Here is a 72,089-nt window from a genome sequence, read left to right as displayed (position 1 = left end):
CATGGCCAAAAGGAAAGCTACAAGCCACTGCAGCGCGGGCAGTCGTCCACTTTCTGGAGGAATCAAAAATAGCTCAAAAGTACTAAACAAAAAACAATGTACTTCGTCACTGTTAACCGGTATGTTTCAAAACAGTATTTTCGTGTTTCACTGCGATTTTGGGGGGGGGGGGGAAACCTTTATGAAAACAATTCAGTATTTAAGCGACACGATCACCTAAGACATGTTATTGAACTTTCATGTTTTGTGTGAACACTTAAATTGGCGTGATTACTTGTGTTTTTACAAACTCTGTGTAGTGTGGACAAATTCCATTTAGTGTGGACACATTTCTGTGTGCTGTGGACAATCAGTATCGAAAAACATGGATTCATGGTGTAAGCGTTGTGCTATGTACATATGTATAGCCTTGTGTTTGCTACAAAATATGCGATGTCAACTTTTGTGCAAAATAAGAGGAAGATACCACGGGGCAGAACTTGTGTGCATAGTCCCAAATTCACGATATGGAGACATGCAGCATTGTCTATTATACTAATGACCGTGTGCGGGAACGTGATGTTTTGTGAGCAGAGGATGGCGGGGTTGGTGACACGACGTAATCACCATCAAGCACGGGTTGATCAGGAGAGACTGCAATATACATAACGGTTAGACAGGAGACCCGAACGTAATCGGCGTAACGTACCGTGCTCGGTTCAGGATCAATTGTATGAATGGCAAATGGTAGGGAGAGTTGGACGACACCCGTAGCACAGTCAATGAGAGCATAATGGGAGGATAGAAAATGAAGTCCTAAGGTGAGTTCATGCGGGCATTGCTCCAATACATAAATGAAAACAGAAGTATGGCGTCCGGCAACAGTAACCGAGCAGTACACATCCCGCTGACAACTGGAGCCGCACCATCGGCTACGCGGAGTACAGCGATCGGAGCTGTGGAATGAGAACCTTCCGTAGTCGTGTACGAAGGTTCGAGTTCTTAACCGACACGTGAGCGCCAGTGCCGACTAGTGCTATGACAGGAGCGCCGTCGACATCTACTTCGATGAGGTTGTGTCCAGGTAGTTTAAGCAGGGGAATTTCGGGTTGGGTCGTCATGGCAGGATCACCTCTGCAGGAGCTGTGGCCGTTGGTTTTCCGAGGACTGGTGGGAGGATGAGAGGGATGCAGAACGAAGACGCTGAGAGCGATACAGGTAACTTGACGGCGAAGGAGAGCGGTGCAGTCGTGGAGGCGTCGATGGTGTAGCAGCATCGTCTTCGTGGGAGGGCAGTCGGGAACTAACAAGAGAACTCCGATTGTTGGAATAGTTGGACCAGGGCTGCGAGTTCCAGGTACTATACGGTAGTGGCGGGAAATATGGCCGACGCGTCCACAACAGAAGCCTGTCGTGAGAGGCTCGCCATTCCGCCGGGTTCTGGTACCAATGACGGACATACGTGCAGATAAGGATAATAGGAAGGACGGTGGTCTGGTCTACTCACGTGGCAGAGCGTCTGAAGTCCGGCATTTATGAGCTCCTAGCGTACGATGGTCTGTATTGAAAAAATTGAGTGGGAATCGTCGAGGACACGACCTTGCATGGGGACTGGAGCTGCAGCTTCAATTTCGTGGCGGACAAGGCATACAATGTTCTCGCCTACAGCAGGAGCAGGTGGTGGATGGATGTCCTCGCAAGTAGAAGTCGCCTATGTGCTGGGAAGGCGTGAAAAAATTAGGAGCAATGCGACGAATTTTCGCTTCTTCATAGCTCCGAGATTTGCTAATAACGTCGTTGACTGTTGAGGAGTTCCTGAATACTAGGAGAGCAAAAGCATAATCTGCGATCCTTTCGACGATGTGTGCGACCTTTTAAGGTTCTGGCATCTTGTCGTCAACTTTGCAGCAGAGCGCGAGCACACCTTAAATGTATGTCAAGTATGGCTCGGTGCAGGCTTGGAGTCGGCACGCGAGTTCCTTCTGTGCAGCGCGACGTTGTCCAACGGGCTTGCCGAATAGTTCATTGAGTTTGTGCTTGCAACCTGTCCCAGCTCGTTATCAGTTGCTCGTGGTTGTTGGTCAGCATGAGCGTCGGGTCCCAGTTGTAGAGTGTGCTCATTCGTTTATAGAGCTGAAGCTGATCCTCGACATATTTGTTGTCAGTGCCGGGAAAATTGCATTGGTCACGTGGCTGTGTCAGGACGACGGTTCGGCTAGCGGTGGTTCGTTGCGGCGTGGCAGGCCTGACCCTTTTTAGTACACTGTAGCCTGGCTGGCCGAGTAACGGTTGGGGACGTTTCCGATGCATAATCGTATTCCTCTTGAGCATGCACACCCAAGGCAGCCAAGGAGCGTCCGCTACGGAGAATCGTGACGGTGAAAGCTGGGAGAACCCGCACTTTCCACCAAAATGTTACGGGGAGAAAAGGCGTCACAAAGTATACTTGCAAGGTATGTGTAAACACCTAACACCAGGCATACAAGACAGAGCGAAGTCCATGCAGATATCAGCGAGCGTTGTCTTCCTCTTTACCTCCGACAGCGAGCATTATATAACTATTTCAAACTAAAACACCGCAAACACTGCTTACCCACGCGCTATCTATCCATCTATCTATCTCTATTTCAATTCATGCATGTGATGCGTGACCCACACGCTCCGTTAGATAGATAGATAGATAGATAGATAGATAGATAGATAGATAGATAGATAGATAGATAGATAGATAGATAGATAGATAGATAGATAGATAGATAGATAGATAGATAGATAGATAGATAGATAGATAGATAGATAGATAGATAGATAGATAGATAGATAGATAGATAGATAGATAGATAGATAGATAGATAGATAGATAGATAGATAGATAGATAGATAGATAGATAGATAGATAGATAGATAGATAGATAGATAGATAGATAGATAGATAGATAGATAGATAGATAGATAGATAGATAGATAGATAGATAGATAGATAGATAGATAGATAGATAGATAGATAGATAGATAGATAGATAGATAGATAGATAGATAGATAGATAGATAGATAGATAGATAGATAGATAGCACGTCTGCTGGATGTACGCACCCCGGTCGACTAAACCACTATCGAGCTACACCATTTCTTCCACTCTAGGCTGATGAAGAATGGCATTGCTTTGTCGTGTCTTAAGTCCGCTGTGTATATATCTTGCACGCATTTCGCTGTGCACAGTTTTCAAGAGCAGGTGGATCGTCTAAAAAACGTAGCCTTCCCTGTCACTGTAATACGTACCACCTGCCTGCGCCTTGTCAAACAGATAAAAAGATATCGATGCACGCAGTCAAAACACGGCTCATAATGATAAAATAGCTGTGACGCCATATGTACGCGCGCTCTCACATCAGATTAAGAAAACCGCCCTGCAGTTTGGCTTGAAGGTCGTTTTTTCTGCTAAAAACATGCTAGGCAGACTATGTTCAGTGGTCGGCGACAAGCTTGATAAGGTCGGGACGCGTGGTTGCACCATTAACCACAGGGTTATATTCGTGTCGCGTAGGGCCAACGTTGTCTATTGCATTCCTCTGTCATGTGGTCGTGTCTACGTGGGCCAGACAGGCCGATGAGTAATCATTCGTCTTAGTGATCATCAGTTTCCCTTGCAGGGAAGACCCTTAACGCACCTGGTCATGCGCTGCGCTGAGGGCCAGTGTGAAGTGCAATTCTCCGACACGGAGATACTAGTTGGACACTACTATCGCACGCCACGAGAACTTGTCGAGGCCTACCACATTAACGCGAGGGCTCCCATGTGCGTTAGCAATCCTTCTTTGGCCTTATCAGACAAAGACCTCACGCTACTCATGGAAAGGGGGTAGTAGACGGGCGGGAAGGGGAGAGCGTGAGGTGTGTTCTTGGTTTGTATTATTATTGCCTCTTGTTTTGCCCTCGATGCGCATGCGCGGGATTTTGTACAGCACCAAGTGTATGTTATACATTTTCGGTTCAAGCATTAAAGCTTCCAGTTTTGAGTAAGCGCTTGCTGTGTACCCTTTCTCACCCGCGTCTTTTCGCGCTACATTTACGTTGTTATCTATCAAAATGACTGCTTGTGGGTTGGAAATTGAGCCGCAGTGCGTAGCAGCCAAGCGAGTTTCACGATTTCTCACACAAGCACATGACGAGAAGCTCACATTGTGTTACAATGTCAGGGCACTGTAGAAATGGCAACTAGCTTTTCAAACGATACTGTAATAACTTTTGCAGAGTACACTCGCACTTTTCAGTACATTTTATAGATCCTTGAAGGCTGGGTGTTTCGTTTGACTCAAGAAAATGAAAATTTTGCTGCCAGTACCCCTTTATCATCCCGGGAGGTTTAAAAACAAGTGCTGTGGATGTGAAGCAAGCTTAAGCAGTATCAAAAGACGAATTATTTTTTGCACAGAGAACTGGGAGGACTGGGGTATTAAAATAAAGCAGTTATAAATGACGACAAGAAAAGTGATGTCTCTGTATTATGTGCAGTTTCTTTACATACCACCGGTAGCAACTTGTACGATAGACCAATGTTAGTGTGCAGTGAAAAAAAAAAGTGAACTAAAGTTTGCAGGATCACCAAAATTTCAGTATGTTTTTATACAACGCAAAACAAATGTGTGTCAACAGCGTAGCATTGTGCCATTTTGTTAGTTACATCTTTGAGTATAATTAAGTTAATAATGTTAGCATAATCCACAAAAAATCAAACATTACCTGTCAACCTTAGGTGTAATGGTGTTATTTTTTATCTATTGCATGGAGCCAGAACTAGCAGTGTCGCAAAGGGCCCATGTAATTTCTCAGAAACGTGCTTCAAACAGATTTTAAACTGTTCATTCACAACCCTACTACGAGGAGGGTGCATTTTTTAACACTACGCGCAACTTAGCTGCAGCTGAATATTCTCTTCATTCACAGGATATTTGTCAATAATAGACGTGTAATGAATGGAAGCTCAAATCACTAACGATTCCGGATTGCAGTTTCGGTGTACCCACTGCAGTCTTTCCCACACTGACTAGTGATTTGCTACATGATGCTTACTCTGGGCACTCGATCGTGAAGATTCACACATGCCTTCACCAAAATACATAGCAGTTCTGCGGTGAAGCCTCAATAAACGCGTGCATACTTTTAAATATTTTATAGCTTTCAACAAACACTCGAAGCTGTGGGTTTCAGCTTAATTTTCCTTGTTGTTGTTGTTTAATTTATTCCACTGAAGCCTAAGTTCACTAAAGGCACTGTGCAACAGCAGCAATAGTCGTGTTCTCGCTGGGTAGCGCAGTAACCGAAGCTGCGCCTTCCCGAGCATCGTTTGCGAACTTGATTGCACCGACGGTCTCGTAAGCAAGAATTTTATGGCTCTGTTCCGAACAGCAAAAAAGAACTTACCGAGACCAGCATCTCGACGTCTTCTTAATCTTCACTGGATACGATTGTCCACTTCTTGGTGTCTCCTGCAGTCGTTGAAAACGGACCAACACTGCCGGTGGCAGTGAAGTGCAGCTTCGATAGAAGCACGTGCACTCACAGCGTTTCTCGGCACACTTGAAGTTTCTTCGCGTGCTTCCAAATGATCGGAAGGCGTTTTTCACGACCAAGATCACCTCACCGAACACAGCGCGCTTATTTAGTCTTGCCTGGCAGGCGCCTGCAACTTCGTCGCGGGCACAGCTACGTTTTCTGACGAAATCACACGCAAACCAATAAGCGCGAAGATTCCGAGAGCCTCGTGAAGCCGCCTGGCGCAGTGTATTAGGGGGGGGGGGGGGGGGGGGTCTATCCGCATGCCTTTGCAAACTCGCCTCCGGGTTATGCCTTACGTCACCAACGTCCAATCGGAACCGCCGCTGGTGGCGTCAGCTTCCTCAAATCAGGACCCGCCACTGGATGGTGTCATGATCCTCCAATCCGAAGCCGCTGCGCTGGGTTGCACCCAAGGATGACTAGGTGGAGGAGGCGCGATCGAAATACGCGCCGCTGCGTGAGCACGTCTCTCTACTCGCGTGAAAACTGAGCGCTAACATCAGCATTTGTTGATTAGGCAGCGTCACGCATCGCTATTTCACAACTCGGGGCTGGCATACGTATCAATTTCTTGAATCATTAAACTTACCTCTGTACGAAGATCACTCTATGCGGTCGCGAAGCAGCTTAACAGACAGGCTCTTTTCCCAGCCGCTGGTGAAGTAGTTGTGTGCTTCCACTGCAGTGATTTGGAAGCCTTCTATTCAGTGAAGTTGTGCTGAAAACCTAATAGTTCACGATGTCACCGTACGACACCCCTGGTATGGCAGAGATATTTGAACAAGTGTCCATTCCAGGTCGAAGTGTGTACGGATCCACTCTGTCGCACAATTAAGTGCACCTCCTCGTAGCGAGATCGCGCTTCGAACAACTCTGAGTATAGTGCGCCGCATTCAACGGTGGTCTTGTGCCAACCGGTGTCATGATGCGCACACACACGCACGCACGCACACCAAAACAATCGCGAGGAAGATGGCGACAGCGGCAGTGCGGCTCCGACGTATTGAAAACTGTTATCCATGTGCATACCTACTCTTTCTTTAAGCAAGGAAATTATTTGTGCTATTCTCTAACTGCAGCAATCCAACCATTCCTTAGTGAGGGGGTGACAAGATTAAGGAGGTCCTTTGGAGACAAATCGAACAAAATTTTTTAGTATGCCTGTAGTAATACCATCTGGACCAGGAGCTGAATTTGGTAACAGTTCAAACTGCTTGCGCAAGTTCTTTTGTGGTTATGGTAACGAAACCATTTACGTATAAAAAGCTTGAAAAATATTGTTTGTAAGTGTGAGGGAAATCTTTTTAGCCCTAATTCAGCTTAATCTAAAAGTTCAGCCATTTTTTTTTTTTTGAAGTTAGTACCACTGATTAAATTCTAATGGCCGTATAGGAACAGCCTTACGAGACCTAAGAAATCTAAAAAGGTATTTTTTATTCCTCCTTTTCCATAAATAGGAATATCGATTATCGTAATGATTGTATTTGGCTTTTAAACTGTTTTTAATATAGCCCTGGCATATTTAAAAACTTAAGTTAGCAAGGCTCTTTTTGGTAAAAAGCTTTTTTATGCAGCCTTTTTGTCCCTGTATTGTCTATCATGATCAAAATTCTGCCAGGCACTTAAAGGCTTCCCTTTTGCCGAGGATAGAGTGAATTGTGATTTTTCGTAGCACATTAGAAAACAAAACAAAGGCTCGTTTGCTTTAATCTCGATATTAGTAATGGAGGATAAAGCTGATTGTAACCTTTATTTAATTTTGTTTGTGTGTGTGTGTGTTTACAAAAATATGCTTTTGACAATGAAATGGGAGCTATGGGATATTAATGTCAATGACGGTGATAACTACTTGTTGCAGCGTCAACGTCAGCCCAAGTAAAGATGTAAATGCTTGAGATGGCGAATCATAAACCCAATACGGATCTCGTACTACCTCAAATAAATGTAGGCACTTTAGAATTCAGACATGTGTAAATAGTGTGGGCATTTAGTATACCCATCCTCTTCATCTGTACATTATCATCATTATCATGTGTTGCTCATGCATTCTCATCGTTGTCGCGTATAGCATCATCATCTTGGTTCGTTCATCGTAGCTGTCTGCTGCCGGTTCCTCGGGCCTAATAAAGGTCTTCCAAACCAAAACTTCATATGTGGTGGAGGGTGCTGTTAGATCCCCCGTCGTCCTATCGACTGCTATACCCCCTGTAGCTGCGTTCCGGTCGCCGCTTGGGCCAGGTGTCCGGAAATATGTCGCAGCAAGATGAGGTCGTTGCTGCAGCCGTTCCCACTCTGCCACCGCGTGGCGCGCCTTCTCAAGTCATTAACAGCCTCCAGCGTTAGCCCCATCCCTTCGCTTCATAATATTTTTAATGGTCCAGTTCTACAATAGTTTACCAGGTGAGTCTATGCGATAACCCCAATAGACATCGTGCGAGTTAAACCCTCATGCAAAAATTGTGTTCATTCTCCAGAAGCTCCGAGCGGTGTCCAGGATACTTTCATCTTGTACGCCAATCGTAAAACAATTGTTAACAATAGTTAGTGGGGCACAGCTTGGAAGTGCTAATTATGGTACTAAAACTTCATGTTCATTTCATATTGCCTGATAAGCAACTTTCCCTCTGTGACAAAATTTTAACGGTATAAGAAATGCTAACCCTGACGTCTAGTATTCCTGTCTGAACGTGAACACTCATAATTTTGTAATAAAAGGTTTGACTCAATTAAAGCCAAGTTTTTTGTAATAAAATTATGTCAGAGGACTGTTTAGAAATTATGTATACTTAATTTGTGGCTGCAGGAGGTATGGAACGGCAGTTCCATTGAAGAAGCCTATAGTATAGCCGATTTTGATGACAGGCAAGCAGTTGCAACTGCTTGATCCTAAGCGCTATCTTTTAAAAATGCATTCTTCGTACAGGATTCCTTTACAAACTTCTTGGATTTGAGATTAGAACTCTGATTCTTGTTTTAAGGTGACCTGGCGCGCTTAAGAGTTTGAGCATCCGTATACATTTTCTAAATACCCTGTGAGCTGGCATTCCTGACTGATTCTTTGTGGTCTAGAAGGCCGTACATCATTACTACTTGGAACGCTACTGATTCTACTGCGCGGAAAGATCTCCAGAGGTACATCATGAGGGGGAATTGAAGCAGACCAGGGGGAAGCACTCTGGCCGGGATAAGAGACAGACATCAAGAACAATTGGGTACTGCGCTTAACTGTGCAATAAACTCACAATAGGAAATAAATAAATCAAAATTAACAGTAACCACCGGTCAGAGAACCAATAAAGCCCCCTTAAGCGACTTCACCAACTTTAGAAGACGCGATCTGACGTGGAATGGAGCTTTCGTCGAACGCTGCCCTACCTCGTGGAAGCTAAGCAGGAAAGCATGGCACATGGAAAAGAAGCTACGTCACGCGCGCGTCATGACCTTCAGTGCTTTTACTTTTATTTTTTCAAACGCGCGGCTTACTTCCAACGTGATTACGAGCGGGTGTGTGTAGCAGCCTCTCGCGGTGGCCTCGATAACTATGCAGCTCATGATGCTCAAGTCAGCCAATGGGCGTGAATTTGAGTATATGGCCCGGCCATTTGCGTATATCTAATCATTTGTATGGAAAGGGGAGGAAAAGATTTGTTGACGAGTTTGAAAACTAATTGTAAATTCCAGGCCATGAACTGAGATCGCGTTCGGCTCGAGTGTTTGGCTCGCGTGTTCTCGGAAGCCTCGACTACCTCTAGGCAGCGTTTTCTGACCATACTGAAGAAGAGTTGAAGGGCCCCTCGAACACAAACGAGCTTTGGGAGAGAGCCCCGGCAAACTCTATTCACGAGGATAAGCCAATGCTGCAGCCGCGAAGGCGCAGGATGCATCCCGAGCTCAAAGCATCCTGGACCAATGGCGCATCTCCGAAGTTGAAATAAAGACCTTTATTCACTCTTTACCTCGCTCACTTTAACCCGATTGAGTTACTAGAGCTGGCAAAGGTGATCTCTGGTGACGAGGTTTATAAAGGGTAAGCGTGGCTACGGAAAATTGCTGCCACATTCTGGCGAAAACATCAACACTTACACACAAACTCCATTAAAACGATTGATTGATATGTGGGGTTTAACGTCCCAAAACCGCCATATGATTATGAGAGACGCCATAGTGGAGGGCTCCGGAAATTTCGACCACCTGGGGTTCTTTAACGTGCACCCAAATCTGAGCACAAGGGGCTACAACATTTCTGCCTCCATCGGAAATGCAGCCGCCGCAGCCGGGATTCAATCTCGCGACCTGCGGGTCAGTGGCCGAGTACGTTAGCCACTAGACCACCGTGGCGGGGCACCCATTAAAACGAAAGACAACTATAAAAAGGCACAGAACTTTGTAAGAATGTATACCTATAACACAAGCTTCACAGTTTTGTGTTTTTGATTCTCGTATAATTTCTGCACAAACGCACCACTAATCACTCCTCTGTAAGTTCACGTTTGAGCAACTGGTTTTTAACGTTGTTGAGCACGTGGCACGGGTACAACTGTGTTGAGGTTGCCGTTACCCATGTGCTTAAACATTGTCACGTTTGCTCAATAATTGTCCGTGACAACACGAATCATGATAAAGCCACATGATTCCACAGCAGCTATGACCTCCTTCATCCATGCAAAGAGGTCTCTACCGCTTAGTACGAGCATGGAATCTCGTACCGACTAGTGGTACCATGCGCACAAAGCAAAGGACTCTGTTCGCAAGGGCTTGTTTCGCTGAATTCGCCATGCTGCTCTCTGGCTTGTCCTTGAGGCCAAAGACTGCATCAGCCTTCCTATCATAGATGCACTTTTGTTTTATGCTAGTTAATTATTAATGGCGTCATATGTTGTTTGCTGCTGAGTAGCGAGGCCTCGTGAACCAGATGGTTTTTCATAGCATTGCTCACACCAGATGATGTTGAACCAAGGAGGTTTAAAAAAAACTTCTGGAGTGGAAGCGCCTGCCCTCTGGTGACGCCGACGGCCGCCATGTTGCTCCAGGCAAAAAACGTGCCGTCGGTCGTTTGGGCCCCCGCCGTTCGCGCCACTGAACAACAGTTGTCGCGTTCGTCCCTCGTTCTTTTGTTCTGTGCGGATTTTGTGCAGTTCTAAAGGAAGTTGACACGATTCCGGACGTTATGGTGAGCTCGTGTGTCGCCTTCGGCTGCACTAATCGTGCGAAGCAGAAGCCAGGAATCACTTTTCACTTGTAAGTACGCGGGAAAAAGCGCTTTCAATCGCTTGTCTCCTTCGGCGCACTACCTCATTCGAGAAGCGCGGTTTCAGCTGAAAACTTACTTTCATCAGCATTTTTCAGCTGGCGAGTAGAAGTTGAATAACCTATTTTGTGCGTGTGGTACCGCAGGTTTCCGAAAGACAAGACGCTGCGTGACGCATGGCAGCGTGCTGTTCGGAGGGATGGCTGGGAGCCTAAGAATGCGGACGTTCTCTGCTCGGAGCACTTTGAAGCCAACTGCTTTGACAGGACGGGCCAAACGACCAGACTGCGACCAGGGAGCATTCCTACCATTTTTCCTGCGTTCCCTGCGCATCTCCAGAAACCAGTGAGTACCATCACGAATGTACATTTTCGTTACGGTAAATAGGCTATAGATTTCCGAATGTGTAGGCACAGTTTCTCGTTTCCTACGTGCTGTTCAAAATCACACCACTCTCTGACAAAGCGCACGTCACGTACACTTACTTGTCCAACTTTTTTTTTTTCACTGTGCGTGCATAAATACGGGCACGCTAAACTTCCGCACCGAAACTATAAAAAGATCCCCGAGGTAGTAATCCCGTTTCTAGTCAGTCTAAGCAGTGGGTGGGACCATTATACCCGGCTTCTGAACTTTGGAGCATAACTGATTTTTGTTTTCTTGCAGGCGAAAAGAAAGCGAGAGGCCCCTAAGTGTCGGACTGCGCTGTCACCTGTCGTCAGTGCTGAGGCAGCGGTTGAAATGCCAACTAAAGAAGAAAGTTAAGACACTGCAGCAATCCAAAAGAAGGCTAAGCAAGCGGTGTGATGCGTCAGTATGTGCGGTCGAAATTTAACAACGCTTTGCCTTCGCAACGTACGTTGCGTGAGTGGTACAAATCTGTAAATGGCGACCCGGGTTTTACCTCTGCGGCTTTTGATTTTATTAAAAATTTAGCCAAAAGCCAGGACAAGCCCCTGATCGCAGCACTCATGATGGATGACATGGCCATCAAAAAACATGTTCAGCTTGTTGGGAAGAAAGTGGTAGGCTACATCGATCTTGGAACAGGTATCTCCGATGATAGCCTGCCCGAAGTGACAAATGTCTGCGTTTTTATGCTGGTCGGCATGAATATGCGACTAAAAATACCTCTGGGGTATTTCTTCATCGAGTCTCTTTCTGGATCTGAAAGAGCTGCACTAACACAAGAATGTCTGTCGAGACTCTCGTCAATAGATGTTGTTACATTGAACCTGTAGGCTTCGTGCCCTACAGGTTCAATGTAAGGACCTAAAATCGTTGCATGCAAACAGTGATCGCCTCATGGTAGAGGTGTTAACGGAGGTGTTTGAACAAGCATTATTTTCTGAGTTAGAGCCTCATCTGTTGGACTGCGATCCACTCGACAATCACATCTACGTTTTGGCGAAAAAGATTGCCAACCTGTATATAACAATCAGGCTTCACCACATTTCCAAAGAAATCAACCGCAAGAACTCGCGCAGTGGGGTACGAACCCAGCTGACAAGGACTATTATATTTAAAAATTTGTAAGGTACAGATGAGAACCAGCGTTGAACAAAGCGGAGCAGCTGGTATATTCTATATTTTTTGCAATTTTAGTGTGTTGTTATAGAGTTGCCTGATATAACCTGCGTTTTGGGAATCAGGCCGTTTTCGTGTGAATTGTTTCTGTTTTATTGTATGTGCTTTTGGAAATTGTATAAAGCTTTGAATGAATAAAAACTCATATACCCCTGTGTTGCTTCCACCGTGAGCCTCATTTCGAGAATTGCAAGCGAATCCGCACTTACAGCAGCTAACCGTTGTAATGCATATTCGCTAATACGTAATCACGTATGGCTCACGTGTAATATCGTAACTGACGGCTTTGTACAGATCTTGTTTATCTAACACGAAGAAAAAAATTCGAGTGAAATTAATTACACTAAGTGCCCCGTTTCATTCGAAAAAGCCGCCACGGAAGCGCGCTGGATACGTTGTCTGCGCTCTCTCTTGCCTGGAGCAAGATGGCCGCCAACCGGTTTCCCCGGCTTCACCCGCTTGCGTAGGCGTGAATAGGGGACCTCCACTCCAGAAGTTTTTTTTAGACCTCCTTGTGTGGAACTTGGACCTATACACCTCTGAAGAGTGCACTTGGCTGGCAGTGTCTGAATCCCCGCAGTGTGAGCGTGATCATAGCCTTTTGGGGACACAAAGCGCCATATTACACACTCCCTCACAACTTCTTCTGGGTACGCTGAATGCTCATCTCCAGGACATTCTATTTGATGCGAAAGAAACACGGTCCTTTTCTCTCCTTTCTGTGCATCTGTTGCGATCTTCTTAACACACGCGTGGTGCTTGCTTTCGCGATAATATGCGGACGCCTTTTTTCTCTTCTTTCAACAACTGCTGCAACTTCTCACATTTCGAACGATGGTACGACACTTGAGGGCGTAATCTTCCTATCATAGCCAGGTATCGACCCGCGCGATGAGCATTGCTGTCCATTGTTTGCGTACAAACACTTACTGCTTCTTGTTCAGTGAAAGCATCTTGTGAAGTCGCAACATCCAGGTCTGGTTCGTTGGTCTCCATTTTTTGCTTCTTTGATGTTTGGTGTAGGGTCGAAGCTCGTGAAGAAGGTTCTTTGTGGGGCTTCTTTGCACTTGGAATCACGTAGGAAGACAGTCCTCTAAGTGAGTGGGCGCAGAGTCGGGAAGAAGTTTTCTGATGCGGCACGCAGGCACATAGTCTACATCGTGGAAATGTCTGCTGCATACGACAGTCGATGCAGACTTGTCGTTGATGATGAGGTTCTCTCTCGCACTATTCTTTTGCCATTTAGCGCACAGTTCAACATTGCTTGGGAATCAGTGAACAGAAACACCGGTTTTTTCCCCGAACTGGACTTGCAATACGGAACTCAACAATACACCATCGCACATCTAATATATATTCATACGTACTGCTCGTACTGAAGGTTGTACGACCGTCTTTCTGAGTCGAAAAATCTCTGCAGACTGAACACTGATAAAGCTCTGAACAAAATGCAGCCGCGGTGGGCAAGTACCAGAATAAAGCAAGTCTCACTGGAGGGAAAGAGTTATCAGCAACAAGTTGCTTGTAGAGCCACAAGAGAATTTAAAAAAAAAGCTGTTTACTTGCCGAAAAGTTGGGATGTCAGTTTCTCTTCCTAAACATGTTCTCCCACGAACTCGAAGTATAGCGCTGCAATGATTTTCACTAGATATTAGTTCGAGGGCAAGCGGCTTGCGAGCGTAAGCAGCTGCATTCTTCAGATTATTCATGGATGTGGCTTTCAGTACGAAGGAACGCAAAAGAGCTCGGGGTCTCCGGAAATAATGTTTACAGATAGTGTTAACACCTTGATAATGCACGCCACCCCTCTAGGGTATGCCGTCTGAAGGGGTTATTCAGCAGTAAAAGTCCGCACTTTTTATAACGTGACAATTATGGCGAGCCTGCACGGATTCGAACCTGGAATCTTCTTGTCACGTTATGATGTCGCCCGGCTCAGTTTGTTTGAGTCAAGCGGGATGAACGTATGAAGGGGACTCGGGGTGTGGCACAAAAACACCTCTCATTACACACTCTAACACATAGAGTACACATAGAAGACTAACAGGACTCTATGAAGTGCATATATAATTCTGCGCACCTCCGGAAACATTTACAAGGTTCAATAAAGATCGTTAGTTACGAGCAGTAGATCATTTAGAAAATTGCAGAATGGACTGCGTAACTCTTGTTTCGTAACCTAGAATAGCTGCATATCAAAAGTGGCCAATGCTTACCTGGCTTTAATGATCACATCTGCACCTACGATAAATAGACGCTCGACGGAAACATGGGATATTATTCCTATTTTGAACACCTGTCGGGCTGGCAGCAGTCCGCAGCTGCGATATAAACGACGTCGGGGTGACCTCCAGGAAAGTGGCGCCAACGACACAAAGGAGCTTAGAGTATAACTCTACAAATGATCAGATTAAAACTTACGTCATTGTAACGTAATTGCAATAGAATACCAATCAAGAAGGGTGTAAGGCAGGGGGACACAATCTGCCCAATGCTATTTACCGCATGCTTACAGGAGGTTTGGAGAGTACCTTAGTAACCTGCGCTTCGCCGATGACATTACCTTGCTGAGTAACTCTGGGGACGAATTGCAACTCATGATTACGGAGTTAGACAAGGAGAGCAGAAAGGTGGGTCTTAAAATTAATCTGCAGAAAACGAAAGTAATGTAAAACAATCTCGGAAGAGGGCAGCGCTTCGATATAGGTAATAGTGCACTTCAAGTTGTAAAAGACTATGTCTACTTAGGGCAGATAATAACCGCGGAGCCAAACCACGAGATTGAAGTAACTAGAAGAATAAGAATGGGGTGGAGTATACATTCGGCAAGCACTCTCAAATTATGACAGGTAGATTGCCACTATCCCTTAAGAGGAAGGTATATAACAGCTCTATCTTGCTGGTACTTAGCTACGAAGCAGAAACCTGGAGACTTACAAAGAGGGTTCAGCTTAAACTGAGGACGACGCAGAGAGCAATAGAAAGAAAAATGGTAGGTGTAACCTTAAGAGACAAGAAGAGAGCATAGTGGATTAGGGAACGAACGGGGATTAAGGATATCATAGTTGAGATCAAGAAGAGAAAATGGACATGGGCCGGGCATGTAGCGCGTAGACAGGCTAACCGCTGGTAATTAAGGGTAACTAACTGGATTCCTAGAGAAGGCAAGCGAGTTAGGGGGAGACAGAAGGTTAGGTGGGCAGATGAGATTAAGAAGTTTGTGGGTATAAATTGGCAGCAACAAGCACAGGACCGGGTTAACTGACGGAACATGGGAGAGGCCTTTGTCCTGCAGTGGACGTAGATGATGATGAATTGTAACGTGGCACCTCACATTAGTGAAAAAATGCTAACATAAGTGCGCTACCCGTTACAATGCCTATAGTTAGTTACTGAGTTACCCCAAAAAAAAATGTCACGCATTACCAGTAACTCCGTTACTTGTAATGAGTTATCGCATACACTGGTTTGTAATGAGTTATCGCATACACTGGTTTGTACCATTGTTTTAGATGTCAGCAGTGTCGACGACCGCTGCCTGAGCCTGTTTGGGTGTGGCTAAGAAGACATCGCACATTTTGACTACATTTGGAACTCGCCCAGCATGTTTTTTTTTTTTTCTGTCGTCCTTTCACGTGTATGCAACTTGCCCAGGGAAGAGAGGCACGTAGAGCGCAGGAGTTGGTATTGTCCTGGGAAAGGGCCTCTCACAACTGCGATGAAACAAGGTTTCCGGTCACAGCTGGGAGAGCACCCCTTTTGCACCCCCGGTCAGCGCCCATGGCCCGTACGTTACGGGCCGCTGGAACATGTAACAAACATGCCTTTGTATCAAATTTATTAATGTGATGGTAACCATCCCTGAAAAAGCCAGACGGCGCCCTGTCCACGTTCGTCTGCGATAGTAGAAGGATACAGGTAGGCACCTATCCGCACGGTTCACTACTAGACGCAATGTACCACGGCAACTACAACGGGAACAGTCAATACAGCCCGGTCTCTGCAAACACCTTGTACCACATGGTATGGGGCTGTCGAAACAGCCTGAGTGTCCCGCCCATAGATGAACACAGTGTACAAGATAACCAGAAGACCAGTAGGAGGCGTTGCTGACGTCGGCAAACCCTGAGGACCAACTCCAGCTGGTGAAAAGGGCTCGGGCGTCGGCGGCTAGCTATGGCTACCTGGAGTGAGGAAGTCACCCACCTCTGGGTGAAGAGGACGCGCACCTGGTCGTAAATAAAGTTTAATTATCTCTCAAGTCATTTTCGAAAGCTATCGACAGGGGACAAGGGTCATCAATATGATTAGTGCGAAAAATGTGCTTTCAAAATACGCGCCTTAAGAAGGAAGTAAACGCGTGATGATGAGAATTGACAAATCAAGCTGGTAACTATTGCTCACAATATTATTATGTTACATTATATTGCATTTTCACAAAAGTCACCAGTAACTTTCAGATATTTTATTCTGTGCAAACTTTTGCACTTTCTTATTACTTTTTTTTTAGTGGGGTAGCACAGTTATATCTGGCAACCACAATTAACTTAATCGCGGTTTAATAGCAGATAACTGGCAGCTGAGGCTAATCGGCGAATTGCCGCGAATATTAATTTGTTAGCAATGTTTCCATGTTCTTAATACACTTATTGACATTATAAGTGGTCGCCTAAAAAGTAATGTTTAAAATTATGGAATTTTCACTGCCACGATGAAGCGTATTTGACAGCGACGGCTGCTCGCGGTCAATAAGTGAGATGTCCCAAAAAGGTCGTCTGCTTCTTTTCGCAGTTTTGTCCACGCAGCACATGAGGCAACTTGACCTATGGACGTAGTTGGCCGATTAACCCGTTACTTTCGTCGAGTATCTCAGCGCCTCAGAGCAAGAGCTCGGCACAGGTTGCACTATTCGAGAGTAGTTTTCAATTCTCTCGTCTACAATGAGTTTGCCGACATCTATTACGTTGGCGACACGTGCATGGAGCCGCTGTTTTGGATCGTCGACCACTTCACGAAGGCCATGGGGCCGGTACGAGTGATCTTAGCCGTACAGTGATTCATTTAACCCCATTCTGCGATTCCATTTCTCCCGTGCAGATATTTGTCGCCACGGTTACCATCGTGGCTTGCACCGTCATAGCGATCGCGTACGTGATCGGCATTCCCTACTGGTGGGAGAATAACAAGTGCGTCCTTCTCGTCGCCCTAGTCATTGGGCATTGGCTCCTCATCAACATAGTCTTTCATTATTGGATGGCTCTCACGACTAACCCTGGCACACCCCCAGAGGTATGTTACTCCTGCATTCAGCTCTCGCCTACCTCACGAGCTTTGGTGTTAATGAAATGCGCGTTTGTCGTATTCCTGTGACCAAGTCTTTGATTGCTACCATTCTGATATATATATATATATATATATATATATATATATATATATATATATATATATATATATATATATATATATATATAATAAGGGAAAGAAGTGTATACTTAAGGGCTCGTTTTTCGTGTTAATGAGATCTAACAGACAGTAATGCCAAGGAATGTGCAGGGGAAGTTATGAGAACCAATAGAATGTAAATAAGAAGAAAGAAAAGTGGATGAAAAAATAACCAGCCGTGAGCAGGAATCGAACCTACGACCTTCGAATAACGCGTTCGATGCTCTAACCACTGAGCTACCACATATATATATATATATATATATATATATATATATATATATATATATATATATATATATATATATATATATATATATATATATATATATATATATATATATATATATATATATATATATAAGAAAGAGACGACGAAACTTTCAGGGAAGCGTCTTTACTTAACGTTTTCAGCTGGTGGACCAGCCTTCGTCAGAGACCAGCCTTTGTCACTCTGGCGAAGGCTGGTCCACCAGCTGAAAACGTTAAGTAAAGACGCTTCCGTGAAAGTTTCGTCGCCTCTTTCTTGCATACAATACGTCGGGTCCAGCGTCAATGACGTTCAAAGAATCTGGTGTATATATATATATATATATATATATATATATATATATTTGCACAGTGGCTGCAACCTGCAGTGACTTAAGCAGCCTGAGAATGATGATGGCTCTAAAAGTTTCACTTGTTTTGAAATCTTGCACTAACTGGTTTTCATTTGAAAGTTTTGATATAAGGCACTATGCTCACATTTGAGTAGTGGTTTCATAACGTCAGCATGAATGATGCACGGTTGCTTCTTGTGTGTGTACACACACATATGAGGGAATACCCCATGAATATTGTTAAACATCTCTCATGTGACCCTCTCAAACGCTTCAGATGCTGCAATAATGTGCACAGAAGTGACCATGCAAATACCATAATCATGAGCAATTTACTACCGTTGCATTGCTTTGTACAGCCATCTGTAGCTGCAATGATCCATGTTTCTCCATGAACATTCTCGCACATTTATCTATATAAACAACGGAATAAAGAGTCTTTTATTGCTTTTGTGACCTCAAGCGTATCATTTTTGCCGGCTTCAATGGGTTTCTTATAATTTTTTTTATAACCATAATGCTCTTTCATAACTTTCATTTACAAAGGCATCCCTGGTGCCAGAGGTGGTCTCAATATGCAAGAAGTGCATAGCACCCAAGCCGCCCCGCACTCACCATTGCAGCGTATGCAATTGCTGCGTTCTGAAAATGGATCATCACTGCCGTATCCTTTATGCGCCCAAGTTTTAGGGTGCGATGAAATTTCCAAATGTCACCTCAGCAAAATATATGCCCTTCATGTTACGTGAGAATCAGGGAATATATCACCTGCTAAAATGCATTGAAGTGTTGCATGTATAATCACTTTACTGAAGCTCATGAACATCCCACCAAGTCTACATTTGGTGCTATCTGTCGCTAGCTGATGATGCCACAAAAAAAAAAAAAAAAGCCATATGTATTGTATGTACGAAATTGCCGTGCAAAGCATATTTTCCTGAATTCTCATTACAGCTTGGTTGAACAACTGCATTGGTCACTTCACGCATCGCTACTTCTTTATGTTTTGCTCATATGTGCTCCTGGGTATTGTGTTTCTAATGATATTTGGCTACAGAATCGCATATGAAGAGTACTTTTCCACCTTGCCAATGCCAGCTGTTGGTCTTGCCAACTCAGAGATTCAACTTGGTAACCTTGACATATCTGTCAACGTTACACTACAGGATACACACGGGGTACAGTTGCATACCTTGGCATTTTTTTCTGAACACTGTTGTGTGCCACCTTCTTGCATGCTTTGATTATTATTAATACAACTCACTCTTGGTAAGCTCTTGCTTTGAAAAGTAATTTTGCTCTGTAAAACAGAAGGAGTACAGAGCTCTCTATCTATGTTCCAGTATATGCTGAGTTTCTTTTTAAGGTTTTTTACAGTGGCTAAGCGACTACGGCACTCTGCCACCGTACAAGAGTGATTGATCCTCAGCTGCCACAGGCATACACACTGACTGGAACAGAATGCTGAAGTTCTCATGCAACTTTGCTTTGGGTGAACATTAATCTCGCATAGTCTGCAGCCATCAACTAATCTCTCTTCAGAAAGATTAATCCCAAGATTTGTTCATTTTAGATTTTCAAAGCTTCTTCCAGTAATTGCAGTTGCAAATTGACGACAGCTCGATAACAAGCAACTCCGTTTTACTTACCAGTAATGCACATTTTACACACTGATATATACCTAAATGCAATAGTCAACCTTTTTTTTTAAATTACATTTTTTAGTGTGAATGTAACTCTCTCTGCGGACCATGTCGTATTTTTTTTACTGCATTGTAGACCAAAATAATAAAATTTGACACTATATATTTTTTTCATTCTTTTATCTGCTTACTTCGTAGCTATATAGAATCAACCATGAAACATTTCCAATAAATTCCCAGAAGTAATAACAAGGTCACTAAGAATAAAACTTTGCAAGCAGTGTAAAATTTTGGCAATATCTGAAAAGTAATGAAGAACACCTTATTTGAATAAGCTCACATCTCAAGTCTAAGCTAAACACTGCTATTTCCCTGGCAGTTTCATGCAAGACTGTTAAAAAGAAAAACTTGTTTGCAGAATTTATTGCACTTCAAATGTACCTTCCTCTTACACTTTACGAGCATGAAGGCTGACTGAAATGTTGTAACATGCAATTCCATCTTTTTATCATGATCCATGGTACCATGCGGTCATTTCTGGTTCTGATAGTGTATCACTGTACAAGTCAATGACTAAGAGCAAAAAATAAATAAAAAGAAGTAATTAATGACTTCACAAATTAATTCTTGGCCCTCAGTCCTCAGTGGCTGCAAAGCAACTGTTTAAGGTGGCGGTCAGACCTGCAATGCAGGGGAGGGTGCTAAGTTACAAAAATATGTAACACTATTTAAATTTATTCCAAAAGTATGTAACCCAGACAGAATTCTTGTGGAAACATTTAACCCCTTAACTGCTTTGGACCCTGCCCAATTTGTCACTAAACTGCTTTGAATAAGTAGAACTCGTCCTAGTGGAATAGGTACTCCCCTCTAGCATTCAGGTGAATAAGCGCACATTTACGGTTTACATTGCGTGTCATCTACTAGATGGCAGCATTTGCTTGAAGATTTAGTTTTATCCTGTGGCAGGAGCGTGTTTTTTGTATGGAAAGACTGTGTGCGGTGGCCACGACCCATGCAAAGCTGGCCCATGAACACAAAGAAAAAAATGCCGTTTGTTTTTGTCATCTTCTTTGAGTGGTGATCATTCGAGTAAAAATATTTTGTCTTGTGCCCTAAAGTGCAGACAGCGATAGCGATGAATTGAGTAGCTGCTCTGGTGATGATGAAGACAGCTCGGACACGAACATTGTGAAAAGTGAAGCCACTTTGCGTTATTGTGCGTTTTGAAATTTTCCATGCAGCCTCAAAACTTCCCGAGTGAGGTACCCCAAGGGTTCTTAGCCTACACAAGTGAAAAAAAAATCTAGCGTCTGCAATTGCCTGGTTTATGAGGTTTTTAAATTTTGTTAGCAGCAGGTAGCTGATTCCCTATGTATTGTTCAGAAATAAACTTTATTTCATTGGCTAGACCAAGTGTGTGGTGAAAATATTTTTACAACACCTGCCAGCTACTTTTTAGTACAGGCAAATTTGAAATCAGCAATAAAAAAATAGGTACTTTTTGACCATTTTCAAAAATAATGAGCTGTCGAGGGGTTAATTCAAATTGGCTGTGTTTAATTAACATAACTTTTGCTGCTAAGCTGCAAACATTTTTATTAAATTTCAGAATGCCACTCACCTCAATACCCGTAAGCAGGACTTCATGAGGAAGTACTACATCACATTTACGGTATTCATCTGCATAGGAATTTTTTTTGCCTTGGGAGCCCTCACTATGTGGCATGCTCGGCTCATCACCCACGGTGAAACTAGCATTGAAGCTCACATCAACAAGACAGAAAGGATACGCCTTGGAAAAGAGGGTGTGGTAAGCTTGCTATTTCATCCAATTTATTCCTTTTTGTATACAGAAGAGGGTCTGTCTTAAAAAAAACAGATCAATATCAAGACGATAAAAAAAATGATGCTTGGAGTTCAAGCCATGTACGAGCTTCAGCATGGTAATACTGCGATATTTTGGCTGCCATGATGGCTTAGTGACTTTAGTACTCAACAATTGAACAGAGGTTTGAACAAGATGCATGTGCAGTTGTGCTCATTTTTTGATGAACAACCATTCATCGATAAACTACTGCACAACCATACACAAGTGGCTTGCCTAAGCCTATGCTGCAAGGCCAAATGCCAAAGCTTGTTAGGCACATCATGCAAATCGACAGCAAAGCGTAGTTTCATGTGCCTTGCCACTATTCTTGCCCAAGGTGTGTTTGCTGCCTTTCAGAGCTTAGAAATAAACACTGGCTCCGTTTATTGCCATGGAAATGGGTTGCATAGTCATTAAGGTTATGTGACTTAGAAAAAAATAGTTTATCATGCCAAAAGGGAAATGCCTGTTTTAGGTACTTAAAACCTGCGTTACAGGCATTACCAAAAAAAGTACTGAATGTGTTGCTTGTTACAGAAAAAAAGATAATTTGTTACTGTTATAAAAAAAGCAATGCACGTTACTTTTGCCCTTGCTCCATGGCCAGAAATTTTAATCAATGCATATTCGCTGCAAAAACTCACAATAACAGTTCTGTAAAGCTCATATTTATATTTCACATTAACCCTTCCTGGTCTGAAACTCTTTCCCCACCTTCCGTCCGTTCTTCTCTTGAATAAAAAAGGCAAAGCTCAAGTAAAAGAAGTTGGCTTACTTTATAGGGATTGTGCATAAAGTAATGAGAAGATGCAAGTGTGAATTGACCCTACAAGAGCTTGTCCGTCGGTGCCCAACAAACAGATAGCTGTGGCCATGTTGCATAGCTGGAAGGGGCCTGACTGGAAGGGGTTAAACTCCCAGGTCAAAAGACGATCTTACCCAGAATATCAATTTTTTGTACATTTGTGCCTGACCTTAGCAATGTTATAGTGGCCTAAAGTTGCTGGTAGAGTTACATATGATGGCCTCCAACTCATCATGAGCACATAATAAAGCCATTTTTCTCAGTTTGGCATTAGGCACAGAGAGAGATTTCATCAGCACTTTCTACAAAAAAAAATATAGCTCAACTCTCAACAACTTTACAGTAATTCTGATTGCATGTTTTAAATGGAACATATGCACAAATTTTGTAGCAGTAAAAAAAAATGCTTGGATGGTAAGTTCTGCAAAAAAAAATATATTTCAACAGATTAACGACTCTCTTTTCAGTTTAACCTGCTTTACTATAAAAATTATGAGTGTTTATGTAAATATGTTGAAGATCAGCCTTTATTTGCAATGTCATTTCAGATGTATTGCACATTCTTTTCTGAAAAAAAAGAGCTGCAGAAATAGTTTGAATGAAAAGTAAACGATAACATGATACCTCACATTACCAAAAAATGTAAACGGAAGGACATCACCCATTACCTTCCAAAATGGTGAGAAGTATGTTACGAAGTTGCCGAAAGAAGTAATGCGTTACTGGTAAAGCCATTACATGCTACAGCCAACACTGCTGAAAACCCATATATTTAGAGCTTGAAAGTCCATCGCTGCTTTCGCCATGCAGCTCAGCTTGCTCATGATGATGTATTTGGGCTCATTGCACAATGTTTGCAGAAGGACAGCAGCCAAAAAACAATAATAATAATAAATTAATGAATGGTACCATCTAGAAGGTCTTACATGGCCAGGGAGAAAAAGAAAGAGGGAATATGACACAAAGAGAGGAGCACTGGGACTCCTATAACACTGCATCACACACTGCATTGAAATTTCAGAAATGTAGAGGAGACTTTTTTTTTGCCCTGTTGTGCATCTATTTTTTCTTATAGGACCACCAAAAGCAAAATGTCAGACACAATTCCATTTGTCTAGTCTAAAAATCACAAGCAAATGCGAATTGATCTCTAGCTTTTATTTAACGAAAACAGGTTATTACAAGTCTTTAAACATTGCAATAGGCATAGCTTGATCGATGACCAAAATACTTGCGAATGAATAAAGAAAAACAAAAAAATAAAAATTGGTAATGTTCAGTATTCACTTCAGTGCAGTTTTTTAACTGAACAAAACAAATTCTCAATACTATCAGTAACATATGTTATTAGAATGCTTTGCTGGGAGACTTGGTTTTTGGTCATAAAATGAAAGCAGAACCCTAAAAAGACTTGACATAAAAAGACAGCTCATCCCATCTTCTTTTATTTCAATGCCCGTCTCTATTGCGATTCACTTTTATTTCATGAACCTATGTTATGTAACAAAAACTGTGTGTGTGCTGCAGGTTTACAAAAATCCATACGACTTTGGACCTCGACAAAACTGGAGGATTTTTCTGGGACTTACCAATGGCCGGTAAGCATTCTCTCACTGCCACGATTCATTTCTGCTCAGTTCACTGCTTGTGCTAGAGTGGTATGCTATAGATGGTGTACCGTCACTGTGATGACTGTTAATGGAATGGTAGAATACACCTTACGAGCGACAGTCACGAAGCTGTGAAGAAATTTGTATTCAACACTGATTCTGGCTATGATGTTCTGCTGCCAAGCACAAAGCAAAATTTCAAAATATCAGAACTCTGGCACGCTTTGCTTGCTCTGAATTTAGTGCTTTAGTTGCTTGCAATGTTCATAAATAAATGAAATTCATTTTCGGCATAGAATGCAGTTGTGGATTTAAAAACGATATGGTTGCAACTGAAATATATATATAAAAAAGAGGGCTCACGGTAAATACATTTCAAATATTATACTGTATACCTGGACAGAATCAGTAAATGGTTCACAATTCTTTCTAATGACTGGCTTGTCTGATTCTATTTATGTTCAATACATTTATGCAACATAACTTTGCAACACTGAAATGAATGAGCAGGGTAGTGAAGAATGATGTCAAAAGTGTTTTAAGTTCGGGTTTGTAGATCTTAAACTAGACAAAGAATTTCAATGGTATTTTTTTATGGCCACATGAGAAACACAGCTGTCAGATATTACAAATAGTACTATTTTCTTTGCACACTAGAGGCAACCGATGACCACAACTAAAGTAGCATGAAATGCTTTTCTGTGTTTCGTTGCTGCTCCTTGTAAGCAGATAATAAATCATTTACTGCACCACTTTCATCCATCTGCTATTTCCAATCAATCACAACATGGCAAATTATCCAAAGTACTTAAAATTCATGAACAAAATTCGTGAATCAAGGTTAATTGACAAGAGTGGCAGCTCCAGTAAGAAAATCTTTGTTTATCAGAATGGCAACAAAAGTCTGCAAAAAAAAAAAAAGTCTACATCTGTGATCACACCGTACTTATTCCAGCTTGGAACTTACAAATGCTGCGTGCATGTGTCACATGATAGTGAAGCACAAGAGTTACATGCAGTATTTGTTTATCATAATGGCAACAAAAGTCTGCAAAAAAAAAAAAGTCTACATCTGTGATCACACCGTAGTTATTCCAGCTTGGAACTTACAAATGCTGCGTGCATGTGTCACATGATAGTGAAGCACAAGAGTTACATGCAGTATTTGTTTATCATAATGGCAACAAAAGTCTGCAAAAAAAAAAGTCTACATCTGTGATCACACCGTACTTATTCCAGCTTGGAACTTACAAATGCTGCGTGCATGTGTCACATGATAGTGAAGCACAAGAGTTACATGTAGTAGGGAATTTCAGGAAGACATGTGCCTGCCCTAAATTGATCATAAAAAGCTTGTTGCACGTGCGAGAAAGTAACTAGAAAGTGACATCTCAAGCTAGAATACAGAAACCAGCCAAACCTGACAGCTTCATGCCGTTTGTAGTCATCTCCCCTATAGAGCTTCACATAGTCAGTGCAGCCATGGTGGCTGTTGCACAGATGCAGCTCTGTCTGTCAACCTCCTCAAGACATCACTAACTTATGACTGCATTTTGCTCCTAATATGACTTTCACATTCGAAATAGTGATTACAACAATGGCAAAATTGTGTGCCTTGCTCAGTGCACCGTTATCTGGCTGCAACATGAGGAATGTGGAAGCCAGCATAGTGAAGTCTTAAGTCGAGCAGTGTTCATTTGGGCTTGGTGGTTCAACATGGTGAAGGGAACAGCACAGATACCGAAGAGGACTAAGAGAGGCACACAGACACACAGAGACAAACGCCGTACTGAGTTGTCAGCTGTGTGACTTTATTCATCCTCGTCGATATCTGTGCTCTTCCCTACGCTAAGCGTGAAGTCTCTCCTTATAGTCGTGCAATATGTGCTTATAAAGCACCAGCATTTAATTAAATATTTTTCACTTATAGGATATGCACATAGCACTATATTACACTCGCATAACAAAAATGTCAACTAGGGGCACCAGTTTCTAAATGCGACAGGCTTTAAAAGATGAAAACAGGTATAAGGCATATCAGTGGTTCTTCTCTAAGCATTTGATCTACAAATTTAACTTTGCCAGCGAATTAGATTAAAATTTTCATGAAAACCTTTCCATTATCATAGAACACTGTTCAAACTATTTCTTGTTTAAACGGACACTATCAGTCTAGAATAATAAATTATTTAAGAACTTCACTGATTTTGCTGGCTAGATTTATAACGTCATTGTTTCATTTTTGAATTTTGCATTGAAATAAATTCAAATCACTTTCAGTATATTTTCTTAATATATATTTTGGCCTCATGAGCTATTATTTTTTCACCTATCGTGAATAATATCACTTTGTGCGGGTAAACTGCTCAAGCGTGACTGATTTTAAACTGCTTCCCCCCTCCCTCCCCTCTCATGAGACACCCCATTCAATCACCTTGTGTTGAAAAATAACCGCGACAAAAATACTCCATACGCCTGTATTAGTGTCTAGTTTTCATTGTGTAGATCGGTATCGATAGGCTTTCCGAATTATGATGCTGAATCCCATTTAGAAACAACCCACATATAATATAGAAAAAAATTTATTTCAAGTGGCAACATTAGCTGAAATTTTTTTGAGGCCACCACAAGAGGCTGCCACATGCTTCCAAATGCATTCGCAATCACACTGAAGGTAATCTTTATGCACGTTGAATGAACAAAGAAGTCATTGCTTAGCTTCCAGCACGCTCGTCAGGATGAGAGAAAACGCAATTACAGCATTCTACAAATCTCCGTAGCTCCACTCATGCTTGATGGATTATCAAAATTTTTGCGGCAGTCAATTGACAAGGCCCTTTAATGTATTCATTCAAGAGTTACTTGGAAAAGTGTTGCAGTGCCCCTCTAAGATTTTTTTAAAGCATTTTGACCGTTAATGAACTCTGGTGTCGAGTTGTCACTCACACGCGAAGTCTTTTTTGTTTTGGGAGGGGGGCTAAATACAATAGCACGATTTTTCTAAACCACAGCTCATTTGCGACTTAGTGCAATGCTTCCCCTACCTGCAGAGGCCAACAAGACCCCTACACTACCCCAGTACCCACCCCTATGCCTCATTTCCACTCTTTTATTCTTTTTGTGTTGAAGTCTTCCCATTTGGCCTACCTGAACATTCCATCCATTATTTGCCTTATCTTCCTCTACAATTGTGGTTGGAAGGAGAGGGAGCGAAATGTAGACAAACACACTGCTAAGGGAGGCAGTGTGTTGATGAAGACATTTGTAAAAATGTTGGCTTCACCAGCGTTCCCTATACATACATGTCTCCTAACTGTTAAGATCTAGGCACGCAAATGCCATTGTAAATCACAACGACTTCACTACCTTACCTGCCAAGTTCAAGAATTCTAAATCAGAGAGATTTCCGCAACGAGGGGGGGGGGGGGGTGCGCTGAATTATTCGCCCCTACTTTTTTCGGCACCAAAAAAAAAACCCAAGGACAAACACAAACAAAAAAACATCGAGAAAAACAAGAGTGGGGGGGGAGGTCTCAACCGCTAACGCCAACATCAACGCCGCTGCGGTTTTATAGTGGCTTGGAGTGGCCGAACACAGGAGGGTAGGGTTTCCAACTAAGGTGAGAGTCTCAAAGGATCAACACAACTAGCAGTATCTATTTCAGCAACTCGCGTATGTCTTCCTGGGACACACGTGAACAGACGGGACGGCGCAGCTGGCTACTGCGAAAGCGTGGGTCAAAGCTTTGCAAGCTTTGCTCGCTACTAGATTCTTTTCACAGGAACGCCAAAAACACGCCTGGCCCCTTTTTATTACAAAAGCAATAATATGGACAGTCTAGGCTGGTTTTTCGCCATCACCGCCACCATTCACCTTTTGTGTATACGTATCTATATATATCAACACTCAAAAAAGAAAAAAAAGTCGCCCGCACTCAGTGCCCAGCTCGTCGCGATGCGCCAATGCGCACTTATCTCTCATGCGTACTTTGCCTCGCAGATTGGGGGGGGGGGTAGATGCTTGTGCACACACACTAATCCTTTGGTGGGGAGAATCATGCGCCTTCAGCTTTCACTGGAATGATTGCGTTAGTTGCCGGGCCCACAAAGGTCACTTCAGTCTCTGCACAGGCCCCATTTGCGAAAAGAGCGCGCTTTTCATACACAGCGAGTTATAACTGAGACACTTGTTAGTTTGTACTAATTTGTACCGTGCATCGTTTTTGTTTAAACAGCGCGTTACGTGTCGAGCGGTAAACATTGTTAGTTCACCCTCATCCTGTGTGTATCGTTTTTGTACGTCATTTGTGCGTGAGCAGCACGCTGCACGTTTCGATCTGCTTGCCATTTTCAGCGTGAAATTCCAAGTAGTTGTTGTCGCATTTATTGCTTTGCCCTTGTGGCGAAACTGTGACTTTTTTTAACGTATTTACTGCCTTTAATCTACCGCTGCGTGCCCTCAGAGCTCATAGATCGCTATAGGGAACCGAAGCTCAAGTTTGTGGAGCGACGACAACGCTGCGCCTGGCTCTAGCGGCAAGCTCCAGAAGACTTGAGGATAGGCGCAGGAGAGGGCACAGGCGAGTCAGTGTATTTCACCGAAACAAGAAAGCATGCAACACACGTGGAACGCGTTCTGCAGTCAGTGCGTAGAACTTCGGTGCCGTGCCGTCAGTTTGGTGCGCGTAAATAAGACACTCGCTGTGCAAAGTTTCCTTTCCGCGATGGAAGAAGCGGCCCCACGAAGTGTCAGCAAGGTCGGAAGTGTGCCGTGGAGTGCCACAACAATGCAGACAACACCAAGAGACACTCTCCACGTGTGAAGCTGAATCAGTTTCCCAGCAAGTCATAGCCGGCGAACACAGCCGCATTCACGAAAAATAAAGCAAGCATGACATGCGAGCCCCCCCCCCCCCCCCCCCCCCCCAAAAAAACGAGGCGAGCACTTCAACTTGACTCGCTGTGGTTAAGCCCAGCTTGCTGCTTCGCGGCGAAGTCAGCGGGCCATGCTCCCGTGGCACGAAAGACATGACTCTAACGTATCTTCGACATTTTAATTCCACGACTATATGACCTTAGTTTTTATTTATTTTTTAGGATGCCGCAAACAATTGCACACGACAGTACACGGCTGCTACTGCTAGATACCACACCAAAACAATAATTATATGGTTTTCATTAACACCAATGCAGCACATAGAGTACACAGCTACATGTCGGCAGAATGATACTTACCTCGAGGCATATGTCGTACACGTATGGTATTGTCACGGACCTGAGAAATGAATTTTGCAGTGACTCAGGTGTCCTCGTTTTTCGTCGTCTGTTCCAAATAAAAAACTTGACTAACGAGCTTTACTTCTTTTGTTAGGTTCACTTTTCGGAAGTGTTTGTCCAGCTCAGAGATCTTTATGAAGCCGCATTGCAGGTGGTACAACGCACCGCGCGCTCTCTGCACAAGCACGTAAGCGAGCCGCAGCGCATTGGCGGGAAGGAAGAACGCGTGATATACAACCCCAATTTCAACTTTTCTACCAGAGATGGTGCTGCCTTTCCAGAGTCACAGCACCATCATGCGTTGCTTTGGCTTCCTATCGCGTCGCTGCGACCGCGGTTTTGTGCGCGGCGGTTGCGGCAAACGGTAGTTCCTTTTACAATCCCCGTGCACTTGGCTGCACACGTGCCTTCAAAACTAAGTCATTTTATGTTATCTACGATCGCATCTGCCACAGTTTTGTCCACAGAGCTTGTGGAAAGCAGCATTGCTTTGACTAGTTGAGCGCACACTTTCGGGATTCTGTCAGTTAGATACATGATCGTGTCAAGAGTGAGCATGGTTTCATCCACAGCGGTTGTGGCAACGACAATCACACGCACTATAGAAGACAGTGTGTGCGCCGGTGGCACGCGTACTTCTGAAGCTTAGAGCACGCTGCCCTCGGTTTTCGTTCGACGGTTTCCGTACTAAAGTTCGTATCACCCGCCAAGATTAGGAAATGTGTTTGGAACATCCGAATTTAGACAAAATGGACACAGTGGAATTTGGCTGGTGAATTTCACGAATTCATATCTGCTGCAGTTTCACATCACTGAGATTCTACTGTACGTTCAGATTAACGCCTCTTAAGCTTGTTTATAATAAAATAGGGTAGGTTCAAAAAGCCTGGAGATGGGTGAGCTGCATTTTTGTCAATGTGGCCTGATCACGCACAGAAATTTCGATTTCCGGGAGATTTTCATGACAACAGTACAAACGGGAAAAACGGCCGAAATCCGGGAGTCTCTTGGTTAATCCGGGAGACTTCTCTTGGTCAATCCGGGAGACTTGGCAGGTATGCATTACCTTCTAAGTTTCTCCAGATTCTCTTTATTTTCTAAAACAGTATCATCAGCACCAGCACAATATAAAATTTCGGGAAAGAAAATACATTCATCCATACCACCTAAGTATGATTTCGCTGTAGTCGATGTGTCTATCCAAAATAGTCAACAGTGATGTTGAGTTGCTCTACATATAAAAACACAATTTTTACTGTAGCAAAAGCAGCAAAATCTCATTACAGAAATATGCCATGGCTTTAGCCACTCATGAATGTTGTACTTGGAAAACAATGGACAATACACAACATTGAACAATACAAAGCCTTTATGTGCAGAGTCAGATGTGCACATGGACAGAGAAAAAGCGTCACAATATTTGTGGCAAGTAGCTAAGATAGATTTTTTTATAAACATAAAAAACTTTCCAAGGCGATTTTATACCCTTGAATGTGAAACTGCCACACACTGATGTTCTTTCACACTGGTAACAGTAAACTAATGGCAATGTTTTCTGTAGAATTGACCATTCAGTAAAAAGCTGCACACATTTCCTGCTCATGTGCACAAAACTATTGTGCAAGGGTACAACAAATGAAATTATGCAGGTAAAATTTTTTGAATATATTTTAGGTGCTGAATGGAAAACAAAGAAGTCACAGCTTTGCTGCAAATGTGAAGCAATGAACGCGATAGCAACAAATGAGAAGGTCACGCGAAAATGGCAAGCAGACCGAAACGTGCCCCGCGTTTCTCACACAGAACTGACGCATGAAACGTACTCACAGGTACAGATGAATGCAAATAAGCGTCTCAGTTGTTACTTCACTGCGTCTAAAAAGCGCGCCCTTTTAGCAAACAGAGACTGTGCAACGATTGCAGTGACCTTTGTGTGCCCGGTAACTACAACAGAATCGTTCCCGTGAAAGCCCTAGGCATACTATTGTCCCCACCACGAGTTAAGCTAGCGCACGCATGAGTGTCTTCTCTCCACGGGGCAAAGCACGCGTGGGAGATGAGAGCACGCCCCGCCACATTGCGACGATCTGCCTACGCGCTCACTGTACCATCTCGCTTGTAATGCTGAAAACATGATACTTCTCCCGATATGTCCATCGCCAGCGGTAAGTGGTAGATATAAATAGCTTGCCATTTCAACGTTAAAGGAGGTGCTCCTTTATGGCTCAGTGGCTGACATCTCGCACTCACAATTCAGAGGTCGAATGTTTGATTTCGAGAGCCAGTTTTTTTTTCCTGGATTATTTTTCTTTCTTGCGTTTTCATATATGTATATAGATACATATATGGTGAATGACGGCAGTGCCAGTGCCGGCTGCAAAATATAGCCAAGTGTCCATATAATTAGTATCGCAATAAAAATATGCAGTACTATAATAAAGCTGTTTTCATATCAGCCTCTGTAATTTGAAATTCAAGGCTTTTCTAATAATAATAATAGCAATCATTGGGTTTCACATTTCAAACTACCATATGAGGCAATTTTTTCAAAAATAGCCAAATGCAGAAACCAACACTAGGCTAAATTTAACTAAAGGACAAAGCTTGCCTAAGTACCTCAACTTCTAGAACAATTCCAATCAAAATGGGGCAATTTCTTATTGTAACATGAACTCAGAAAGGCAGCTTCTAAAGAAAAATGAGCCAAATACTTTAACTGTTTCAATCAAACTGAGCCACATTCATTAAACCAGCACTGCACCAACAATTGTGACGAAAACAACCAAGATGATCTCACCCTTTATGTTACATTTGTGTAACATAAAGCGTGAGATCCCCAATGCTATTTACCGCGTGCTTACAGGAGGTTTTCAGAAGCTTAGAAAGGGAACAGTTAGGGATAAGAGTTAATGGAGAGTACCTTAGTAACCTGCGCTTCGCCGATGAGATTGCATTGCTGAGTAACTCAGGGGACGAATTGCAACTCATGATTACGGAGTTGGACAAGGAGAGCAGAAAGGTGGGTCTTAAAATGAATTTGCAGAAAACCAAAGTAATGTACAACAACCTCGGAAAAGAGCAGCGCTTCGAGATAGGTAATAGTGAACTTCAAGTTGTAAAAGACTATGTCTACTTAGGGCAGGTAATAACCGCGGAGCCGAACCATGAGATTGAAGTAACTAGAAGAATAAGAATGGGGTGGAGCACATTCGGCAAGCACTCTCAAATTATGACAGGTAGATTGCCACTATCCCTCAAGAGGAAGGTATATAATAGCTGTCTCTTGCCGGTACTTAGCTACGGAGCAGAAAACTGGAGACTTAAAAAGAGGGTTCAGCTTAAATTGAGGACGCAGCGAGCAATGGAAAGAAAAATGGTAGGTGTAACCTTAAGAGACAAGAAGAGAGCATAGTGGATTAGGGAACAAAGGGTAGTTAAGGATATCATAGCTGAAATCAAGAAGAAGAAAAAATAGACATGGGCCGGGCATGTAGCGCGTAGACAGGATAACTGCTGATCGTTAAGGGTAACTAACTGGATTCCCAGAGAAGGCAAGCGGGTTAGTGGGAGACAGAAGGTTAGGTGGGCAGATGAGATTAAGAAGTTTGCGGGTATAAATTGGCAGTAGCAAGCACAGGACCGGGTTAACTGGCAGAACATGGGAGAGGTCTTTGTCCTGCAAAGGGACGTAGTCAGGCTGATGATGATGATGATGATGATGTGTAATAGATGCTTTGCTACTGTGTTCACGTTTCACAATTGGGTTTTTGTTGGGCGAGTTGGCACTTACTGAAGGACAGAATGTTCAATGACGAAAAGAGTAAGAGGCTGACTTTCCTGCTTCTTTTTGCCTCTTGATAATTGTTTTTGAGTTTAGCACTACAGTATCATGTCATCCGTTGGCTCCAACATGGAATATTTTACATAAGATACACGTGAAATGAATATTTTTGGCATCCATCTATTCCCCGAAGAAGAAGTGGTCCAAAACTACATAGTATAAAATGAACTGGAACACTCTCCAAGGCCTTCAATAGATGCCAGGAACAAGAAAAAAACTATTGACAGGATATAGTCAGTACAGTACGTACGTACGCCCTTTGTCAGGAAAGACCACTAATTTTTCGTGTTTAGTAATCCTCATTACTCCCATGCAACAAAGCATGGCACCAACGAAAGTAGAAGGATCATGTTAATTGTACCACAAAATATTGCTACACCATGCATTCGAATCATGTTAATTGTACCACAAAATATTACTATAACGTACATTCGAATCATTTTTGCGCTTATTTTAGGAGCTAATTCGTACCCAAATGAAATGTTCCCATTTATATGAGCCAAATACAAACTTCACTCCTCAATATTGACAATATTATGCTATATAGATTTTAGCCACAATATAGATTTCTGTTGTTTAGAGGAAAGGAACATACTGGCAAAAACTTGTTTGAGCAGGCTTAACCATATTGTCAATAATTAAAACCAGTTTTTCTCAGTTTCAGCATGTGGCTCTTTTAGAAAAAGAAAAAAATGCCTCGTATGATTGTGAGAAACGGTGTAGTGGAGGGCTCCGAAAATTTGGACTCCTTGGGGTTCTTTCACATGCACCTAAATATAAGAACATGAACCTCAAGCATTTTCACCTGCATAGAAAATTTGGCCGCCGCAGCCGGCATTTGATCCCATGACCTGCGGCTCAGCAGTCGAGCAACCATAACTACTAGACCACTGTCATGGGTCTTCAATGTTACTTCAAAACAGCATATTTTTCTTCTTTTCTTGTTTGCAATTACAGTGGTGGCACTGCAAAGGGCCTTTATTTGCAAACACTAAATAAACCGAGAATTATTGGACTAAGTTGTAATTGCAAGTGCCAACAGTGTGCATTATGCTTAATAGGTGAAGCTTAACTGTCACGCACCATACCATTGCCAAATGAAACAAGCAAGGGTGCATAGACATCTAAAGGGGGGGAAAAAATTCCATTTTTCATGGTCATTGTGGGGTGTGCGAGCATTATGCTGTTAAATACAGTAAAGCCATGGCGCAAGTGACATATGAAAACAGGTGCAATAAATTCAACTGTGGCATAGGACTTTCTTGCACAAATAAACAGCACCTAATCAGCAAATTGTTCGCTGCTCTATACACCAACGTTCAGATGCTTTCCCTGCAGGAGTGAGTTCCCAATGACTCACGACGCTTGAGCCCACTCCTCAGGTGGGCATCATCTCACCTGCGCCACCTCTCTCCCTCTGTCGGTGAAAAGAAACCGCGAGCGGGCGGGTGCGCGCGCTGCACGCACCTCAATAATCTCGCGATGCCGACAATGCGGACAACGTGCTGCTGCTGCTTGCTGGGCGATCGCGCCGACTGGCAAGACGCTGTCGCGGCATGCTTCTCACTAGTGTGCGCGTACCTTTCCCCGCTGTCGCGGATGTTGCGAGAAGTGAAGCCGATCGCGTTCGCGAATGGGGACGTCAACACCGACAAGGCGGGAGCTATGTAGGCTAAAATAAACTGTGATATAAAATTAATCACGTCATGTCTGTTTAAGGTTACAGAATACTTCACGGGGTAACTTTGTGACACGTCAACTGTCGCAAAGTTACCCCAAGGAGGGCAGTTCTTTCTCCGGAATCAGAACTATATGACCTAGGAAGAGCTCTCATCCTGAAGACAACAGGGCAAAAGAAAGCAGTGACAACGAATCATCTGCAGATGGTCGGCACGGCACCAACAAAAGGTGGTCGAAGGAGATACAAGACGCAATTTTGTACTCAAAAAGAAAAAATTCTGTACTCAATTAAATCCCCTAAGCCAGTAGGCAAATGGGGCGTCTTTGAGGTAAAAAGACCTTCATTGAGAAGGTACATGTATGAATAAGTTTTCATAGAATTGTAACGTTGCTAGAGCAGAAACCAATTGTAGATAACTCAAATAAACTTTTGATGGTATAACTTTGTGCCAGCCTTTTTTTCCCAATCATATTCAGCCAAAGAATGCCAGGCCTGCGCGGAAAGCACAGCACAGTCACAGTAAAAGCTAGAAGAGCGGCCTTTCACAGCCTTTTCTAAACAATCATTGGGTAACTGCTGCAAGCACACTTGCTGGGTACCCACTGCGGCTATAATAATAATTTCCGAGTAGTAGGCCGGCGTACGCTATGCTATCCTTCATCATTCTTCTGAGAAGCATGGTGAGAAACTTGCAAGGAATTTTTGTGCCAATTGTTAATGCAGTGGGTGGCGACGATGAGGAATTATACTTGAAGGGGGTATACACCACAGTTAATAGATGATTAAGAACAAGCTTTTGTAATGGGTTGGAACTATTGGACGACCCACTCGTTACGCTATTCTCATTGTGTGATGCCTGGTTGTTCTTTTGCTGTTCTAAAATGCTTTATTACTCATATTAACGCAATTCCTTTCCCGACATGAAGACTGCCTAAAGCAAGTTAGCGAACAAGTCCCAAGCACCGGCGTGGCTCTATGGTAGAATACTGGGCTGGCACGCAGCATACCCAGGTTCGAGCCTCACTGTCATTGGTACTAGGTTTTTTTTTATTATTATTTCTTGGGACAGTGGTTACGGACACTGGCAACGGCGAACGACTATGGCGCCGCGTGTGACCGGAGTTTTTATCTCATAACAGTTTTTAGTTTGTTTATTCGTTTATTTGACTAAATATTCGTTTATTTGACTAAGCCAGACACTTCCATGCTGCAGGACCTGGAAACACCTGCTGCTACCATCGGCGCACCTTCCAGAGGGCAATGGTCTCACTTGGACAACCATTTACAGCGAGAGGTGGTGACCCATATACAGTCAGTAACTCCCCCCGTCTGATGCAGGCCAGGATGGGCAACAAGTAGCTTCCAGTGTTGAGCTTGCTAGCAAGTCATGATACATCTCCATTCCACACGTCAGCTCGCTGCTTGGCTGCAGTCTTTCTCTTTCCTGCATAAGAGGCACAGTCAAACAGTCCAGAATGTATTGACAAAAACAGCAAAAGCAATGACATTAGTGCCAAGAACTATACCATTAGCTGCAAACGTGCAGTGCACAAAGTGAAAGAAATGCAACTAGTAAGTGCAAATCAAGATGTGCCTTCTTTCATATGTGCAGCAGCAACTTGTCAACATTTGCTCTCATTTTCTTAGCTGTTCATGATATATACAGTGACTACACAGTTGTGGGTCCACCTATTTTGCAAAAAATTTGAAAATTCTAAGCAAGAGGGTCAACTTGCACTTTCGCCGGTAACGTGCACTTTCGCCAGTAACAACAAGACAAACGAGAAATCTGGGATATTACAGCATGGTCACCTTACAGTTGCTTTCTGGTTCTACTCGTAGTGTATGGCTATTGTGTGTGCTTGTTTGAAACACTTTTTGTTTTTTTTTCCTCAGCTTTTACGGTGTGTCCTGTGCACGTGGCTGTTGTTGATAACTGAGCCCCTGTTCGAAAGAGCAGCACTAGTGGCGGTAAACTGCAGTGATTTGTTCAGAAGACAGTCTCGGTACTATTTGGTAAAAGAGCTTGTCTTTGTCTTATGAGAATGTTTCTTATTTACAACAGATGCATGCTACTGTTATGCTAAATCCTCAATAGTGCTTCGATGTCAAGAAGTTTTTGCCATTCATTCACAGTTGTGTTTTGCGTGGTGGGGCACAAGTTTGGAACTTCTGAATGGGTGGTGTGACAGTGGTAACTGCAGCTGAAATTTTCACATGTGATGCCATGCACCAAGGTTTCCGTGGACCAAAGTTGGGACGCTTTTCAAAGCTTGCAACACATGCGAATGAACTACGCAATCAGTCTCCACTGGTAGCTTGGGGAATGGCCATGACATGGCCTGTGTCTTCGCTTTGAAAGGGAAAATACCAAAAACTCTCTTCAAGGCAAGTAGGGCTTTAAGGCGGACCACATGCAGCGTTTTTGCTGGCATTTTCTAGAATCGCGTCTCTTGGCATAGTCACATAAACGCCGCTAGAGAGGGTGGCCAACCACATGAAAAGCACTGAGGCCAGTGCCAGCCCAGCGTCGTGCATTGTGTCCCAGAATGAATGAATTTGACATGTCTAAAATTGATGTGCAGTTTCCACAATGGACCGAGGAATATTCCTGATTATAAGCTTTATGTGTCATTTGCATTTTGCAGTGCAAGAAAAGAGTCACAAGTGCTGCCGAAAGGTCTATTCTCCTTTATTCTGCCTGTAGCATCAGCTATTGAGATTAAGAAAAACGACAAACTCATAATATATGGCCTCTGATCTTCAAGTTGTCACACATCTTTGCGGCCACGTATTCGGCCTATACACTGATTTCTGCCAAGCCTACCGACGAGATCTCAAAAACAGGAAATATATATAGTATGTACAGAATATATTTGAAAGGTGTACACAGCACTTAAAAGCAGGCATACAAGACAGAACCCAGTCTGCTCAAAATATCACTCAGCGTCGTCGTCTTCTCTATAGTATTCATCTCTGGCGCCTTGTGGTATCACCCCTAGCGGCAAAGGCACAGTCTTGGCGCTTGGCTGGTCCAAGTGATATTGCTTCAGACGAGTAACGTGAACAATGTTCAAACACAATCGCAGCTGGTGTTTAAAGGCTTGAGTTTATATGTGACGTTGGTGGCTTGGTACATGACACTGCACAGATCAGAGTACGGCAAAGTCAACTTCTCGCACAGGCCAACTCGCCGTGACAGCATCCTGAGAAGGACCGTGCCACCAAGGTTAAAGTGGACATCACGATGTCGGGCATTCTAGACGAGTCGTTGCCTTCCCTGTGAATAGCTAAGACGCAGGCGCGCATTTTTACGCGCCTCTAGAGCTCTAGATACATCATAGTCGTATTCTGATGTGTGGGTAATGGCAGAGAGGAGCATGGGTTTTCATCAATAATATCATGAGCTGTTTGCTGTCAAAGCTTCTAGGGAACAATCTAAGTCAAATATAAGCATCATTTTAGTATTTGAGAGCTGCATAGTGCACGTCAACGACTCAATAAATCCAAGGCCAGTGGCAGCCATTTTGGCAGCAGCAACGACGCCATTACATAAGCAGAAGTCGCTGCCAGCCACGCACCGACTGGTTTTTTGTTCATTGAACTGCTTCCGGCGTCGATGCTGGCGATGTCTGGGACGTTCTGAGGAGGGCATTTCAGCCGCCATCGCTAGCAGCTTCGATGCCAAGTCACACCCACCAAGGAATGAAATGCCAGAACAATGCTGGCAAAATAGCTGCATGTGGTGTGGTTTGGCCTTTAGCATTAAAGTTCACAAACAAGATGATGACTTCAGGGCTGAAAAGTAGTCAGTCCAGTGCACGGAGCAAGAAAGACAGGAGGGGAAACTCCGGGTTGGTGCCAGCGCGAGCGTGTGCGCCACGATAATGTCCCTCTGGGAGAGGAGGTTGTAGAACGGGCGCGCAGCGATTCTTGCGGCGATGCCCAGAACTATTTGTCTTCCACCGCGGGAGGAGAGCACCCGAGAGTTGTCTGCTACATCTGCTTCTCACCGACTTTACTATGCTACTGGATACAGCTATGAGTTTTTCGCCGGTGCGGTTCGCCAAAACAAAATGAAGCAAGTATAACATCTTAGTGCCAGTATTTTTAATTATATATGTGGGATCAGATGCTCTGCAGACAACGAAAGAAATGAAGTGGTAGAATTTTTAAAAAAATGGACGATCTGCAATCATAGCTAGGCACATGCCTAAAATCACTCATTGTGTATCTTGAGGATATATTTTGCACGTTCTTCAATATAACAGTGTCATACAGAACTACTGCGCGGGAAAGCAAGATGGACATTCACGAAGCATGTTTGAGCAGACGGCAATTGATTTGAACATAAGAGCGGAGACTATCTCGAGCTGTGAATCAATTATGCGTAAAAAAAAGGTTTGACCTTTCAATACTCTGTCTGACTAAGAACAGTAGCAAGAATGGGCGAGGGCTATATGAAGAGGAGATAGACAATGGAAGCGAAGCGACTGCATCTAAGAAAATTATTTTCGCAGCGGAAAGGTCGCCAGGCACAGCACTACGCTAAGTTTAAATTTACAGACATCCCTGACCAGCCAAAGATCTTGTAACTCGCTGAAGCGGCGTCTTAAGTATTTGAGCAGAGGTTTTACTTACTGGTGCCCAGAAATGAAGCCAGAAACTGGCCAGAATATCGCTGAAATTACTGAAAAAAGCAGCAACAAACGAGCGAAGGTAGAGGATACTCGTCACGAGTCAGAAGTCTCCGACAAATATTTTACCAAACTTCCAGGCAAGCTACATCGTGAAAAAAGCGTGGTTCTCAGTTTCACGTGTTTGGTTGTTGCAGCTTGGCATGAACGATTGGTTCTCAGGAAGTTTCAACATAAAACAAGCTTCAGAAGAAAGCAGACACATAGAAAAATGTTTTTTTCTGCTTTTTCGTTTTACTTTTTTAAATTTTTCCAATATAAAAAGCTCCCCTTGTATGTTTTTTTTATTACCGCTTTTTCTATGCCATGTTCCCACAAATAATATTTCTACCCTCACATGCAAAGGTGAAAGAGTGAAAGAGAACCTGTTTAGTGCTTGTGGACAGCTGTGCGAAAGTATTGCGGTATGGTCTCTCTCCCAAGGCGATCTGGCTAGCATAGCGAAAACTCGTCGTAATGATTTGCCGTCTCGTTTAGCGAGTGTACCTGAACTGTGCACTAATACACTGAGCAGCGAGAGTAAGCATGCAAGCAGATGACAAGAGCGGGCTCCACGCTTCTCACGTCTGCAGCTTCGGCGCGGCAGTTCGGCTGCGGTTCTGTAGGTGGCGCTGTCACGACGTTCGCCCCCGCTCCAGGGTGTGACACAATCGCGGCGCGGAAAGGAGCACAGTTTCTCTCCTGTCTACTCTTTCTCCGTGGTCCAGTGTCTATGTACAATAATTTTAGCTGTGAAATGTGCTCACTTTCTCTTTTTTTTCTTTTGTGTGTTTGACATGCAATTGTGAGGATATGGTGTGTCTATGTCAAGAGTCGTTTTTATGTTGCTAAGTCAACTGTAGCCAAGACTGAAAGTTCCTCTTTGTTTTTCAAAAGAGTGCCATAGTCTTTTCAGTAAGTCAAAATGTTTGGCATTGGTTATGCAATGACTGAAAAAAAAAATCTCGAAAAATAAAGTAGTGCTGCTAGTCTTCCATTGCAGCACTAATCTAGCAGGCAATTGTGTTTTCCTGATGTGCAAGATACAACAAAATGTAAAAGAATTAGCAAGCAAGAGCACAAGTAGAAAAATGGTGCTGAAATGCCAGAACCCCATATTCAGAAATGCACTTTGACTTGCCCCCGCTCAAGAAAGCGCTAACGTGTTTCAGAAACTGCCCTCAACTGAAAGAGCACTCTTGCATTGAGCTTCCCTCCATCTAGCCAACTTGAAAACCAAAGACGAAGGGAGAAGTCTTGAATCTGTCTTCAAAGGTGAAGCATTTGAGCAAGACGTGGCCTACTACCGAAGAAGCAGCCTCTTGGGAATGCTACAAGTATTTTTCAGTTTGCATGCAAGACTCTCAATGTCACATCCGGAGATGCGCACTTTTCATCAAGTGTGCTGAGGCTATGGTTGCATGATAAAGGGAATCAAATGGAAGTGTAAGGGTACATGAAATTAGTGCCATGGCTTCCACAATTAACATACAATGATGAATTGCTAGAACGAATCTCAGAGGCCACATACTACTATGTTTTTTTGTTTTTTTTTTTTTTGGAAAGAGTAAGAGCAAGAGTTGGTGTTCTTGTGATTTGAAAGAACATAGCCAATGCACAACTCTCACGTTATGTATTTTTGGTAGAGCTGTGTGAAAAAGCAAAAATTTAGAATGTATATTGAATCGAATATTTTTTTAATATTTGTGAAAGAATCTGAAGTGAAACTGCAGCAGGAAAAAAGTAGGAAAGAATTCCTAAGCATATTCTTATGAGATATAGCAACATGAAAGTGTTTCTTTTTCTTAGGTTGATGAAGCGCTGGCAGGGTGGCACTTGATAGTTGTTTTATCAGAAATGAGGAAGTGCAGAGGTCGAATATATTAGCACATGATTTAACACAACAAAAGTGTGCGGGCAATACTTTACACTAGAGAAGCAAAGATGCTATTTCCTCAGCCTCTCCTCCTCTTCCAACTTCTGTGGAAGCCCAACTGATGTGGCAGTTGAGGTTGTGCTTTCTTCGTGTGAGGTGTTAGGAGTTCTTAATCTGGCTCGTAGACATCGGCATACAAGAACATCTGAAATTTTGGATGCTAAAAGCCTTCAGCGAGCCAAATTTCGGGCTTCCTGCCTAAATTTCAGGTCCAAAACAACATTAATTGAGCCCGCATCTCTGCCCTGTTTATCTCCACGTTGGAACCAGCGTTTTCTTGAGTCAATACATTTGCAACTTAGTGGAGCTCGAAGGGCATCTTCGCCACAATATGAGAGTGCATAAAGGTGAAGCATTTAAACATCTTAACAGACCACATTTGATCAGACACAGACTGTATTTGCCTAAAAATTTCGACGGTAGTACAGTCTAAAAGACAGCTTTGATGAGATGAAGCAAAATAAAAATTTGAAGGGTTCACTTTTAATTAGACATCTTTGTGTTTAAAGGGCCAGTAAACAACCCCAAGGTCCAAAAGTCTTAATGAAGAGAAATATGCCCACTTTTAATATGAAAACTTTTGCGAATACGTACTATAATAACGAAGTCGGAGGGGTTAGAAGATCTGTTTCAGCCACTTTCAAATATTTGCGGGCTGCTTGCTACTTTTCTTCGCGAAGGAGTAGCCCGTCATCTTGACTGCACCCTCTTCGGCAATGCAACACGACGTCCGAGATACGTCATTGGCGTGCAACCAACGACCTAGAGAGGCTTCCCCCACATGAGCACTTGCCACAGTGGCGCATGGGCAGGAAACACGAAGCGAGAAGCACTTTTTCCCTCACAGTATATTAGTGAGACGCCTTTTTAGTTCGGAGGCTTTTGTTCTGAAAATACTGCTTTTCCCAGAGTCTCGGGTTCAACAAAACGGCAGCGGGCAGCACAGAAAAAATGAAAATGTGGACTGCGTGGCTGAAACTGCATCGCTACAGCGCCAAGGTACTGTTTCGTAGGGCAAAGAACCAATCGACAAGCTCAGTGGTGCGTAACATTGCCCATGGCCAAGCTTTTGTCAAACTGTGCATACGAAGAGGATTGGTCGGGCAAGGGAAAATTGTTTTAAATGCGAATGCATTGCTTAGTCAGTGCATGTCAAGCGTCTGTCGGTGTCCACGCGCCGACTGTCACTCCCTCTCCCATAGCAACAGTTGCGGGCACGCGCGCTTATTCTCGCCCCTAGCAACCGGAGCAGGTGGTGCGGGCGGAGTAGCAGAGAGTGAGTGGAGAGGAGGAGCGTGCTCTGGCATGTGAAAACACTCGCATCACAAGAGCCCGGCAGAGCTCTTGCGTGTATGGAGAGAGTGTAGATGAGGGTAGGTGCAGTTCTTCGCTGCTCCTCTCACAAACCGCTCTCTCTCCTCCCTGCACCCCACTCTCCTGGCCGCACGCTCGTACGTATATATTGATACATAACAGCCGCTAAACACGGCTGCGTGAAAGAGGAGGACGAAGTAAGTTTTTGGTTGATGCTGGACTGGCGTCATCTTGCTCGTCGAGTTCTGTGCGTTGTAGATAGATTATTAAAGAAGTTACTCGTAACATTATTGGTGGAGGTGGACGACCCCCGTACCTCAATGGAGACGCGCAGCGGTCGCAGCATCGGCAACCCTTCGACTGCTGGTACTTCCTCTACGCTGCCCTCATCAGTCCAAGCCGCTACCTACGCCCCACTCCCACACCTCAGGGATCCCGGCACTTTCTCCGGTGATGGTACGATCGATCTTGACACTTGGCTGAACCGGTATGAGCACGTCAGTGCTGCTCACCGCTGGGATCCCATGCTCATGCTTACCAACGTGCTTTTCTACCTGGACGGCACTCCCCGAACATGGTTTGAAAGCCACGAAGCCGACATAACGAGCTAGGATCTCTTGAAAGAAAAGATCTGCGACCTGTTTGGCGATTTATCTGGTTGTCAGCTCGCTGCAAAGCAGGCTCTTGCCACACGGGCCCAGTCTTCTACTGAATCATATGTCTCCTACATTCTTGACGTCTTGGCCCTTTGTTCCAAGGCCGACCAAAGCATGTCGGAAGACGAAAAGGTTAACCACGTCTTGAAAGGCATTGCCCATGATGCTTTCAACCTGCTGGTTTTTAGCAACGTCTCGAGCATCGACACCATCCTTAAAGAATGCTGACGTCTTGAACAAGCTAAAGCCCGCCACGTAGCCCAAAGCATCGTGCGCCTTCTGAACACAGCGGCTACTTCGTATGGCGACGCCTTCCACCAGGACTCTCAACGTGACGACCTCTCATGCATCGTTTGTCGAGAGGTCGAGGCAGCACAACCGGTAGCCACGCCATTCCCGACGCCTGCGCCTTCCTCGACCACGATCTCTTTGATACAAGCCATCGTTCATCAAGAGCTATCGAATGTCGGCCTACATCCTGTTCCTGCTGTATACTCTGCTGAGCCTTCTTATCGTCCCCCTTCTGCTCCTCGCATCTATTGCAATCCGTCCGAATGGCGTACCTTTGATGACAGGCCCATATGTTTTAACTGTCGACGCGTTGGTCATATCACTCATCACTGCCGCAACCGCTGCGCTCCACCGTCACATTATGCACCTCAGTCTCACGCCACTTCTGTCCGCCAGTCGCCCCCATCACTTTCTCTATCAATGCCGACCACGTTTTCCGCTCCTGCAGCACCTCTGAGCAGACCTCGCTACGACCGGTCATCCTCCCCTGCTCGTCGTCAGTCCCGGTCGCCCCCACAATGCCGTGCTGCCTCCCCAACTTATTCGCAGCACCTCCGACCGGAAAACTAGGCCGTGCAGCTTCTGGAGGTGGAGCTGCGTTGACGACCTTCGTAAGAAATCCTCGCTTAGCATTAACGACGAACCGGAACCTTTTGGACGTTACTGTCGACAATGTTTGTGTCAGCGCATTGATAGATACTGGCACGCATGTGTCCATTATGAGTGCTAACCTTTGCCGCCGACTTAAAAAAGTCACACCCGCCCTCAATCGAGCTGTACGAGTCGCCGATGGAGGAACTGCCGCAATTCTTGACATGTGCTCTGCGCAAGTTTCTATTGGGGAGAGAAGCACCGTCGTTCTTTTCGTCATTATCGAACATTGCCCTCATGAACTCATTCTTGGTATGGATTTTTTAGCCACGCACTCTGCCCTCATAGACTGTTCAGCTGGCTCTCTCCATCTCGATTTACCTCTCTTTTCCGACTCGACCAGCCCACCGCAAACCAGCCTCTGCTGCATTGATTTCACGTGCCTCCCGCCTAACTCTGTCACACATGTCGACTCATCTTCCATGCCGCCAGTATCTGACGATGATTACAGGGTGGCCCCGATTCCTGCCATGATGCTTTCGCATGGGTTGCCGTGCCGCATATGATTCTAACGATTACGAGAAACCGCACCTTCCTTCTACTGGTCAACTTCTCACTCACCACCCAAGTTCTACCACAGGGTATCTCCCTGGCCAAAATTACCGCTCTCCAAGAAGACTATGTCGAGCCCTTCAGAGTGGACGATTGCTGCAGCTCAGTCAGTGGTTCTACTCCATCATGTTCTTGGGGCGCCGACATCGAGCGAATGGTGTCATTGGACCTCACGTCTGAGCAAGTTGCAGCGCTTTGCCACATTCTTGAGGGCTATTATTGCATTTTCGACTTTTCCAGCAACTCTTTAAGGAGGGAAGCTGCACTTGAAAAGCGGCTTTTTCATTTATGGATAGATCTGAACCAAATTTTCAGTTTGCGTATTTTGATGTGCAGATTCCAAAAAATGTAATTACTTTTGTGATAGGGCTAGTAGTTCCCAATATACTGTGCTATCATTGCATAAGCTGGGTCCTTTGTTTGGAGCAAAATTAGCGTCTAATCAGAAAACCCAAAAATGGTGGTTACAGTATTGAAACAATGTAGGATGTTCAAGGATAGCAAGATGCTATAAATCAATTTACTAGGCGAATTTTAAACAAGAGATAGAGGTCATCAATGTTTAAAGAAAAAAAAAGCCATTGTCACATACCATATGTATATTGCCCTGAAAATAGGCATATTGCTTACTGCATGCATTTATCTTTCTGGCAAAACAAAAATTATGCTGACAGCTCAAATAGAACAGAAGCTATTTATCCTCCATTGTGACAAATGTGTCAAAATTGCTGCTTTGAGAAAACAAGGAAAAATGTTGCAAAACATTTTTATTGGAAAAATACCTATAAAAGCTTAAGAAAATGCACCAGGGGCATAATCTGGATGCATCCCATCCTTATTCCTCCTCTTGGCCAGCTTCTTCACATTCTCAGATGCTTCTCTTTCCGATCACATCAGCGTCTACCCTCAAACGGCCGGAGTCGACAGCGCGCACGCTGTCAGGGAGGTGCGTGTCTACGCTCTTCTCCGTTCCCGATAGCATCGGCGCGGTCATAGTCCACAGAGCGTACGCTATCCGGGGAACCCGTCTCGCGGACTCCTCTGTTGACGATAACATCAATACTCGTGCGGCCAGCGTCCACGCCACGCACGCACGAGGAATCGTCTACGGCCACGTCGACATTATCAGACGATGTCGGAGCTTGCTCCCGCGATGCAGTAGCAGCACCATTGGGCTTTCTACCCCTGCCTTTCTTCAGTGAACAGCCAAACTGATGCTTCGACCGGAACTTTTTCGCACCGCCGGGCATAGCGAACCGCACCAAAATATTCTAGCACCCTGACCGCACAAACACGTTAGCGATAAGACACCATCGCAAGAGCGATACCTTTTCAAATGGCAGCTGGCACTGCCATCAAGGTTTCCTGGCCAATCGAGAAACGCCATTTTGGTCACGTGCGTCAGGCAACCAATGGAGCCGTGCGCAGCGCGTGGTTTTGCTTTGCTTTTTTTTTTGCCTCCGCGTGGGGCACATGGTTGCTTACTGAAAACAAGAAAAAAGCTGGAAACGCGACCTTTCAAACAAGACCAAAATGGCACAACCAATAGGAGACACTTTGTTAAGGACTTTGCGACCATTGCACGCCCCCTCACAGACCTCTTGAAGAAAGACGCCTCGTTTATTTGGGGCCATGACCAAGCGTCATCGCTTTTTTAACTTACGACCCTGTTTACAACGCCACCAATCTTGGCTCACTTTGATCCATCAGCCCCAACCGAGGTTCACACGGATGCCAGTGGACACGGCACAGGAGCTGTGCTATTGCAGCACCAACGGGGACATGACCGTGTTATAGCCTACGCAAGTCGACTGCTTTCTCTAGCCGAGCGCAACTATTCCATCTTGGGAGCACGAGTGCCTCGCCTTTGTATGGGCAGTCGCCAAGTTTCCCCTATACCTGTAGGGGTGCTCATTCCGTGTTGTCACGGATCATCACGCGCTCTGCTGTCTAGCCTCCCTGAAGGACCCCACAGGACGTCTCGCTCGTTGGGCCCTACGCCTTCAAGAATACACGTTCTCTGTAATGCATAAAACAGGGCGATTACATCAGAATGCGGAATGTTTATCCCGCTACCCTGTGGATGAAGCAACCGATACTGACGCTATCGCGGACGTTTTTTCCGTGTCGCAGCTGCTGAACATTGGCGAAGAGCAACGTCGGGATGCTTCTTTACGAGCCATCATTGACAAACTGGAGTCACTGCCTCGCGACCCATCCCTACGAATGTTTTTGGTGAAAGACGGCATTCTATACCGCCGTAACCTTGATTCCTTCGAATCTGACTTACTTCCTGTCATCCCAGCGCACCTGCGTTCCACTGTCCTGCACCAACTTCATGACACTCCCATGACGGGCCATTTGGGCGTTTCTTGCACATACGATTGGGTACTACGTCGTTTTTTTTTGGCCTGGACTTGCACGCTCTGTTCGACGCTATGTCGCCGCTTATGAGCCCTGCCAGCGTCGCAAAACGCCGTCTGTCCTCCCAGCTGGCTACCTTGAGCCGATCGACGTTCCCACTGAACCTTTCTTTCGAGTTGGTCTCGACCTGTTGGGCCCTTTTCCACTCTCCACAGCCGAAAATAAATGGATTACTGTTGCCACAGACTACGCGACGCGGTACGGAATCACACGAGCAATCCCAACCAGTTGCACTACCGATGTTGCGGACTTTATGCTGTACGACATAATGTTAGTGCACGGTGCTCCCCGCCAACTTCTCACCGACTGTGGCCGCTCGTTCTTATCAGCTGTCGTTCACGAAATCTTGAGTTCTTGTTATACCAAGCACAAATTTACTACTTCGTACCATACCCAGTCAAATGGCCTCACTAAGCGCCTCAACAGGACCCTAACCGATATGCTTGCCAAATACGTTGTGCCAGACCACCAGGATTGGGACATTCATTTGCCGTACGTGACGTTCGCCTACAATTCGTCCCGTCACAACACTGCCGGCTATTCGCCCTTCTATCTCCTATATGGCCGGGACCTAACTCTACCCTTAGACACTTTGCTACCTGCGGCCAATGAATATGCCGGGGAAGCCATTGCCTGCGCCGACCACGCGCGCCAAGTCGCCCGTAATTCTCTACAGGCTTCACAGGCGCACCAACGAACGACAGCTCTACCATTCTCACCATAGAGACGTGCACTTTTCCCTTGTTCTCTCGTGCTCCTCTGGTCACCCACTCGGCGTGTGGGACTGTCTGAGAAACTGTTGTCGCCCTACACTGGACCATTCCGTATCGTTCACCAAGTGACAGACGTCACGTACGAGATTGTCCCAACCGATCCAACAAAGTCATCGTCAGTACCGAGCGACACCGTTCACGCGGCTCGGCTAAAGCCCTATTACCCCCCTTCGACATCATTTGCGTAGATTTAGCACCGAGACGGTGCTTTTACCGCCGGAGGTTATGATACATAACAGCCGCTAAACACGGCTGCATGAAAGAGGAGGACGAAGTGAGTTTTTGGTTGATGCTGGACTGGTGCCATCTTGCTCGTCAAGTTCTGTGCGTTGTAAATAGATTATTAAAGTAGTTACTCGTAACAATATAAATGGAGTGAAGCTCACACCCCACTCTCGACCATTTGCTGGCTGATGAATAAGTAAATGGTTATGGCACAAATCCTCGTCTCTTAATTAATTTATGCCATTAAATTTACTAGGCCGGGTACTCTCATCGCAAGAAATGCACTCGCATTTTCTCAGGACTCCCTTCGGGGAGGTGGGGGCAATATTTTCTACATGGAGGGTCTGCCTGGTGCGCAGTGCTGAATATTCGGCAAATGTGATCACCCTGGTCTACTGTACAAATTGTGAGCATATTTGGGGGTGTTGAAAAAGTTTGAGCCTGTTTACTGGCTTTTTATAAAGTTCGACCGTAGCAAAGTCGGAAAGGCAGCTTTGCTGCAATATGAGAATGTTATGAGGTGAAGCATATTTAAGATATGAAGGGGTTATTTTTAGTTTGACAATGACTGCATATGTCTCAGAGAAGTTTGAATAATAAAAATTCCAATGTGAATCAACTCGAATAGCAAACACTATTAAAAAATATTCAAAATTTCGAATATTCGCACACTCCTCATTTTTCGCTGCATTGCCACAGATTGGCTTACAGATAGCATTTCTTTTCGTATGCTGTACTACACCACATTTTGCATTTCTATGCCCTAAATGTCCAAAATGCAGCACATCATGGGCTTCATGGTTGACATTATTTATTTAGAAGAAATACTATTGCGTTCCGAATTATGATCGCAAATCTAGTTGTGTTGCATCGTCAGCAAATTCTCACTTGATGAAAAAAGGCGCTCAGAGCATCTATGAAAAGCAATGGCTGTCTTGGTGAGTTGGAAGTCACACATTGTCTCGACGCTAACTTGACCAAGCCAACAATAGTAAAAATATCTGGGGTTTCATACGATTATGAGGGACATCATAGTGGAGGGTGCTGAAAATGTTGACCATGTGGCGCTCTACGTCCACTAAAATGCAACTGCCGCAGCCATTGACCAAGTCAAGCCATGGCTTCAAGGTAAGGCGCGTCTCTGAATATGGGGGTAAGAAAGGACATAGACCATGCAAAAAACAAATTCATTCTTCCAGTTATCATTTACACACTGCACCAATATCTAAATGAAACAAGATACATAAAAAATAACAACAATAAGTGCTCAATGGGACAGCATAAGTACGTACATAAATGATACTGGTGCGCCCATGTTATCTTGAATCACACTCGTGCTTCTCAGCTATGTGAGGAAGACTTCAAAAACTGCATCTACTTGCCTTTTGCCTCTTTCAAGACCTGTAGTTCCTTTCTTCGTTGTTCAACATCCACCTTCACCCGCATGCCAAGAGCTCCACTCACTAAGCGGCGTGCCACTGAAGCAGATGTCTGCGGACGGGGCTTGTAAGGCATCAACATTTCTGCATAAAAAAAGGCAGTATATCACTGGTAAATTGTGTGTGTCAAATTCACTCGAAAATTCTGATTTCACAAGGGGTACTTCTGGCTTGCCCTAAAGGTATTTTGTAATAACATCTTTTGCTAAGGAAACAAAATAGCAAGAGCTCACGAGCCAGAGCGCACTTTCTGTGCTATGTTTGCCAAAAAAAATTCCATGAGAATAATATGTCAGGTTTTACATCCCAAAACTATGATATGATTATGAGAAACACCGTAGTGGAAGGCTCCGGAAATTTTGACCATCTGGTTTTCTTCAACGAGCACATGGGCCTCTGCTACCATATCGCGTCTATCAAAATGCGACTGCAAAGAAAATTTCACTATACATGACCAGCACTGATTCTCCGGCGGAAGATGCTACAGCTACATGCATCTAAATATACTTTACACAATTGCACTGATACATAGTTAATCCTTTGCAACTCGATGCTTGGTGCCAAGAAATTATTAATGGATAGCCATGTTCATACTATACATATAGACCATTAGTAGGAATCGTAAGCATGAATGCAAGTAACGAAATAAGCTTGTTTAGTCTTGGTTGTATTTAGCATTAAGTACGTGTAACTTGGGGCATAAACGTTGGCAGGCCCACAACTTGTACAACTAATGTTGTGACCGTTATGGCATGACCAATGTGCAAAGCAGTTTCGGTTATCACTTTCCACTCTTCAGTCCCCCCCCCCCCCCCCCCCGACACTTCGTCTTTATGAACGTTTTGAAAGCCATGCAGTAGCGGGTCTGCACAGTTAGTTTGCCAGTGTTTACTGTCTTGTGCGCTCATGGCTAGTAACCATGATGCAAAAGGGACTTTGCTGTGCAGCGACTCGTAAAAGTGCGACAAAAGGCTCATACTGTACGACTAGCATCTGAAAACGTACTGCGACAAGCAGCTGCAGAATAACACTTAACTTGAAGTTGGAGTTGAAAGCTGGAATTTTGAAGCTGGACAATCATTGGCGATGCCAGAGTTGCAAAAGCTTCAAGGCAAATATTTGGTGCAGAGTACAGTGTCTGCCAGCACGCACATATTTGGTTCCTGGAGATGCCAGCATGACATAGTTGGATCCCTTTGTGGTTCATTTATTGGTTTTTACTCAACTTAAAACCTTTTTTTTTCTTTTAAACTTGGTACATTGCTGTACGATTGCACAGCAATGTTTCAAGTTGATTCCAAAGGACAAAACGGGCATTTGTAGAAATCAAACTGGCCACCGTAGACACGCGTTAATGAGTGTGCATGTCACATCTTCCCTCTAGCTGAGCCATAAACTACCAAGCAAAACACTCATCATCGTCACCAGCCTGACTACACCCAATCCAGGGCAAAGGCCTCTCCCATGTACCGCATATCAACCCAGTCTTGTGCTTTCTGCTGCCATGTAATACCTGCAAACTTCTTAATCTCATGCGCCCACCTAATTTTCTGTCTCCCTCTCATGCGTTTACTTTCTTTTGCAATTTAGACGGTTACCCTCAATAACCAGAGGTTATCCTGCTGACGCACTGCCTGTTTCGCCCATGAACATTTCTTCTTGATTTCAGCTATGATATCCTTTTTTCCCCGACCCACTCTGCTCTCTTCCCGTCTCTTACGGTTACATTTATCATTTTCTTTTCGATTGCTCGCTCCGTCTCCTCAATTTATGTTAAACCCTCTTGGGAAGCTGCCAGGTTTCTGCTCCATAGGTAAGTACCAGTAAGATGCAGCTGTTATATACCTTCCTCTTGAGGGATAGTGGTAGACTACCATTCATGATTTGAGAATGCTGGGCGAATGTGCTCTATACCATGCTTATTCTTCTAGTTATTTCACTCTCATGGTCCAGCTCCGTGGTTACTACCTGTCCTAAGTAGGCATATTCCTTTACAACTTCAAGTGCACTATTACCAATCTCGAAGCGCTGTTCTCTTCCGAGGTTGTTGTACATTACTTTCATTTTCTGCAGATTAATTTTAAGACCTACCTTTCTGCTCTTGTCTAATTCAGTAATCATGAGTTGCAATTCATCCCCTGAGTTACTCAGCTATGCAATGCCATCAACAAAATGCAGGTTACTAAGGTACTCTCCATTAATTCTAATCCCTAACTCCCCCCATTCTAGATCTCTGAAAACCTCCTGCAAGCTTGCGGTCAATAGCATTGGGGAGATTGTATCCCCTTGTCTTACAACCTTCTTGATTGGTATTCTGTCGCTTTTATGGAGCACTATGGTGGCGATTGATCATCTGCAGATTTCTTCCGAGATGCCTATATGTGATTTATCGATGCCCCGATTTCTCAGTGTCTGCATGACTGCTGATATTTCTACTGAATCAAATGCCTTTTCATAATCTGTGAAGGCTACGTATAGTAGTTGGCTGTATCCTGAGCATTTCTCTATTACCTGATTGATAGTACCTGATTACCTCTCTATTATATTTGATATACCAAAGATCGTGGCCAGTGGCCGATTTGAGCGTGAGCTTCCAGTTACCAAGGCTGTCAAATGCCTACATTTTTAATTGCACTGAAAAGTATAACCTGCACATTTAAATAAACAAAGAAAAAGTACTCAAGGTCATGATGGGCATGTGACGACATATTTTCCCCACAGGCCATCCTTCCCTGCTCAGCTTCCAGTGCACTTCTCGGGGCAAGAGAAGAAAACAATTGCAGTATACGAGAAATTTTCGTGGCTCCGCTCGTACTTCACGGGTTCTAAAAATTTTTGCAATGGTGGATTTGCGAGAAAATAAATTCCTTCAATGAAGCCATTAGATGGTTACTTGAAACTGCTGTAAGGTCACTTTAAAAGATCTTCATCTTTTTTAAGAGAAGACTCATACTGAACCAGCAGTACCAAACATAGCAGCCAGCTGCCATAATTAAGCTTTAAAGGCCTGACCACGGTGTTAGAAGTATAGGTGGAACGATGGAGCGCCACAGCCACGCGCTCGCTGCACTCAGCTGTGGTTCCTCTGCTGCAGCGCGCCACGAGATGGCACGAGCAGTTACGTGGCTCACAGCCGTGCGAGTAGCAAGCGGGCGCCGTTCAGACTTTGGTGTTGTTCAGACAAAGCAGTTGTCGCCACCTTGCGCTCTTCTTTTCGTTGTTTTTTGTGTGTGCACGATGAGAGCCCATGCTGTTCATGCGAGCAAGTCGTAAAATGGGAAAGAAGTGTTTTGTGCCCCAGTGCAAATCTGGCTGTAACACCATGCACGGAAAAAGTCGATTTCACAGTGCGAATTAACAGCATTTTTGATGACATGACTCGCAGACACCATAAGAAAGGTTCAAGATTAGGCGGAAGAAATTTTGAAGTGCTTGAGTCCTTTTTACAATGGCTCAATAATTGGGAGGAAGAAGTGAAGGCAGGACAAATTTATCCTCATAATTTTTTTTTTTTTTCACGAACCACTGCTGAGGGCTTGCGAGCGACTATTCTGTTGACAATTCAGCTGTCAAACTACTTGTTAAAGAAATGCAGCTTCAAATATGTATTAACTGCAAAATTTAACGAAGATGTTTTGGAAAAGTTTCTTGGTGTTACGCCAAGCTGGAGGCCAAAATGAACATCCCTGCTTGCAGACGTTCTTGCAATTATACAGTATGCTATCCATTTACAGTCTCGCAAAGCCACCCAAGTACGGGAATTTCCAGTTACTTCCTAGTGAAGAGTGACGACTCCTTAGCTTGCGTGATTTAACATCAGCTGTCAAGGAGGATCTGGCCAGCCAGTCACGTTTGGATGAGCTTAAGAACAGGCTTGATGGATTGGTGCAGGATGAGATTTAGTATCAGACAGCTTTACAGACTACATGATTTATTATGTATGTGGGTTTATTTGCCGAAAACTCCTAAAAATGCAAATTGTTCTAAGTGCAAGATTGGACTGACTGGGACATCTGATATGTCAAGAGCTGCATCAGCTCTTGCAGTTTTGAAGACAAGAGGAGGACTTATGCACCCTAATGCCACGCTATTTGATCTTTTTAAAGAAGCTGAGCAAAAATTTCAGAAGCACGCCAGAGATAAGTAAGTGTATGATTTGACTACTGACTGTGTTAGATAACTACAACCTCTCATTTCCATGTAAGAAACATAAAGTAGACATGATGGCACAAGTTCTCCACTATTATAGGAGTGAGTATGTACCAATATTGCAAACAAATGAAAAAAGAATGAGGCGAAAAAAGTCCGAAAAGTTGCCCAAGCTTTCGAAACTAGTGCAGTAACATGCTACCTCGAAGTCAAAATGCATAGCTTTCGTTTTTCACATATGTCTTCAATACTGCTTTCCTTTGGGTAAAGTGCTGTCCGATTCTGTTTGTGGCCGTTTAGATATGAATGCATCTCTACATCGCTGTTTTTTAGTTAAGTCAGTAGCGCCTTTAATCTCTATAGACTTACATGTTCCGTTCTCCTCACCCCGAGCGAGAACCACCCTTGTTATCAATGAAAATATCTGTGGTTTTATGCGCTGAAACCATGATATGAATATGAGGCACACCGTATGAAAGGCTCCAGAAATTTCGACTATGTAGTGTTCTGTAATGTGCACTCCCAATCGCAAAATAGTGTTTCGTCTGTATCGTCTTTAGTTTTTTCACGCAGTTTTTTTTTTACTTTAAATGTGTACCAAGAAGCTCAAGTTAACATGCTTCTCATCACACAGCACTTGGGCCTTGTTCATCACAATGCGGCTGCCGCGACAAAAATCAAAATTACATTTTTCTACTGCAAGATTTCGACGAAAAAGTTATTTTTCTCCAACTACTACGTAAACATTCCTTCAACCAAGAACCTACTTTTGTCATAATTACACGGGACTTCACCGTCACATGTTTGAATTCACAATCTGATGTTTGTGCATGCAAAAACATATGCTCCTATTGCAAATATTCAGTGTGGTGAATTAAACATTTTACATGGTTATCTACGCTGTATCGTCAAAACGTAGCAATTGTTTGCCATTTTTTATCAATTTATTTACTTTCGCACTCGTTATCAAACAAAGGCAGAAGTCCCCCCCCCCCCCCCCCCGAGTTGTTTTCGCGGCCCCGAAGCGACCTGCGCCTGAGCCACGGTCATTGTGGCGCCATCTCGGGCCCTCTCCGCAAAACGGGGACAGAAGTTCTTCGCTTCCGGAGGCGCTGTCGGTCCACCTAAACTACTTCTAACACCGTGCGCCTGACCACACATAGCAGTTGCACCGTGTCAGTGTTTGGCTTTTTCGTCGCTTTTTGACAAGGTGTCATGCCCTCTCCTTACAGAGAGAGGACACAAGGCTACGCGCTTACTCTCTCCATAGAGAGAGGGCGCAATGCCGAATCAAAAAGCAAGTAAAAAGCCACACGCTGACGTGCTGCAACAGATATGTATGGTCAGGCCTTAAGCAATGCTGGCATTTGAAGGCAGTCTGGTGACAGTAACATGGTGTGAATACACAGTGTGAAATACCACTATTCCCACAATCTGTTGTGCGTTCATCCCACAAAGCATGGGATGAACGCACAACATTCACAGATTGCACAGCTGAGCAACACAGGAATACCACTGCATGTTCAAAGTTGCATACAACTTATTACAACATGAACAGTGTTGAGAGTCTCTTTCACGAGATATTTACAAAATTCCATGTGCAGCACATTTTGCTGTAGAGTGACGCACAATACTTAAAGGCAATCTGAAATACTTCTTCAACTTACTGACAACATGTTGCCTATCTGTAGGTGAGGGTCACATGAACATGTTGAACAAATGATGGGTGCACTAAATGCATCCAGGAACTTAATATATTATGTATATGTCCGTAAGGTCATGCATACTCTCTCCCTTGCAATGGTGTCAGCAGCTTCGCGGCAAGCGGGATGCAGCAGGCTTAACAGGTATTGGCTGATCTTTTTATCACAAGAACACGCTCAGTAATAGTTTTTTTTTTTCAGCTATATAAACAAGTCAAAAGCATATATGTCTGCATAGTGAAAAGCTTCAAAAAGTCATTTCTTCTTTGCTCTTCTAATATATTCCAATAATGATCAATTACTGTATGCCAAGTGTTTCCTTTTCTGCTAGCACCAAGCCCACTAGTAACGCTTACTGTTACTAGTAACATAACTACACGATAGCTCTTTTTGTGAGCGAATAATTTGTTTTTGTGTTGGATATACACACCAAGAACTACTAAGTTCTCGTTGCTGTCATATGAAAGTGCACATTCCGACCAAAAGAGCAATTGAGTCCTTCAGTTGTCATTAGTCATTGGAAAAACCATGCCACCATAAGGTCAAAGAAAGCCTTGCACTCCAGGAGGGATGCTTGATCAATGCCAGTTACCCATTAGGTGCGATTTTAAGCTCCTGTGAATGGCTACTTAAGGGGGCCCTGCAACATTTGTTGAGCATGGTCAGAAAATACTGCCGATCGGTAGTAGAGACTCCTGACAACACGTGAGCCAAATATTGTAGCACAGCAGGCGGCCTGGATTTCACAATAAATGATCAAAATCAGCTGAATATTGCTTTCTCTTTTCTTAATAAATCGCACAATATGCCCAAAAATCGCACGTAGTAAGCCCATCTATCAGCCATTGGCTAATTTGAACATGGCGCGCTCGCTCGTTACAGAAGTCAGCACGGGAGGCCGCTACTTGTCCACGCGTGCAAGCGCGATCACACTGAAAAAGAAGCCGTGCAGCCAAAGAAAATAAATGTGCTCAAGGTCATGAGGCGCGTGTGACGTCTTTCTGTGGCCCTGCCATCCCTCCCTGCTTCCAGTGCTTTTGTTGGGACGAGAGAAGAGAGAATGCAATTGCAACATGCGGCAAACCTTGGTAACTCCACTTGCATTTGATGGATTCTTAAAATTTTTGCAGCGTTGAATTCGTGAGGCAATAAGCTCTTCCAATGAATTCATTCCATGATTACTTGAAAAAGTGTTTTATGGCCCCTTTAAGAGCATGAAAGGTAATGGTAAGCAAAGCCAGAATTTGACGGAAAGAAAACCTTTGCATGTAATGCCTTACATGCATCACATGTCACACAATGGGAAAAAATTTGCCAACCATTACGGGGTTTGAATGGTTTTTATGGCTCCGTGCAAGTTGGCAAAAGTTTGTGCAATGATGGACAAAAGTAGGCACATGCCCTGTGGTATGTGGCACGTTGTTCCCTTGATTAAGTGCGTAACAGGTGCAGTTTACAATGTACCCCTGTCCTGTAGCTGCTGCTCCATAGGACAGACAGGAGTCGTGAGATGCTGCTTTAATGAGAGGCCACGCAAGCACAGGCTGGCCATTTCTTCCTACATTGGTGGCTACCTGGATTGGCACGGTAGGTGATGCAGATGTACACTGAACCTAAGAGAGACACTAATCCTGTACAAGTCTAACAAAAAAATGGAAAAGGAAATAAGAAGCCTTCTTCATTGCTAGAAGTGACAAATGTGTAAGCATGGCTTCGCTGACTTAGCTTCCTATGGAGCTGCAATTCTTAGATGGTTTTATGTAATAAAACCTAGTCCTTGATGCCCCCGCTAGATGGCACCGCTAGATGGCAATTGATGCCCCCGTTAGATGGCACCAATTGGTTCATTATGACACCATAAATGACACTACCATCTACAGGTTTTCTCGCTCACTTTAATCCAAGTGCCAGCCTAAATAATCTGCACGCCATTCAGATAATCTGAGCGCCGAGCTATTTAATCCATGTGCCAAAAATTTAATTCAAGCACCAACATATTTAATCTAAGCGCCAGCTCAATGACACCGCGTGCCAGTGAGTTTAATCCAAGTGCCACCGTGTTTAATCCAATTGCCAATGACTTTAATTTAGGTGCCAGTCAGTTTAATCCATGCACTAGAAACACATAGTTAGCCACTTTATATAGTATATATGTCAAAATAACGTAAACATGACGTCACAGGAAGTACTTTTCCCTCGCCTATACATGCTAGTGCTTATGAAATGAAGAGCGCAGTGCTACTTCCCCTTAACATTTTGGTGTCATAGCTTCAAAATAAAAAAAAACAGTGAGTAGTAATTGCATTTATGGGTACTAAATGTATTTGCTCATAGAGTCCATGTTAGTCTATATTTCACCGCTACTGCATTATTCCGGCTAACAATGTACACCATTGCATATGCATGTGTCGTCTGCTCAGCAGACGGCATTTGGCTACTTATTCGCTGAGGCTTCGGCAGTCGTCTGCTCAGCCAAGTTAGAATAGTGACCGACGGATGATATTCATTTGGTCTTGAAATCAGAAATAACCACTTAAAAATACTAAACTTGCATTTAATCGGGTTCATGTGGAAATAAGTTGTTATAAAAGCATCAAAGGAGATACTCCGGTTTTTATGTAACAGACGATGCTTAGTGTAGCTGAAGCGTGTTTGCTTGAAGCACGTGTGTTTTCATACGGGCATATTAGCAGACAAGAAGAGAGCTTTGCTTGAAGTCATGCCTGGACGGTAACGAGAACCACACTTTAAGAACCCCGACGAACCTCATCGAAAGAACAGCAGAATATCGGTGGTTGACAGGGCTATGATTGTGGACGTTTACAGGCGTGGCGGTGACTTAAAGAAACTGGCCGACGCTCTAAGCATCAACATTAAAACAGCAAGCTCGATTGCCGCTACCGACAGAGAAACATCAAAGCATGGTGGGGGTTCAAAAAGGAAGTTTGGAGATGACGTCGTGAGTACTTTGAGACGAATTGTCGACGAAAACTGTACATTTACATTGAAGCAAATAAAGGTGGCCCTGGAGAAAGAAATGCTAGGAGTAACAATCAGTGCAAGCACAGGCGATCGCTTGCTGGATGCCCACTGCTACTCGATGAAGCTAGTGATGCAGAGGCATACAGATCGCAACCGTGACGATACCAAGCACAGCCGCATGCTGTACGCCCAATGGCTGCAGTCTGATGGACCCCGTGTTTGCCGCTCCTATTTGAATGAGACTAACTTCAATATCTGGCGTTCCAGGAACTTCGGGTGGGCAGCTAAAGAACAACCAGCTGTGCACATGACCACAACGACAAAGGGGGCGAACTTAAACATTACAGCATGCTTGTCCGCAAACGGAGTTATTCACTGGACTGTGGTGGATGAAGTTCATTGGGTTGTTTTTAATTAATTCTTCAGCGATGTTTCCGCCTGCATAGAACGCGATGAGCCAAATACCGAAGCTGTATTCCTTTTTGATAACGCGCCTGCTCACGCTCGAGCAGAACAGGCGGCTTTTGCTAACTCCCTGCACTCTGTTAAGCGCCTGCCAGCGTACATTCCCTTCTTTAACCCTATAGAAGAATCCTTCTCGAAATTCAAGGCCCACGTGAAGGCCTACCTGAACAAACGTCGTAATTTAGTTTTAGTGACACTGCAAGACATGACGAAAAATAACACAGGCATTCTTTGCTGCTGGATGTGGCTCGCCACTCCATGCAACAGATACAGCGCATGGACTACGCGGCCTTTGATCGTGCCTGCCGCTTTGCCTGAAAATTACTTGTGAACGTCCGGTCTCTGAGCCCTATGAGACAGTTCTGTTTTGGTGTGTGTGTGAGTGTGTGTGGTGTGTGTGTGTGTATGCGCGTGCGTGCGTGTCACTACGCATGGAACAGGGCCATTCGGCACGCTGACAAAGAACTCTCGGTGAAATTCAAGGTTTGTGATGTCCATTTTCACGCGCAAGATATCTGCAAGAACTACATGCATGTCATTATTGGAACTGTTGTCAAAACGCAATGTGGAAAATAGAGCCTCATTGATGGTGCGGTTCCGAAGATTTTTCCCAACCTGCCTGCTTACTCATCTCTGTTGAGGAAAGCCTTTATGCAGGCAAGTGGACAGCTCTAGCCCAAAAGTAGGCTCGAGAAGAAGCCTGGCTGGGTTCTTTTTGCAGATTCAGTTGCTAGAGCACGCACCTAGTGATGAATCCCAGCATAACTACAATCACCACGTCGCAAGAGATGCGGTTTTATACACCTTGCTGGGTATGTCGTGGAAAAACCAGAGAAATTCCACCTGTGCTGACTGTCTTGGCACGCTCACGGGAACCTGCAATGTTTTACCAGTGGCCATCCTAACCAAATGTTATCATATGTACCCGGCGCCCTGCAGCAACCTTCAAGTGCCCTGACATGTCTACCTTTAGAGATTGAGGACGTAATTGAAGAAAAGACGCCATCAAAGGAGGTGTCCGAAGACCTGCTTTGAAAAATTGTAGAAGAGCTCAGCCAAAATAATCTTGTGCGTGCTGGATGTCAGGTGCACTTTGAGGAGTTCTCCACCTGGATCATAAAATTTTACTTGGTGACACGTATGCATTCTTATGCGCGGTTCCTGCAACGAGAACGTGCCTTGAATGTGCAAGTAAAGCCGGCCCGCAAGCGGGTAAAGCTCATATAGACCTCAACGTTGCCCTCGTGAATGTGGTGCTCGGGTGAACGAGAACAGTGTTAGTTTCATTTTTTTCATCTCAAAATTAAGTGCTAAGAGAGTGTATATGTCATATGAGGTGTCTTAGAATTAATGACGTCACTTTACATTATCTACACCAGTTGGCATGCTGGCTGTTACTTAACGGCTGTTTCAGTGATTAAAATTATTTGGACAAAAAGGATTAACAGGCTTTTCCTATGCAGCAGAGTTAACTTGAGTCGCACCAAAGTGTAGCTAGATTTCAAGACCGTGACTGCTTAGATACCGTGGCGTGTTGTTCAACTCTGCAACAGTCAGCTACTTTCGTTACTACAAAGCGATGCACGCTGAACATAGCGCAGTACGGTAGCTATTGGCGCCCCTGGGCACTCAGGTAGTCGCCAGCTAGTAAAAGCATGCAGTAGGCTTAAAGAGGCGCTACGCAACACGCGAGGGTTCTTATTCGCAATGTTATACTGGTGCATTTTTCAGTGGTCGCCACAGCACCTTCCTTGCCAGTGGTTACCACAAAAGGCACCACCGCGATCGTGCAAAAGTGTGAATAATTTATCGGCCGATTCATATGCGAATGCAGCAGTGCAAGTGTACAAGATGGTGACTATCACGTAATATCTGCTCATATGCTCGTTATCACCATGAAATTCAGTTCCAAAACCACTTTGTGGCACAGCAATTGTGCAAATCAGACAAAAAGGACCCTTTTGGAGCGGTATGCATGGTGCAGAAATTTCCAGTTGGCGCAATTGGCACAGGTTTCCCACCACTAGTAGCACTATGACTTGCACAGAAAAGTAGATGCGAAACATAGAGCCACACATGAAACACAGTGAATTTTCCAAAGGACTTGCTTATATAAACGAAACTATATACACAGTGGACCACTTATAACGTAACCGCTTAGAGTGCAAAACTGGTTACAATGCGGTCTTTCTGGACTCCTGTTTACCCTTCCATAGAATTTCATGTATAGGCGTACCGCTTATTGTGCAGTACCGCCAAGTTGAAAGACCAGTTATAATGCAGTTGCCAGAAAATCTTTGTGACAAATGCGGTAGCGCGTGCGCGTCTAAAAGGAGGCGCGCTGGGCGTGCCGCTGGGGAGCAAGCCACGAGGTCATTACGGAGGAGAAGGGGACGCGGAGTGAATGAAAGGCAGAGGGAAGAAAGAGAAAAGCAAAAAAAAAGTGGTTGCTTCAGCGACTGATAAGCCTTTGCCTCGACACCGATGCCGCTGTGTACTAACGTCGCTAGCGTGGCTCAGGCCGCCCCGCTCGACACGGCACGTGCTATCCCGTCTTTATCAGCTGCGCTTAACCATTTCCTGTCTGGTAAAGGGTCGTCGTTATCGAGTTTGCTGCAGAGATAACGTTTGCTACTTCATCCACAAGTTTAAAACCTTTTACGGCTGGATCTTCATGCCTTAGACAAACTTCCCGCAATAACATACCGAACGGCACGCTAGGCCTAATTGGCATTCTTGCATTTCGGTAGCGGTCGCGTGCTATCTTGATTTGTGGGGTTTAACGTCCCAAAACCACCATATGATTATGAGAGACGCCGTAGTGGAGGGCTCCGGAAATTTTGACCACCTGGGGTTCTTTAACGTGCACCCAAATCTGAGCACACGGGCCTCGACATTTCCGCCTCCATCAGAAATGCAGCCGCCGCAGCCGGGATTTGAACCCGCGACCTGCGGGTCAGCAGCCGAGTACCTTAGCCACTAGACCACCGCGACGGGGCAGTCGCGTGCTATCTAAGTTGCGGCTTAGTACGGAATCAACGAAGCTCTTTGCAGTGGCTTCACTTGACGAGAAGGGATACCTATCGTTAATGAAAACGCGAGTGGCACGTGTAGCGTTCGAATGGTGGCTTGCGACACGATTGCGATGTCTCAAAATCGTGTGCACGCCTGTGAAATCGAATTATTGTCGCCTTTCAGTGTGTGAAATTTTGGACGTGACTCAACATAGTTTCTTAATGCGCATACTCGCGGAGGTCTTAAAAGTAGTAGGCAAATTTTCGTAATGGTGCTTTATTTTGTTAGACAACCACACCCGCTTTTTTTTTTTTCACTCATTTCCTTGGCAACGCATGTTTTGGGATGCTAATTTTTTTTAACATTCAGAAATTTAAATGGTTGTAAGCACCACGCATGGCATGCTTCAATTCTCGGACACACGAAGATGCAGGCTCAACATGTTTTGCGGAAGTGCGGCCCTTGAAAAGAGCTGTTTTGGTTATATAGTGCGGTACCGCTTATAGTCCGGATATTTGGGACTCCTGCAACTTACGTTATAAGCGGTCAATACTACTTTGCGCTTAGAGATGCCCAAATGTTGACCTGAATGCACACACGCTAAGTAATGGTGTACTCACCGAGGCAAATTAAGTTGCCGTGAACAAACTGATTGGAACAAACTATCGTGTCCGTCACTTTCTTTGCAATGCATAAGTTTCTGATTTGTGCCATTCTTCGTCACGCGTCGTCTGCATCTTTCAAGAAGCGATAAAAAATGCGTTAATTTTCATCTTTCCATTGCCATGCCATGCATCGCAGCACACTGCAATGGTCTCTGGACATCGCTTTCTTCTTTTTCTGGCTCATGCGTGAGGCATGGTGAAAATAAAGAAACTATGCGACCGCTTCTCAACGCGCAACGTGGTAACATATATTCGTTCAAGATTGACCCTGTTAGTGGGGTTTCCAGGTGCAGCCGCTAGGTGGCAAGTGCTCATTTGGAGTCGCGAAAATATGGACGTGAAGCGGCCAAAATGCCCCGTCTGGAAACTTGTGCACTAGAGGTAGACTGCACTCTAAGGAAAAGAAAATGTGTTCAAGGTCTTGAAATGTGCCAAATCTAATTTTGAACAGGGCCTAGCTACCCTGTCATACCCAACGTGTAGCTTTGAGTGTATTAGTAAATACAGAAAAAGAAAGAAGGCAAAATGCTGCTATGATAGCAACCTTTGACGCTGCTTTTTGCGAGAGGGAGATTCACGAGACCTTGCAGTTCAATAGTGGAGTCATTCCATGATTTCATAAGTGTTGCACGGCCCATTTAAACACGTTCTCTCCCTCTCGGTCAGTTAGACCAGTCAGATGAACCAAAACGCACCTGGGTCGACAAACAGCCCTCAGGAGAAATGAGGGACAAAAGTTTGGGTGGGGAGGGATGTCTGCTAAATAGAGTCAGACTTACCGCTACAATGCTTAATCTTTAACTTAGATTGCTTGGATGCTTCAGAGACGGGCCTCATTTTCACAAGTGAATTCTGCAGGCTGAGAGCTTCGGTCGCTGGGAGAGAAAGGAAACTGTGAGGTACAATGCACAATCTATAGAGCACCACTTTGCAAGTACACATAGAAAAAAGTTCAAGCAAAAGACTACTGTTCAGCGTTCAGCAAGAACGGGATAAATCCAGTCAGGTAAGGCGTCACACTGCTAGCCCAAGGATGTTAAGGATGTTAATTTGATTCCCGGCTGTGGCTGCCCCAAAAATTTAATGAGGGCAAAATACAAGAACACAAGTGCAAGTTTAAAAACTGCAGATGATCAAACTCATTCTGAAGTCCTCCAATGCAACAGGCCTCAAATTATATCACGATGTTGGCACGTAAAACTCAAGAATTGTTGTTGAGATGACAGCAAGGAAAATCCCACAGCTTCAGGTAGCACAATTACAAGGAGGGACGCAACGAAGGAATAGGCACGTACAGCTTTTTAAACCAATCGAACCTTCTGAAAATGCATAACACTATTTTACTAAAAAAAAAAGAAAAGGAATACAGCTTCTTTGCTGGTATGTGTGCTGCCATCTTCACAAACATTTTCGTAGCGTCACACTTGAAGTCTTCACACAACATATCGATTGCATGTATGCATCATGCACAACCTGCTATTAAATAATGTTTTAGTTCCAAGTATTAAATGCCTGTGTATTTCCCGTTGTGTAAACGTGCACTACCAAATGCTACAGCATCAATATTCATAACCCACCTACCTAATTGAGAATTGACACAACTTCACAGAACTACATCTCACTTTTGCATTGTACAAAAACTCACCAGCAAATGGCGATGAAAATATTGCCAATGCATGAACTACATCTCACTTTTGCATTGTACAAAAACTCACCAGCAAATGGCGATGAAAATATTGCCAATGCATGCGTGTCATCCACCCACTTAATGCTAAATTGATCTCTGAAATAAAATGAAGGAAGAGGCAACGTCAAATACATTAAGCATACACTTCAATTTTACTTTAAAAACTGCCACAAAATATTTGGTCCTTACTTGCAGACAGGCCACTCTTAAAATCTACACTTTGAGTCTCAAAGTGTGTGTTATACCCAACTATCATTAGTCACAAGAAATTTATACTTACCTGCAAGATGACAGCGTTGTCACAAGATCTTTTGTTTTGAATTCAGCAGGAAAATCGTACATCTCAAGGACATGGCCATACTCTGTAAACACCCCACAGAATTTTTCATTCATAGGAACAAAATAATCAAAATTCAATAGAAGGGCACATACCTTCCTCCGATAAATTGGGACTGCGATCCACAAACTTAGAGTAATCAAGTTGTGCTTGCTGCACTTTGATCTCACCCAAGGCCTTAGTAATCTAAGATGAAAAGTCAAATCGCAAAGGCAAAAGTTTATCACTGGTATCATTTCTAATTTGACATATTTTTAGAGCTCTACTAGCAATCGCACTACTAATAGCCACCATATGGAAGAGCAATGAAGAAGAGTCGTTTGAAATGCACTTAGAGGCTATTCTCAAAATAAAACAAAAATGAGCTTCTGCTCGAAATATAAGTTTTTCTTAAAATATTTTATTGAATAGGCAGTGGTCTTTAAAAATGCCACGCCCATTCTGCTGATGCTACATGTTCAGCTGATCCTTCAGGGGACATGTACTTCAAGTAGTCGTTATCCTTTTAATAAAGCTAATTGCTTTGTTTTCACTTATGAAAACAATTTTCTGGTTTGATGTAGCCTTCAATGCTCTGTAATTTATATGATTCTTTGTAGAACTCCTCCGCTACCTCAACTATCCTATTTATATTGGTTGTGAGCTTGCCTTCCTTGTCCCATAATGCACACATCTGATTTTTGCCAGTGCACAGTTCTGCCTTCACAGCTTTTAGGCTTCTTCTGCTCTTTACAGCATTCTCAATTCTCTTCATGTTATACTTTCTTATGTCGGCTACATTAGGCCTATTGATTAACTTTGAAAGCGCCACCAGCTCTACTTTGTCAGTTGCACTTGAGGCTTTTATGGTTTGACATTTCTTATGACATTTTTCGTCTCCTGGTATAGTTTACTAGTGTCATGTCTAATGACTGTACCCTCGACATCTATTGTACACTTCTTAATAATACTATGTAGTCATATTATCAATCATTGCGTCATTGCTAACGTCGATTTCCTCGGTTAGAGCCACGAATCAGTTCTGAAATGAAATTCTGAATTCCTGAACTTTCCCTCTTGCCACTAGCTCATTCATTGGCTTCTTGCATATCAGTTTCTGCCATTCCTCTCTCAAGTCTAAGCAAATTCGAGACCTTACCATTCTATGGTCACTGCATCAAATATTGCCAACAACTTCCACATCCTTTACAATGCCTAGTTCTGCACAGAGTATGAAGTCTACTTCATTTTTAGTTTCACCATTAGGACTTCTCCATGTCCACTTATGGTTAGCCCGTTTTCTGTAGAAGGTATTCAAGATGCATAAATTATTGCATTCTGCAAACTCTACAAGTAACTCCCCTTTGGTATTCTTAGAGCCGAGGCCATATTCCCGCACTGCACAGTTTCAAGCCTTCTTCTTAACTAGCTTGGGATGAAAATCGCCCATCAGTACAGTATAATATGTCTTTACTGTACTCATTGTTGATTCTACGACTTCGTAAAAGCGTTCAACCAAATCATCATCATGGCTAGATTTAGGCACTTAGGCCTGTGCCACATACATTGTGTACCTCTTATCTTAACTATGATACTGGCCACCCTCTCACTAATGCTATAGTATTCCTCGATAATGCCAGCTACATTTTTATAGATAAGAAACCCCATCCCTAATTCTCTCCTGTCAACTAAGCCATGTTAGCATAGGACGTGTACGTTCTTCAGCAGTGTAGAAGCCTCACATGTCCTCTTAAATTTTTTGGGCCTTATTGCATGCCATTTAACATTCTCTTACTGCTCAAACAGCACAGATAGCCCTGCCTCACTATATAACGTTTTAACATTAAATTTAGCCAAGTTCCGATTTCACGAAAAACAAAGCTGTTATAATTTTATTTCAACGGAGAAACCACGTTGGTTTTGGACTAGAGAAACACACAATGGCTAATTTTGTGATTTGAAGTGATGTTTCATGAAGTGGCAGTGAAGACATCGGCGTGGCACATGTAATACTTCCCAAGATACAAAGTTATCCCATTTTTAAATAAGAAATCTTGAAAACAACTCATTTGCAGTTTATTCAAGGCAAAATTGCTACAAATCTCCTTTGCAAACACGACTGCCAGGGTGGCACGACCTAGTCAGGTCGTGCCACCCTGACAGCTTTTAAACAGATCTTGAAAACAGCTACAAAACAGTGCTAGGTAAGCTGCACAACTGCCACCATGAGGAGAGTCTTCTGGTATGTGTCTGTAAAAGGCGCGCAGTTATTGAAACTGGCCTTCGACCTCAGTGGAAGAGTGAAATGCAAATGGGAACGTTTTTTTCTCATCGTCAGCAGGGGTTTTCAAGACTAATAACTTCCACTACCATGCATCAATTTTGATAATTTGTGTTGCATCTGTCCCAGTATTCAACACTACGCACACTCCAGTGCTGCTGAAAACATCGCAAAGCTCCTTTAAACTTCACCTCCTATCATGGTGCAGCCGCTAGATGCGGCAGTTAGGATTTCAGCACCCAATTTTTCAGTTTGGCTGAAAAAATCGGTGGAAAAACGTTTGTTCAGCATCCCTTTAATGTCCACTAAGATATTAGCGACCCTTGTTTGTTCTCCGATCCACTCTTCTATTTACCCATTTCTTGAAGTTACATCTATAATTTTTTTGTTCCATCACACAATGTGTTCATTAACTTGTACTCGAGTTTCTCTGCTATTCTTATGCCCAATATGTTAGTACCGGAGGAATTCAATGAGCGCATACTTGATACTTCAAGGACAGTTGAAAGTTGCCAGTCAAAAATAAGGAATGCCTGTGACATGTGGTCTAATTTTGTCAATAAGCTACCCCACAGCAAAGAGCTTTAGAGCAGCAGCAACAGTGAGAAGCAGTACATAGCCAAGTGCAAACTACACAGTTGCAATTTTTTTTGCAACTTTTACACTGTAGACATAATGTTATAACAAGCAAAAAAAAATCACCAGATCAAAGCCACATATGTTAAGGTCATGCTTCATCAGTGACAATAACTAGAATGTGGATAAGTTGCAGGCTACATGTTGACATGACCATTAATAGTGCAGCACAGTGGGAGTTTCGAACGGTTCATGACCATGGCATTCAAGACATAGGCAAGCCTATACACTTTAACGGTATATCCCTATACTAAACTTCATGAACAATCTATTTGCCATGCAAATACAGTGTCCACGGACGTCATAGGTATGACGTCCGTGACGTCAAGCTGTAGCTTAACAAAGAATATAAGACAAGATGTGGACTCCCCTTTGTTGTTTGCCCCTTAGCAAACTCAACTCCACGGCCCCGCTTTTTTTTTTCCTTCCATAGAACAAACTTAAGAGAAAGGCATGCTTGGCGCCAGAAATTCAAGTAGATAGGCAGCACAAAGAAGTACAAACTGCCACTTGAGCATCAATAAAATAAACCAAGACATATTTGATCAAACTCACTCACATTTTTCAATACATCTGGATCAATACATTCCCCTGTTTCATCAAAAAGAGCATCCCATGAATCCTCAGCATCTTCATGGCTCTCTTCAAGGCTTGCTTCCATGCTATCTCCAGCAGTGTCTACATGCTCACCACACAACTGTGCCATCTCCATATGACTTGCAGGTGACCGCTCTTCATGCACTGCATTTTCAGTCCTTTCACTAGTTCTCACAACATTGTCATCCACTACGATGCCAACACTACACTGCAACACCTGCAGGCCTGTCTTTTTTTGTGTACCTACACTCCCTGTTGCAGTAGATGAAAATGCCTGCAATGAATTCACTTCTTCATAACATTCGTTTGCGGCCTTTATAATGTATTGACAGTCATTTTCCTGGGAAAGTGACAAGCACCCTTGGATCACACTTTTACCATTATCAGAATTCCCACTTGTGGAGAGCATATCACAGTTACTGTCTAATACCTGGCATGCACAGTCCGCATCACTATCCATATCACGCACATTAGTGTCTTCGTCCAATTGAGCGCAGGCTTTTTTTATGTGTTCTGAATGTGCTTTGATATAATGATATCCAGTGTCCTCTATGCATCGAGGATCAGCCGCATCTGTTGTTGCAAAAGGTGCCAGATTTTCCGACAGGTGTGGCAAAGGCACCGTTGCTGCTTGTGCAAGGGCATCTCTTACATCAGGTTTCAATGCTTCTGCTGCATCTGTTGTTGAAAAAGGTGCTTGGCTTTCTGGCATGCATGGGGAGGGCACCCTTGTTGCTAATGCAGGGGCATATCTTGCATCATCCTTCAGAGCATCAGCTGCACCTGTTGCGAAAGGTGCTTGCCGTTCTGGCAGGCATGGAGAAGGCATTCTTGCCGCTTGTGGAGAGGCATCCCTCGCATCAGGTTTCAAGGCCTCAGCTGCACTTGTTGTTGGAAAGGATGCTTGGCCTTCGGGCAAGTGTGGCGAAGGAACCGTTGCTGCTTGTGCATTGCCATCTTTTGCTTCAAGTGTCAAGGCTTCTGTGGCATCTGTTGTTGCCAATGGTGCTCTCCTTTCTAGCAAGTGTTTTGAAGGCACCCTTGCTGCTTGTGCAGGGGCATCTTTGGCGTCAGATTTCAAGGCCTCAACTTTTCGACCTCGTGGCACATACAACTGTACATCTGGACGCCGTTGACGCCGCCTGCATTTAAGAAGTCGAGCAACAAATTTGCATGATCAAACCTTACATATCCATCACCTTCAAAGTCAAAGAGACACTAAAGTGAAACATCATTTAGATGGATAAATAATTTTTCGAAACCTTACTGCCATTATTTGTACCATCACAGGCTTTTTAATGAAAGAGAACTATGGTTAACATCATATTTTTCGATTTCACATTCAAATCTGTACACTGTGACATAACCGATTTCGTGTTTTTCACAATTTGGCCTAATAGGTGCAACCTATCACTTATCAGGGGCAGCAGCATTTCACTGCTGTGCATCGCCATAAAAAATGCTGACTCAATGTGAAACCAATGCCTGGAGCTCTGGCCGCTCATTTCGCCATAAACCACGTGTGTGGTTCTTTCACTCGAAGAATATTTGAACGAGCTGCAACACAGTAGCACATGAATGCAGTCACATGGTTTCACTTCACATTCTATGGCTTTCTTTAAACACCAAAAACAGTCACCACATATTGCCACAAAAAATTGGACCGGTAATTTGGGAATGTCCTTTACAACAGTGAAATATACTTGGCCTTAAAGTAAATATTAAATATGTTGCATAACCGATTTCAATTAAAAATACCCTACTGAGTGCCACAGAACAGCAAACCATGCCATTAGTTTCTGTCAGTCAAGGTTAACAACTTTTTTCCCCTATTCTGAAATGCCTGTTGTCCGCTCTATATGTACTGTTCTTTTTTTTAATGCTCATATGTGTGGTAGGCATGCAATGAAGAGAAACAGAAAAATGTAACATTAATGGCATGCTTTCAACAATGGCGTATGTTACCGTGCCGACCTCGGTGCTTGCATCTCTCTGTTTGAAGGTGGCGGTCTCTCGATGCTATGTGAAAGGAAGTCGACTGGAAGCCCTTTCTCTCTGCAGAGCCTCACCGCAACTTTTCGCGCTGCTTCAATAAGGCAGAAGCCGCTGTTAAATGCACTGGAAAGGAAATACTTCCGTCAAGACCATGTGCTTTTGCAATATCAGAGCAGGAAGAAAACAAATGACGTAATTTACAAAATAAGCCGCGACTTCAGGCACACAGCTGTCCTTCTAAGAGTGACTCCCACTGAGAAACTGCACAGATCCTCAAACTCTTCTTCAACAACCTTGTGAGTCAGGAATCTTTCGCGTTTCGGTAGAACTGGAAAGATCAGCACACTGGAGAGAGACAGAAATCGAGCGAGTGTGTTAAAACTATGAAAAAGGATACACATCTGATGTTTACATCAAATTTTATATAACTAGATACTTAGATCAAACTGTATACAAGCACTTCAACAAGAACGACACGCTTCAACTTCCAAGTTGAGCAACAGCGTTACCCACAGCTCAAATTTCCAGGTGCCAACACTACCTTTAAAGACGCATGCTGACCGGTGTCACTTCTCATCGCATGAAAGACGGAACATTCAACAGTAATTCCAATTAAGCTTAGTCATTGTTGTGGACCAATATAAACTGCATACAAGCTTGATAACAATATTAGTAGATAACAAACAGAACTTCACTTTACCTGTTTTCAACGCCACCTTGTACAAAATTCGTTATCTCCTTGCGAACAGTTTGCGCGAAGACTTCGTCTTTGCCGCTGCCACTCTACGCGCAAGGGTACATTGGCGACAAGCGTTAAACACCGACACACTGGATACATAAACGTCTTCAACATAAACGTATCGCACTAACCTGAAATTCACAACGCTCCATGTCGGAAACGTTCGATGGTGTTTGCATGACCTCCGAGACGGCCAGCGCCGTGTTTTTTGGCTTTCATCACTACTAGGGGAAGATGAGTGGACAAATGGATCAGTAGGTGGATTGATGTGGCTGTACCCATAGAGCTTCTTAATATATATATGACTGTACCAGCCAGTGGCATGTTGTAAGCTTCGCGGCCACGCCGTAAAGCGTCGCTACCATCACAACAAAGACAGCTTACCCCGTGCGTAGGTAAACGCTTTTTGTACAGCAAGTGAACTTGAAACATAAAAATAAACAACTGTTAGTTTTTATGCAAACATAATACAAGCCAGTAGAAATGTTTGATTAATTGTTTGCGAAACGAGAGTTGCTAGGGCGGGAGCAGACGACAGTAGCAGACGACTCGTATGCGGGAGCATCAGCCGGTGCAGTCGCAGCAAGCTGCATCAGGTCATGATGGCATCAAATTATCACGCATATTGCTGCGCAAAATGGGGCAGCAGTTCCGCAAAGAAGGGTGTGAATCACTTCTTCAAGGTTCCTACCGGCAACAGGTACGTTCATCCACGTTATTTCGTATGAATGCCGCTGACTAGTTGGGGGCGAGCAACAACGCGCGTCATTCGGCAACGAA

The 72,089-nt window shown here is 43.9% G+C and overlaps 2 protein-coding genes across 5 annotated transcripts; one reads left to right on the top strand and one right to left on the bottom strand.

The window, feature by feature from the left end:
• Positions 1-16,897: 16,897 nt before the first annotated feature.
• Positions 16,898-40,839, top strand: LOC119175914 (palmitoyltransferase ZDHHC16). 2 transcript variants are annotated; one of them, XM_075877055.1, is made up of 7 exons: positions 16,898-17,400; positions 17,469-17,660; positions 18,962-19,079; positions 19,370-19,593; positions 21,671-21,871; positions 24,261-24,331; positions 36,356-40,839. In XM_075877055.1, exons 1-7 carry the CDS (start codon positions 17,197-17,199, stop codon positions 36,441-36,443), a joined length of 1,098 nt encoding a protein of 365 aa, XP_075733170.1. In that variant the 5' UTR covers positions 16,898-17,196; the 3' UTR covers positions 36,444-40,839. The 2 variants fall into 2 exon arrangements, with proteins under 2 accessions (XP_075733170.1, XP_075733171.1); XM_075877056.1 differs by lacking the exons at positions 18,962-19,079; positions 19,370-19,593.
• On the bottom strand, positions 36,315-71,598 carry LOC119175913 (uncharacterized). Of its 3 annotated transcripts, none has more exons than XM_037426949.2 (11): positions 71,441-71,598; positions 71,271-71,353; positions 70,772-70,915; positions 70,541-70,693; positions 68,538-69,717; positions 65,178-65,268; positions 65,026-65,107; positions 64,774-64,841; positions 63,838-63,933; positions 50,023-50,163; positions 36,315-36,586 (listed from the first exon to the last, which is right to left on the bottom strand). In XM_037426949.2, exons 1-11 carry the CDS (start codon positions 71,486-71,488, stop codon positions 36,528-36,530), a joined length of 2,145 nt encoding a protein of 714 aa, XP_037282846.2. In that variant the 5' UTR covers positions 71,489-71,598; the 3' UTR covers positions 36,315-36,527. The 3 variants fall into 3 exon arrangements, with proteins under 3 accessions (XP_037282846.2, XP_037282847.2, XP_037282848.2); XM_037426950.2 differs by having other exon boundaries at positions 70,550-70,693; XM_037426951.2 differs by lacking the exon at positions 70,772-70,915.
• Between the last annotated feature and the right edge of the window lie 491 nt (positions 71,599-72,089).

This window comes from Rhipicephalus microplus, chromosome X, assembly GCF_043290135.1.
Source record: "Rhipicephalus microplus isolate Deutch F79 chromosome X, USDA_Rmic, whole genome shotgun sequence".
NCBI classification, from domain to species: Eukaryota; Metazoa; Arthropoda; class Arachnida; order Ixodida; family Ixodidae; genus Rhipicephalus; species Rhipicephalus microplus.
The sequence above is the reverse complement of the archived record's forward strand: the minus strand, read 5'-3'. Positions and strand labels throughout refer to the sequence as shown.

Coding starts and splice junctions, on each gene's coding strand:
- LOC119175913 (XM_037426949.2), bottom strand. CDS start 71,488: ATGCAAACACCATCGAACGTTTCCGACATGGAGCGTTGTGAATTTCAG. Junction 70,916..71,270: donor CAAGGTGGCGTTGAAAACAG/GTAAAGTGAAGT, acceptor GTCTCTCTCCAG/TGTGCTGATCTTTCCAGTTC. Junction 64,842..65,025: donor ACAACGCTGTCATCTTGCAG/GTAAGTATAAAT, acceptor ATTTTATTTCAG/AGATCAATTTAGCATTAAGT.
- LOC119175914 (XM_075877055.1), top strand. CDS start 17,197: ATGGACGTAGTTGGCCGATTAACCCGTTACTTTCGTCGAGTATCTCAG. Junction 19,594..21,670: donor CACTACAGGATACACACGGG/GTACAGTTGCAT, acceptor ATTAAATTTCAG/AATGCCACTCACCTCAATAC. Junction 21,872..24,260: donor GCCTTGGAAAAGAGGGTGTG/GTAAGCTTGCTA, acceptor TGTGTGCTGCAG/GTTTACAAAAATCCATACGA.